Here is a 62305-nt window from a genome sequence, read left to right on the forward strand (position 1 = left end):
GTCCCATAACATGCTGTGGTTTAAGTGCAGCACTTCCAAGTCTGACTCGAGTGTCATGCATCTGTTTCTCTTCTGGAGGTGGTCAGAGGAGGGCAGGGAGATCTCGTGCCTGTAGCTAATCAGCTCGCAGCTGCATGCCTTTATGCAGTGCAACCACAGAAGGTTATCTGAAACTCTAATACTGGTTCAAATTGCGATGACTTTACATAGTGCCAAGGCCCACACACACACATACAAACATATATAAAGACAGTAGAGCATCATCAGCATCCAAAAAAGGTTCTGAAAAACAATGCCTCCATGTGCACAGAGCTGCTTCAAGCACATTATTTAGGGAATGTCAGAGGACATCAGCCAGCTGGTGAGTAATAGCCAGAAAATACTCCAGTTATTTAGAATAGACTTAGTTATATCTAAAAATGCTGAAAATTAGCAGGACTTGAGATAGGATGAAATGTCTAAAGAAGGGCAAAAAAGTCTAAACCTAAAAAGACAGACATGGGCTTTTTGCTCTCCTTTATGCACTTAAGTATAGTAAATCAATTACAGTTATACTTACTTTGGGGTTGAAATAATATAACGTGGCCTTAATATAACTGTGAGTCTCAAGCCTTTACATCATCATGTTTAATCCCTCAAGAATTGACTACTGATTTTCTCACTCAAGAAAATTACTTTGAAGGCAATTTGGATTTCCTAGTCTGACCCCACACATGTGGCTGGTGAGTTAGAATGAGAGATATGAGGAAGTATTCACTTCCTTACATGAACACAGCAATTGTGTCTTTTCCTAAAGAAAACCTCAACTGAATCCACCTCCCATAAAATAGATTACTGAACACTGCCCCCTAGGATTTATACTTCAACAAATGCTCAAAACAAGGAATTTACGTGCTTACACAAAAATCTGGTTTTACGTGGTTCTCTGCCAACTGGGCCTACATACTGCTACTACAGGCTGCTGTTGCTGAAGCACAGCTGTAGCATTTGGAGCTTCTGGCTAACCACATCTTCAGGCTAACTTACCTGCTTTATTATTTTATTATGCAGAACATCATCAATGCTATAGTAACTTTCAAAAGTCCTAAGCGTGCTTCTTGACACTGGAGTCACAAAAAATGTATTTATCTTAGCTATTACTGAGTGCAGACATGCTTCAGGAATGTGTAAAAGAAGAATGGCAACAATTTGAAAGAGCCTGTTTCTGTATTTAAGAAGTTGCAGCAGAGATGCAAAATACTCTTAGGCATAGGCAAATTAAACTATTACAGACTGCTTCAATGCACCTCTGTAAGAACTAACTACTTCTTTGACTACTTCAGCCAGCTAGATTTTTGTCTTATCCAGCACAACTTGCCAACATACGCTGCGCTTAACCTCATTCTCTGCCTCCTAACTGCACAGCTAAATACAGAGGGCTTGGCTATAGCTGCTCCTATCAACTCTACATTCATGAGGAGGATTCAGGTGGATGAGATCACAGGCCCTCTCAGAAGCAAGAGCTGCCTTTCACATCCTCCCTAGTGGCATCCGAAGCAGGAAGCCCAGTTTCTGAGCTCTCTCGGCTGGCCATTTGTCCCAGATACCTGCTTTGAGACAGCTTTTGATTTTGTTTGGTCTTCATTCTTGGTTTGCCCAGATTCACTTTTACATCGGTGGGAAGCCTATAATCAGCCCAGTAAGGTTGAAGCGGGTTGGAAAAGAGAACAGAACAACCATGTGGCTGCAGCCCATCAAGTGACCGAAGTCGCGTTGAGTGCCCTGACTGATGCTTGTGGAGGAGAGAAGGGCAGAAAAAGGGCAGTGGCTTTTCTACCCTTCTTCTGCTATTCTTGCCTTTTTATTTTTCTAAGCAGCTGCCCTTTTCTGCAGGTATTAATGCTATCCACATTCAGCAAGTGCCGGGCACAGAAAACTGAGTAAGTACAAAGTAACTCATGTGAGCAATGCCTACAGCCCCAGCAGATTCAATGAAGGTGTTCAGGCATTTAAGATATTAATGTGAGTATTTGTCAGTTGAAAACTAAACTGAGATGGGTTTGAAATTTGATGCAGCAGTGCCTCAGCATCTATCTGTCAGGTTTAGAGAAAAATTAAAACAGCAGGAGTCAGTTAAAAAGTGCCAACACCTTCACGTTCCAGAATAAGTATCTTTTAAATACCTCTTTGCTCACAACACATACACTTAAAATGAATATAGATTTACAATATGCTGTAAAGCTTTAAAAGACACCTTCTTTTCACCAAACAAAACTCACTTCTTACAACAGCAGTTTGTTTTGTTAATGTAATATAACCCCATAGCAGAAAGAATACCTTGTCAAGGCTAACATGCTCCCGATCACCTTATTCATAAACCCAAAAGGAACATTTTGCCTAAGATCAAGATTCAGACCAGCACAAGGCTGCTCCAGCTGCACAGATAATTACAGGCTGTGCAAAATTAGTGCACGGGAGCTGTCAGAGGAGTTACACCAGCGGGAATGCACATGGGCAGACATTTCTGTCAGGGATTTCATTACTTGAGCATTCTTTCTACAGAGTAAGTTCTTACTGCAACACTTCTGGCATAACAAAGAAAAAGCTGTTACCTCTCACCCTGTATTAAATTATTCTCCAACCTGCTATTATTGTTACATTACTATTTTATGCTTCTGTAATACATTTTTCAATTCCAAAACACTTTAAAAGAATAACATTAACTCTGCCCAATTAAAACTATATATGCCAAAACATTCTGGGGCAAACCCAGAAATTAATACCTCCAAAAGGTGGCAAAAATCAAAAAGGAAGAGTACAGTTCTCCAAACAAGTAAGAACAAATTACTTGTATTTTTAAACTGTGTGGAGATTAATACAAGTTTTGTGAATAATAAGGGATGTTCTGGCCACATAGAAGACTATGAACACCACTGGAGTCAAAAATTTACCCAGCAGTGGTAAACTGGCTATTTGCTTAATTGGATCAGACCAATAGCATTACCCTATCTGCAGTATTTGTTAAGTGCTGACCCAAACTCATTGCTTTCATATCCTTTTGTAGCATAAAGCTAGGCAAATTTGCAGCTCTGCTATGCAACTATTCCAATACCTCAGCACTGATTATGTTAGTTGATCTGAGTTGATCCGTCATTTTCAGGCATTACCTCACAGTCTCTCAACAGCAAATTGCTCTAACCTTCTCTGAGAGCCATCTGGAGGGTTATTTGTAAATTGTATGCCTGTTCATGTGGCAGTGCATCAAAGGAATAAACAAGTGCTCATTCCTTGCTGGATTTCTTTTAAATTGCTTGAATTGCACTTAGTCTTGTGATAAATAGTAACACCAGAACAGTCTAACTATCTCACAACAGTCTATGAATATGTTAAGCAATCATTCTTTCTAATAGTACTCCTTAAAATTTTTGTAAGTGCATCAGAGATTCTGCTCTTCTGGGATAGAAGGCAGGCTTTCCATTATGGTATCTGAGAGTTTAAGTCATTATTTGCCTAGAGCTTCTGTAAAATTGCATTTTTAAACTGTAACCTTTTTACAGTTTTCAGTACGGATCATACAGATTACAGCTGCAGTTTATTAATACTGATTGTTGCATGTAAGGGGGAGGACTGAAATCAGGATGACTTCCCTAACACCAGGTATTGAACTGAATTAAGATCTACCATAGCACCTGGAAAGCATACTCCATTCCGGTTTTCTCTATAGAAGAACAGCAAAGCTATACTTTAAAAAAAAAAAAAAAAAAAAAGCCATCATCCTCTGTCTCCATTTTCCCTAGCCAAATTTGTCTGAAGCAATTCAGTTCATGGCCTATCAGAAAGGAAAATCCATTCACTTGTTCAAGCTTCTTTGCATTAACGAAGAGAAGTAGTTCTTAATGGAGAGATACCCTGGTGACTACTTCCCTTCCTCTTCAGAGCTGGACAACCACTGCACACAAACGCCATATAAGCAATTGCAAGCATTCTATCTAGGAAAGTGGTGTTAGGAGAGTATTCAAGTGCTGTTAACTCCTTCTGTAGGCATTTGGCAGCTATAAAGTAAAAAAGAGAGAGAGATCAAATCAGTCTTCCACAGACCAGAAGAAAATGTCCCACTGGAGTTAGCAATGTTGATATCTCCCTTCTCGTTAATAGGGAAGCATGCTGGAGTCCCATTCATCAAAACTAGGAAACAGGGCAGCACAGAAGTTTTACTTCAGTAACAGTAGTAGGAAGAGTGAATTCTAGCTTCATAAAGAGGCTGCAGAAATACGATCGTATTCCAGTTTTGTAGCAATTCAAAAGGCAGAGCTCTCCTTCTGAAGGTCTAGCTCTATACTGCGCAGAATCTTCTTGAATGCTGATGTTGCTTCATAGAATGAATCGCAGAATGGCTAGGGTTGGAAAGGACCTTAAGATCATCTAGTTCCAACCTCCCCTGCCATGGGCAGGATGCCTCACACTAGACCATGTCACCCAATGCTCTGTCCAACCTGACCTTGGACACTGCCAGGGATGGAGCATTCACCATTTCCTTGGGTGACCTGTTCCAGTGCCTCACCACCCTCACAGTAAAGAACTTCTTCCTTATATCCAGCTTGATCTATCCTGTCCTATCACTACAGTCTCTGATGAAGAGTCCCTCTCCGGCATCCTTGTAGATCTTCTTCAGATAGGAGGTAGAGAATTTGGCAGAAAATTAAGCCTAAGAAGAAGTGAGGGGTGGTGGGAAGGTGTTTTAAATATTTGGTTTCTTATTATCCTACTCTGATTTGATTGGCAAGAAATTCATTTAGCCAAGTTGAGTCTGTTTTGCCTGTGACAGTAATTGGTGAGTGATCTCTCCCTATCGTTATCGCAACCCATGAGCTTTTGGCTGTATTTTCTCTCCCCTCTCCAGCTGAGGAGGGGAGTGATAGAGCAGCTTTGGCGGGCACCTGGTGTCCATCCAGATTCAGCCCACCAGAACTCCAAAATCATACAGGAAATTTATTCTTACTTATGAATCATCATAAACAAAGGTACCTGCTGCATCATTATCAGCCTAAGTTCAAGAAACATCAGTTCAAAAGTGCCAGCAGCAGCTTTAGCACCTGCCAAGTGGCCACCAAGAGAGACACAGAGGTGCTTTCCATGACAAATTTTGAAAAATACAAATAGGACTTCACAGTCATTTGAAGAAAGCCTTGAGAAGTATTTCCAGGAGGTCACTGAATTTCCAGTCACAGAAGGAATATCACTGCCTTGAAAAATGCACCATTAGCATCTGCGGTCAGAACTTCCTCTCTTTCTTGAGCCAATGCTATTTCAGACAATCAAACCTGCAGTTACTCTCAGCTGCATTTCCCTAGCTCACACTGCTAATGCCCTTTAACATCTGCTTTGGAAGTGTGTGAAGATAACCCATACGAAAGCACTCTCAGTAGAAAATTAAAAGGAAAAGTAGTCTGGATGTGAGACAGTGAGGAGTTGTTATGCTGCAAGTTCACCACTAGCTCAGGAGGTTCCCTCACTTCAAAGTAATACTTCTCACCTGAAAGATAGGGGGAGGGGTATTTATAACTTCCTTCCAGCTTCTATTAAGTGCATGTTCACAGATACTGGGAATAGGCTTTTGTCATGTTTGGTACAGAAGATGATTCAGACTCTCCCTAGTATAGCCACACTTACAGGAATAGGTATCAGATTCTGCTTCCAAGTTCCAGGATAGATGTGGTCAATAAGCACAGGGATGCTTTGCAAGGGAATAAAGGGTAGGGTGTGAAAGAGGAGAATGGGAACAGATAGGTCCTAACACAGCTTTTTAAGATAGTGAGCATCATAAGAATGTGGGAAGGCTGTTGGGAAAATCGGGTTGAACTTCGGTATGAGAAAACTGCAACAGTAAAGTTTGTTGCAGATTCTCAATTTTTGCAACATACAAAATCAACGCAGCACTGGTTTTCCCTGTGATTATATATTGAATTTCAGCTGTATTTCGCACTAAAATTCTAAGGTGAATTAGTAAGTTACAAGGGAAGCATATAGATGGCAGAAAATTAGAGTAGCCAGTCAACAGAGTGCCTCAAGAGTCAAGTTATAGAAAATGTGAGATTTCAGACAACGCTGCAAAACCTCTTTCCTCATTTTTTTCACTTCAAGATTAAGTGAAATTATGGTTCTATTTGCCATTTCATTCAATTTTTACATAGTTTAAAGATAAAAGGTGAAGAAACCCAATGTAGTGGTTTGGTACATCATTGCTGTATAAATACAGAAGGCACATAATCTTTTCCATTTCAACATTATCCCACTGAAAATACCATTGTTAAAAAAATAACTATCTCTGGTTGTTTTTGTCAGCTTTTTTAAGATGAAACTATACAAACTGGAAAAAGAAAATAGAAAAGACGATCATATTCCTGTGGGGTTTTCAAATGACAGTATTAGAGATATTATAACATGCAAGTTGGATGTGACACTTTGTTCTGACCAGGAATTCCCATACAAATGGGGATTCTCACAATATCTTTTACTGTAGGAAGACTATTCTTGGGCATACAGCTAAAGGATGGGTTGATGAAGCTCCTTTATTTCATAATAAAATGTCAAAACACTTGAAAATATTGCCTGTCAAAAACAAAGGAAAAGAATAATATGAGGAAAAATACAGGTTTCCTTTTTCTACCCAATAAAAATAGGTGAAGCTATTGCCACAAATAAAAATATTCTTCTCCTTGAGATTGCATGAGCCGAATAGGATGACACATTTGTGCTCTCATTGTGCAAAATTTTGTCATAATGTACAAAATATGCTTATGAAGAAAAAGGATGAACTTAACCTTCTAAGAAGGTAAAACGGCAAAAGCTTGCTCACACATTTACAGATGGGTCTTTGTGTTTGGAGTGAAAAACCTGATGGGTAGAATTTAGCCCTTGTTTTTTATGAGTCACTGCAGTAATCATCAGTAAGTACTAAATTCCGAAAGCATCACCAATTGAACTGTGAAGGTGAGACATATCATACTTTGTGTCTATTGTCAAAGCATGACAAAGAAACCGCTGTGATTCATAAATATCTTTGTATTACAAATAGGAAGTAATCATAAAAATGTATTCTCCCCATCAATACAAAGCTTTCTGAGGGCAAAGACTTGTCTCCTGCTCCATTCAAAGATGAGTGTTCTTCTGAATAATTTTAATTTTTAATTTTATGATTGCTTTGTGTAACAGTTGTGCTTGTCAAAATTGTTTTTATGGCTGACATTTTCATACAGCTTAAAGGACTGAATTATTTTACAGTGTTCAAGAACCATGGAAAACATTTAGTGCTATTCAAAAACTAAATTACACATAAATTTTCATTGGAAGAAAGCGCTCAATCAGGTAGTCATCAGCCAAGGGTTGTCAATAGTGTCAATGACGCAATGAAACTTTTCCACTTTAATTCAAAGGGAGGTCAACTAAGCAATTTTTGGCTGTGCTAGAGAGCTGAATATACATTAACTTCGGACTGAACCTGATATTTTTATGCCACCTCACACAAAATCTCTCTGTGAGGCTGTCTTCTGTTTCTGATTAAGCTCACAGCAGAATAAAAGCCACAAATTTGACCAAGACAACTCAGATACCACATTTATCTGCTTTCTATAAATCTCTTTCTTTTACTCTCTTTCCATTAAGAGCTTTTTCACCATTTTTCAAAATGTTTACAATGCAATTTAATTTCCATTATTTCTAGTTTGTATTTTTCTTCTAAAATACATGTGTTTTGATAGCAAAGAGCACTTCAACAGCATGATAAAGGCCACAAGTCTCTCTATTTTGCAGTATCTTTCCCTAGATACTCCATTATAGTAAAATTGCCATTTTTGTCAGAAAAAATTACCATTTTACTGACCCAAGACTATGTATACTTCAGTGGACCATGCTTTTACATTAAAAAAAAAAAAAAAACCAAAAAAAAAAACCAACAAGAAACAAGAAACAACTTTCAATATTTAAAAAAATAGCTTTTTCATAATGCCATTACCAAATCAGTTCAAATCATCACCATCATTTACCAATAATGTTTGCATCACAGAGAGCAGACTCCTCATTATCAGTTGCTCATGCTGTGTTCTGACAGCATATAATGGGCATCTCTTGCTATTTGAGAAAAAAACCTACACATTCCAGTTCGATTCCTATAGAGCATGATAGAAGATCAGATAAGGTTTGAGGTTTGGATTTTCAGAGTACAGCAATTGCTCTGTTTTTCATTCCCCTGGGAAGCAGGCTCAATGTTGTCAAGACTCCAAGGGCTGTAGACTTTTTCCAGCAATCATCTTTCACATTCTTGAACTTCAGCCATTCACACACTTTTGCCCTTGCTTTTCTTAATTCATTTATTCTTTAATGCATTAGTTAAAAAGCCTATTAAAAAATGAGCTTTTAAACTAATCCCCTGTAAACAGATGCGTAATCAGCTCTTTTCAGAAAGAAATTATCTGTATAACTATTTTCCTCCTAACTAAACACTAGATGAGTTAATTTAGTTTTTACATCTTACTATTTTTTGCCAAAAGAAGCTCTGAAGCTTCCTCTTATGTCTCACCAAATATAACTCTAATTTTGTTTTGGAATGTGGGATATTTAAACAACCAGTAATGGCCAATGGCCCATTTTTAACTGGCTTTATTAGCAAGGCTACAGAAATAAAGGCAAGTAAGAGTAACTGCTGTAAGCTGCAATCTCTTTTCGTTTTGTCCTGGTTTCTGCTGGGATAGTGTTAATTTTCTTCCTAGTAGCTGGTACAGTGCTGTGCTGAATGTAAAGCTAGAACAAATGGGTGGAGGCACTTTACAGAAAAGTAGACAGTAAGATTTATAATGTTCAGAAAAGACCCAAGTAACAGGACTTAAGCATGCCAAGAATACAGTAAGTACTAGTCTAGTGTTGTTCTCTCTGAACAGTTGTCACAGTTGCATGCTGCAGTTGTGGTTATGCAAAAGAGCAATGATGATGCATAAAATAATATGATCCACAGAGTTATCAAAATTTTCTTAGAAGTACCTTGCAGTCCACATGAAGAGATAACTAAAACTAGACAGGATAAATCCAAGTCAAATTGCTGCATTTCTTTCTTCCCAGAAGTTTTCATTATTCTTGTCTACAATACACTCCAGTATTACGTGGAAAGAGGCTAACTTTAAAAAGAAGGTATGCAAACTTTAGTTATAAGCCAATGAACATTTACAACATTTGCAACATTTATAACATTTACCATACAATAGGTTGTAGGGTCAGGTAATTCACAACCATGCAAATTCTTCTGCCTCTATATATAAAGACTTGGTGACAAATATAATAAATCATATTTGACTATCTCTGGGTGAAATTTCACTGAGGCTAGATACCTGTTCAGATTATGATATAAAAAAACAAGGAAATATATTCTTCCTCATTCTATATACTTTTAAAAATATTCGAAATTTCAAGAATTTGTTTAATGCTTGTGAGTTTGCCCTACAGCTACTTCCCCTGCGACAACATATCTATATCGAAAGTAGATGTTTGATATTTGCTTGTATGATCAATCAATGCTACCTACTGGATTATCCTACAAATCTTGTTCTAGAAAATGGTATCTTAACAAAACCAGCATGCATTTGTTTTTCCAACATATATAGAGAAACTATCACGATCAGCAACAAGAGAAAGTCATATTTTATAATGAAGATGATGTTAGAAACCTATATTTCATGGATTTACATCTATGAAATATTACTTGTTTAGTGCAAAGGAAAACTAGGGTATTTCCAATTACAAAATATTAAATATTTTGTAATATATATAAATAAATACAATGTGGTACTTATTCTGAATTATACTTTAAATGCCTTAAGTTATGAGTATCCTATGACCATACTCTATTTGTCTCTTGTAAACATGAGATCCAAGCATGGATCAATGATATGCTTAATATCTTTTGCAGATGACACCAATTTGGGCATGAGTGCTGATCTGCTTGACCCTACAAAGGGATCTGGACAAGCTGAATTGATGGGCTGTGACAAGGCTCAGTGCTGGGTCCTGCACTTGAACCACAACAACCCAATGCAACGTTCCAGGCTTGGGGAAGAGTGGCTGGAAAGCTGCTTGGTGGAAAAGGACCTGGGGATGCTGACTGACGGCAGAACAGGAGCCGGCTCGTGCCCAGGCAGTCAAGAAGGCCAACGGCATCCTGGCCTGTATCAGAAATAGCGTAGCCAGCAGGGCCAGGACAGGGATCATCCCCCTGTACTCGGCACTGGTGAGGCCGCACCTCGAATCCTGTGTTCAGTTCTGGGCTCCTCACTACAGGAAAGACATTGAGTTCCATTTTCCTGCTCATACATCATGGTTTTTTCTACCTTGAAACCACTGTCTGCCATCAGTTACATTCACTCATGGAAATCAAATGATTCTCGGATACACTGCAGATAAGACATGCAGCATACCTGCAAAATGTAATCTTCTTCAAGCCCCCTTTAGGAGGTATTATTATGAAATACAGTAAAAAACCTAGACAAAAGCAACACTCAGCTACAGCTACAGGATCAGTTACTGGAGTAGGTGCTGTCTGTTCTTATTACTACACAACAATTACAGAGTTGGACAAATGTAGTAACACTCGCAAGACTGTGGCAAGGCAGCATCTGATGCTCAAGAAGCAGGAAGGGATAAAAAACTTTCTTCCTGCAGTCCATCTGGTTTCTAGCTGCCTAAAAAGGTTGAAAATGCACGAGCAGAAGGCAGGCAATACTTTTCCACAATAAAGCAAGGCAGAGAACATGCTGTATTCTTCGTGACATAAGGAAGTGCTGCCTGTGATCCCCATGCAAGAACTCATGTCTGTTTTGGAGCTCTTCCTGCTGCAACATCTTACCATTTGCAAGTTTCATGTATCTGATAGTGCCTAGAACACAAAGTAATCTCTTAACAAACAAAAATCCATGCAACTCTATAATGTATTAACAACTTGAGAAGATACATGGGTTTTGACCAAAACCATACATGAGAACAGCCACAGGATCTGCAGAAGTTCTGATGCAGATCACACTGCTGAGCTCTACAGAAGCAGGATAAATATAACTATTAAAAAAAAAAAAAATCAATAGGACAGTTGGTGCTGTAACACAGGATGCATACAAACTTCTGTTACTAAGAAAAAGAACTACTGACTGCTCTTACATTTACACTTCAGCTGCTGAGATTAGTGTACTAATCCAGAGGAACCTCCCAACTTGCAGCCTCACCGTAGGCTTCATAGACAGTAGTAGTTAACTCGCTGACACTCAGAAGTGAGAAGAGCAAATACAAAATCATAGAATCATACAATGATAGAATAGTTTGGGTTGGAAAGGACCTTAAGATCGTCTAGTTCCAACGCCCCTACCATGGGCAGGGATGCTCCAGCTAGACCATGTCATGCAGGACTCTGTCCAACCTGGTTTTGAACACTGCCAGGGATGGAAAAATAGCAGTTTTAAATAATTTCATGTTTTGTTTAATGTTATTTATAAAGACATTTTGGTTCATTATCTCGTTTGGCATTCACCATCAGCAACTGGGTTTTGATTTAATCCACCACTTCTGAAACACCAGAATCAAGACTTCCCCAATTCAACATAAAACCTAGAGGTTATCACAAACAATTTAGCTCACTGACATCAAAGTCAATGAAAGTTCTGCTATCAAAGTTGTTCGATGCATATATAATTATATGCTACTATCACTGTATTCACCATTACATAAGGGATTCTTTCAGTAGGGAGGACTTCCTGCTTCGCAAATGGTAATCCTAAACATTCAATAGTATATGGACCAGAGGAAACACAGTGTTTAGAGACAAAATGCAACTGGAAATTATATTAGAAGATATTTCTTATTTGGCTACAACAATATCCAGTATCAATGAGATCAAATAAAGCCTAAATAAATGTCTTCTTTCATGTGACATTACATCTATACAACAGTGTCAAAATGTAGAGCCTTCCAACACAGTATTATTTTAGCTACTATACATACTTTTGCAGCACACTTACATACCTCAGAAAAGACGACTAGTGTATTTTATAGAGACCACTCAGTATACTTGAAAGAGTATTGTTCTTTAGTATTTTGCAATGGCTCTAGTCCCCAGATTTTTACAGTCAATCCCAGAGACAGCCACATGTGTCTAAGGCACAAGCATGCTTGCAACTTACTCCTTCCATATGCCCAAATAAAAGAGAATTACTTTTCTGATAGAAAGAAATCCATCTTTGGAAGACCAGATTGCACAGCATTTCCTAAAGCTCTTTAAAAGACTTCTAATCTACAGGAAGGTCAACCCAACAGTAGAACGGACTCCACAGTTCATGGGTGTCTCACACTGTCACGGTTTAGACCCAGCTGGTAACTCAGTACCATGCAGCCACTTGCTTACCCCCACCTTCCCTGCTCCGGGCAGGATGGGGAGGAAAATCGAAAGAATGTAAACCCCATAGGTTGAGATACGAACAGTCCAATAACTAAAGTATAATATAAAACTAATAATTATAATAATGATAAGGGAAATAAGGGGAGAGAATATAAAACTAAAAGGGAAAGGGTAAAAAAAAAACAATAAACACAAGTGATGTACAATACAATTGCTCACCACCCATGACCAATACCCAGCCCGAACCAAGCAGCGATCTGGGCCTTCCAGGTAACTTCCTCCAGTTTATATACTGGGCATGATGTGCTGTGGTATGGAATACCCCTTTGGCTAGTTTGGGTCAGGTGTCCTGTCTCTGCTTCCTCCTGGCTTCTTGTGCCCCTCCTCAGTGGCAGAGCATGAGACTGGAAAGTCCTTGGTCAGGGTAAGCATTACCTAGCCACAACTAAAACATTGGCATGTTATCAGCACTGTTCTCAGACTAAAGCTGAAACACAGCAGGGCACCAGCTACTAGGAAGGAGCAAAATTACTCTTACAGCTGAACCCAAGACACATATGTTATATGTAGCTCCTGCAGCAGATGTTGTGACCATTTTCTCCAGTATAAGCACCTTTTCTTTTAAGACAAGGGGAAAGGCCACCTTCCTTGGAGTAGGCAAACATGCATGTGCTAAGCACAGTAAAAAATTCGTAAAGCTTTACTTAATTACAGAGTTTTAAAGTATACAGCTGCTTGTTTACAATTTGAATATGTTTTAAGATCATTAATAAGCAAGTCCCTTTGCAGCGGGCCAGTATCTTCTTTCCAGTTGTAAAAAGTAAAAACCACATAAAACAGAGAAAATGAAACTGATCTGTAGCAATCTATAAATAGATTTATTTCTGTCTGTGAAATTGTTTTTGAGATATTTAGATCCCTGAAAATTTGAAAATTGTCTTTAAACTCCCAAAGATGATTCATTTTCAAATGTGAACACTGCAAAGTATCAGCTGAAACCCATGTTGTGTAAGAACATTAACTCTAGACATTAGAAATGTTAATGTACTTTGGAACTTCCAGGAATGTTTGTCCTACATTTAGTGCTTCCAGGTGTGCAGATCTTCTCATGGCCCTTTTTTAAAGTTTCCTCTTCCATTAAGAATAAAAATTTCTACATCACTGGGAATGTACATGGGGATTTATAAAACACAGGAGGACACAGGCTCCGCACCAAAGACCTAACATTTTACACAAGACAAAATTGAACACAGGATTATAGCATCTACTTTCAGTATTACAGGTGCTGGATCCTACTAAATGAATTTCATTCACACAGACTAAGAAGAAATTAAATTAGAAAAAGCATCAGCTTTTCTACTTGCTTTTTCTGTTTCCACACCGCCCCACAGCAACAGAAAAAGTGACCAACACACAGAGCTGACCTAAAGCCAATCTCAATGGCAAATGCAGGACTGGACCAGCACCTCTGCAGGAGAGAACAATTTAGCAGCTTGCATGTACACTGTTCTTGCTTTCTGTGATGCCATTTTCTAGGTATAAGGGTTTGCAGCAAGAAGGTCCTGGTTCACTGGCAATTTTTCACTTCTGCAGCAGTAGTTGCAGCACTGGAACACGTTAAAACCTGCAGTGGTTGCGTGTAAACTGGCCTAGCTTCTGCCTAAATATGATGCATCACAATGACCCCTGCTGAAAAGGATTTTGTGCCTCTAAGGCACGTTTTACATTTTCTAACCAGTTATGGCTATTTTTCAGCTGCAGATTGCGACTTTATAAATTCTCAGTTGGGAGGTCTAAAAGCAAATGAGTCAATGGAAAAACTGTGACTCATCGCAACCAGTGAAATGAATGGATAAGGCACATAAAGGTCAAACTAAAAAAGAACAACTTTGGGATATAGCTTAGAAACTAGTGGTAATGTCCGCAGGGATAAGAAGAGCTGGGAATTTTACAAAATCATTCAATTGAGTATTTAACCTCTTTCGTTTAGGGGAGGAAAAGCTAATCTCAAACAAATGTAAGTGGCTTCAGAACCTTTCCTAAAGCTGCTTCAATTTGAATGCTGCATTTGAATGCTTGTAAAGCCTTACTTAATTGTTGCTTTAGTCTTCTGCAATTCGTGAATGCAGGGGTCTATGTAATTGGAAGTGGTGCCACTTAACCCCTACCAAAGACAAGATACAAAGATACAAGTCTGTTAGGTAGGTGGTAAAATACCACTAATAAACAATTAAAAAACCTTTTTAAAACCTGACAATGTGTAGTTTAATTTGATGCCCTTGTTGTATTATGTGGAGTAGGGAATATTAATCTTTTTTATGGTAACTCATGATTTTACTGACCTCTCTCTTATTCCGACCAGTTTTTTAATTTCTTCTTGTACAGAAGCAAGTCTGTGCCTTTGTCCATCACTGTTGACTTTGTTTTTTTAAACGATTGTTCAAATGTTCCCTTTTGTCTGAGCTGCACACAGTATTCATTATATGGGCTCATGAAATTATGCACTGACAGAGTGGGTTTTGTGGAGAAGTAATATTCTATTTTATTTATTTTAAATACCACTAAACAACAAACTGACATCTCCAATACAGAGCAAGAGAGAATATCAGTTCAGAAAAAAGTCATCACTTGGCAAATAAGAGGAAAAGAGGGTTGGGGAGACAAATGCCCTGGTTAATATAAGTGTAATTATGAAGACCCACTATATCTCTGAATAGACATTAAATTCTGTAAGCCAGAATTACTTAATTCAAATTCATAAACTACATTTGCAAGTGGAATTTAGGCATTGTAATACCCAGCTCATAGAGGGCTGCTGCCCAGTCTCTTTTATGTTCCTTTTATGTCATAAAAGGAGATCATAGCCTAAAAAATGAGCTCTATGGAAATCAATATATTGATTCAATCTGCTGCTTAAATATGTTGGGAGGAAGTGCCAGGAAAGGAATGAGTTTCTAATCCTATTCAGAAAGAAACATCAAAGGTCTAACCACAGACTAAGGAGGGGTAGTATCTTCTGTTTGGGATTCATGGTGCAAATCCATGGATCTGTGACAAGATGGATGATCTCTCTCTGAGGAATTTAGTGCTGCAAAATGTCGCGGATGACAAAGGCATATTAAAATTCAAAAAGAAATTGGACAAATACATTGGTAAAAATTTAAAATGTTTAAATAGTCGAAAAGCCTCAAACGACACTACTTCTAGACAAGAAAGTCCTTCAGTCTCAGACTGCTAGAAAAGCTTTTTGACTGTGGTGGTACTTGAGTAAGCATCACCACAGTCCTCCCTGCCTTTCTTAACGTTCTCATAGGCATTGGCAACTTTCAGGAACAGAGTACACAGGCAGGTGAATAACAGCCTATTCCAATACTTGAAACTATAAATGTGTATCTAAAAATTTTACAGTCTTGTAGGCTGAAGAAGTGGCACTAGAAAAGAAAAATCTCAAAGAGGGTGGAAGAAAGATGACCTACACTAGGTTCCTAGATTCATTTAGGATACCTAGACAGCTTGTTTAGAAAAGGCTATTTAATGCAGTTTCCAAAAAACTTGGGCAAGATTGTCAGACAGAAGACACTCTGAAGTGCTGCTGAAATATTCAAAGAAAATATTTATAGGAGGAAGAAGCAGAAAATTATCAATAAGATCGCAAATTGTCTATTTGAAAACAAAGCAAGAGGCTCAGAGGACTGAGTTGGTTGTATTGCTGGTTTTATTCATATCTTTTCAGAAGAATAACAAGTTGTCTACATATGCAAATCTGTACTTCTGAAGCACGAAAAACAGGCACAACAGGCACATATCAGAACAGTCAATGTTTTCTGTCACTGTTCTTTGGTCTTTAATGCCTGCTAGATTTCCTGTTCAGATTCAGTCCTCTGTAAGATTTCATTAGCTTTTTTCTGAGCATCTTGAATTCGCACTTATTTGTTGCAACACCTGCAGAAGTTACATATTATTAGCTACCTAAGAGCATTGAACTATGGAATGTTGTAACATTGAGCAGTAGCTGAGATGGGTTTGTAAGTGCCATCATGCCAATTAACATCAGAACTTGGTAATGACAGGGTTGTAATAATCCTGTGTACTTGTTTTATTACCCAAAATTTCTGAATAAGGAGCCTAAGACCAGGGCAAAAGACTCAAATTTCACTTCTAACTTGAAGTGCACTCCAGGGTGACTTGCTGACTGCAGACCAGTCTGTATGTACACAGCACATCAGCAGAGGGGATGGAGGAGGGTGCACCAACCTAAGTTACAAGCCAGCATCACCACAAAGACATGTCCAGAGAAACAAACCCCAGACCATCTACCCCCCGTAAAATCAATACCCTTTGTTTCTGCCCACAAAGTCTTGCCTATTCCATGAGGGCAGAGAGAAGAGGTAACACAATCCATTTGACTGGAGAGTCAAAGAGCAGAGGTAGGCTCATTGAATAGATATGGAAGATTAACACAAAGAGTGATTTCCAAAGTGATTGTGCCCTGAGTATTCATTTCTGCCTCTGTGAAAAAGTGCTGGATATTAAAGATTCACCCTGAAATCTCATTGAGTAGAACTAGGTTAACATTAAGAAGAATCACCCCTCAACACAGTTATCCAACATCCCTTACTTTCTTCTGCATAATTCTCTTGCTTAAAAGACTCTCATTTAAATTTTGTGTTAACTGGATGTCATGCAATTTTTCATGGAACATCAGATTTTCCTAAATTGGAAAGAAGTGGAAGTTTACAAAAAAGCATATAAATTTTTTAAAAAATTCTAAACTCACATTTAGAATTTAGTTTATGCATAAGTACAAGAGACACATTCAAATCTTAGTAAGATATACTATTATTTATGCCCATTGTAGAGTGTTCTATGTTAAGAGGGTTTCAAACAACTTGTGTCACCCTGTGTTGGATCACTACATGGTTTCAAAAAATACTAGCAGCAGCCAAAATCAGAAAATACTTTTGGATTTTCTCTCCTAACAGACAGCAAAAAGATTGCCATCATAGTAGTAGACGTGTGAAAAACATAATGAAGGTAAACTCTCATATTTGTACAAATAATGCACTGAAAGGAAGATCTGACAGTTCTGACAGGTGAGTCATGGTAACATTTAGCCCCTTGGCAAGATGCTTATGTAACCCAATTAAATTCAACCTATCCTAACCACTTGTTCCCATTTTATAAATACTCAGTTTAAAGGCACAACTAATTATAGAACTCGGTTTAAGGTTATCTCTTGTCTGGAAAAGATGCAAAATTCTCCTTAGAGGAAAGCTAGCATGGGAGCTGAAACTACCCTCTGCCAGTGGAGGCTGTCTCTATTTCTGGTGTGAGATAACAATACTCAGCCTTACAAAGGGACAATAGATCAGAGCGAACAAAACAATAGTCAAGGCATCAAATATATTTTGCACAATGAACACTCAAAGAGCATGTTAGAGGGATGAGGTCAGCTTTTGTTGAATTTCAGTCATATCATGGTAAGAGTATAGTTGAAATACTAATAACAAATGTTAGCCTCATTCCCACAACACCGAAGGTTGTCTAATTATTTTATTTCCACCCTGGAGATTGCACTATGTATAAGCAATCAGGAATCAGCTGTGCTTCCTGTGTATTAATCATTTTTCAGGAAATACACAAACAAATTTTCATATGAGAGCCACACTGTAAACCTTAGCTTTAATGTTTCATTCATCACCTTTTCCTAGCACTTTCACTTGTGTCTGTAGAAAAGCACCAGCCATGGTCTATCATACAGATTATAAGAAAGAGTATTTCCCTAAATTATGAAATTCCTTCATTTCTGCCATCATAACAAGGGGATAAATTCTTCCCCAGATTAGAAAACGTACTTCCCATTAGTCTTAATAGAAGAATCTCACACACAGTCTCTTTCCCCACTATCACTCGGCTTCATTTACAGAAACTTGCTATCAGAAAGTTGCTGTCAGAACAAGTGGTGATAACACAGGCAGATACAGGGTGGACTTAGAAACTGAGGAAGATGCACTGCAGCTCCTCTGTTAAGCATGATGCAGAATGAGCTGCCCCAAAGCAACGAATACCCTGGGAAAAGAAGTTAAAATCACTTGAGAGCATTTTGCAACCTTCTGATTCTCTCCTACTCTCCAGGAACTACAAGGACTTTTCACAAATTAGACAGTCCCTGTTCTCAAAATCACAGCAGCACTCCCAAGCTGCTCTAACTGCAGGTTGTCAAATCAGAGCAGAGCCTGCTTTTGATACACTTTCCTAAAACCCAACCCCACCTCTTGCGCACCCCAAATAATGCTAGATGGGGTCCCCACATAAGCTGCCTTACAAGGACATCTGACAGTCTGGCACAGGCTCCTTCATGCCATCCTGAGCCCTCTGATCAGCACATTCATAGAATCATAGAATCATAGAATCGTAAGGGTTGGAAAGGACCTTAAGATCATCTAGTTCCAACCCCCCTGCCATGGGCAGGGACACCTTGCCCTAAACCATGTGGCTCAAGGCTCTGTCCAACCTGGCCTTGAACACCGCCAGGGATGGAGCATCCACAACCTCCCTGGGCAACCCATTCCAGTGCTTCACCACCCTCACTGTAAAGAACTTCTTCCTTATATCTAATCTGAACTTCCTCTGTTTAAGTTTGAACCCATTACCCCTTGTCCTACCACTACAGTCCCTAAGGAAGAGTCCCTCCCCAGCATCCTTGTAGACCCCCTTCAGATACTGGAAGGCTGCTATGAGGTCACCACGCAGCCTTCTCTTCTCCAGGCTGAACAGCCCCAACTTTCTCAGCCTGTCTTCATACAGGAGGTGCTCCAGCCCTCTTATCATCCTCGTGGCCCTCCTCTGGACTCGCTCCAACAGCTCCATATCCTTCTTATGTTGAGGACACCAGAACTGTACGCAGTACTCCAAGTGGGGTCTCACAAGAGCAGAGTAGAGGGGCAGGATCACCTCCTTCGACCTGCTGGTCACGCTTCTTTTGATGCAGCCCAGGATACGGTTGGCTTTCTGGGCTGCAAGCGCACACTGCCGGCTCATGTTAAGCTTTTCGTCAACCAACACCCCCAAGTCCTTTTCTGCAGGGCTGCTCTGAATCTCTTCTCTGCCCAGCCTGTAGCAGTGCCTGGGGTTGCCCCGACCCAGGTGTAGGACCTTGCACTTGGCTTGGTTAAACTTCATAAGGTTGGCATCGGCCCACCTCACAAGCGTGTCAAGGTCCCTCTGGATGGCATCCCTTCCCTCCAGCGTATCAACCGAACCACACAGCTTGGTGTCATCGGCAAACTTGCTGAGGGCGCACTCAATCCCACTGTCCATGTCACCGACAAAGATGTTGAACAGGACCGGTCCCAACACCGATCCCTGAGGGACACCACTCATTACAGGTTTCCAACTGGACATCGAGCCATTTACCACAACTCTTTGCGTGCGGCCATCGAGCCAGTTTTTTATCCACCGAGTGGTCCGTCTATCAAATTGATGTCTCTCCAATTTAGAGACAAGGATGTCGTGCGGGACAGTGTCGAATGCTTTGCACAAGTCCAGGTAGATGACATCAACTGCTCTGCCGCTGTTCATCAGTTCCGTGGCTCCATCATAGAAGGCCACCAAATTGGTCAGGCAGGATTTCCCCTTAGTGAAGCCATGTTGGCTGTCACCAACCACCTCGTTGTTTTTCATGTGCCTTAGCATGGTTTCCAGGAGAAACTGTTCCAAGATTTTGCCAGGCACAGAGGTGAGACTGACTGGTCTGTAGTTCCCCGGGTCTTCCACCTTCCCCTTCTTGAAAATGGGGGTTATATTACCCTTCTTCCAGTCATCGGGAACTTCACCTGACTGCCAGGATTTTTCGAATATGATGGACAGTGGCTTAGCAACTTCATTCGCCAGCTCCTTCAGGACCCGTGGATGGATTTCATCAGGTCCCATGGACTTGTGCACGTTCAGGTTCTTAAGATGGTCTCGAACCTGATCCTCTCCTACAGTGGGCCTAAGGTCTTCGTTCTCACAGTCCCTGCATTTGCTTTCCAGGACTTTCATGGTGTGGTCAGAGCATTTGCTGGTGAAGACTGAGGCAAAGAAGTCATTAAGAACCTCAGCCTTCTCCAAATCCATGGTAGCCAGTTCTCCTGATAGCTTTTGGAGAGGGCCTACATTGTCCCTAGTCTGTCTTTTATTTGCTACGTATCTATAGAATCCTTTCCTGTTATCTTTTACATCCCTTGCCAAACTTAATTCTAGCTGGGCCTTAGCTTTCCTAACCTGGTCCCTAGCTTCTCGGGCAATGCTCCTGTATTCTTCCCAGGCCGCCTGTCCTTGCTTCCACCTTCTATAAGCTTCTTTTTTCCCTCTAAGTTTCCTCAGCAGCTCCTTGTCCATCCATGGAGGTCTCCTGGCCCTCCTGCTGCACTTTCTTCTAGTCAGGATGCAACACTCTTGAGCACGTAGCAGGTGATCCTTGAATACCAACCAGCAGTCTTGGGCTCCCCTGCCCTCTAGGACTGTATCCCATGAAACCTTACTAAGGAGGTTCCTGAAGAGGCCAAAGTCTGCTTTCTTGAAGTCCAGGGCAGTGAGCTTGCTGCACGCTCTTCTCACCGTCCTGAGGATCTCAAACTCAACCATCTCATGATCACTAGAGCCAAGGCTGCCCTGGAGCGTTACATTTCCAACCAGTCCCTCCCTGTTGGTGAGCACAAGGTCCAGCATGGCACCTCTCCTCGTCGGCTCCTCTACTGCTTGAAAGAGGAAGTTGTCTTCCACACAATTGAGGAACCTCCTGGATTGCTTGTGCCGGGCCGTACCATCCCTCCAACAGATGTCAGGATGGTTGAAGTCCCCCATGAGGACCAGGGCCTGCGAGCATGAGGCTGCTCCTATCTGTCTGTAGAGCGCTTCATCCACAGAGTCCTCTTGATCAGGCAGCCTGTAACAGATCCCCACCGTAATGTCCCCTGAAGCTCAGAGGAATTTGTTCTTTCTTTCTGTACTTTTCTAGTGACTACCTCCTTGAACAGAGAGCCAAAAATCAAACCTATATCAAACAGACTAACAAACTTTGTCACTGACATTACATTGTCAGTGGTGGCAGACAGATCAAAAACTGAATCATTCATTAACTATTCATTCTAATGATCAGATATAACCCCCAATTTTAAAAAGGAAACAGAGGAAGACCCAGGGAACTACAGGCTGATCAGTCTCAACCCCAGGCACCAACCTAGGATGGGCAGAGACTGGATTGAAAGCAGCCATGAGGAGAACGGCTTACGGGTGCTGGTTGACGAAAAGCTGAACATGAGCTGCAGTGTGTGCTTGCAGCCCAGAAAGCCAACCGTGTCCTGAGCTGCATCAAAAGGAACATGGCCAGCAGGTTGAGGGAGGCAATTGTTCTCCTCTATTGTGTTCTTGTGGGAACCCACCTGGAGTACTGCATCCAGCTCTGGGGCCCTTAACACAAGAAGGATGTTGGAGCAGGTCCAGAGGAAGCCATGAAGACAACTAGAGGAACGACTCCTATGGAGACAGGCTGAGAGAGTTGGGCTTGTTCAGCCTGGAGAAGAGAAGGCTCCAGGGAGACATTATAACAGCCTTCCAGTACTTCAAGGGGGCCTACAAGAAAGCTGGAGAGGGACTTTTGACAAGAGCGTGTAGTGATAGGACAAGAGGGAATGGCTTTAAACTGAAAAAGGAGAGACTTAGATTAGACATTAGGACAAATTTCTTTCCTGTGAGGGTGGTGAGACACTGGCACAGGTTGCCCGGAGAAATTGTAGCTGCCCCAACACTGGAGTTATCCAAGGCCAGGCTGGATGAGGCTTTGAGCAACCTGATGTCGTGGAAGGTGTCCCTGCCCATGGCAGGGGGGTTGGAACTAGATGATCTTTAAGGCCCCTTCCAGTCCAAACCATTCTATGATTCTATAATTCTATACTGGGAAGCAGTGTAGGGAAGCCTTCTTTACATATAGCTAGCCAAAACCTTTCAGTAAACTCAGCATTCTGGCCACCATCATGTAAAGCCTTCTTTACATATAGCTAGCCAAAACCTTTCAGTAAACTCAGCATTCTGGCCAGCATACCACAAACTAATTCCAATTACATAAACAGAAATTAGCAGAGAAGCACCTGCTGCATTAAATCACACATCTAGCTTGCATAGTAATACTATAAATCACCGCCCACATTAAAAGCAATTTGAAAATAAATATAAAATAATCCATAGCTTTCATGTATGTGTTAGAGTCCTGTTTACAACAGGTATCTGCAGTTTTCTGGAAAAAGCAGCAATAGCTGTAATATGTGAAATACTCTTAGCCCTGCTAACAGCCTCTTTCTTGCAAATGTTCTAACTTCCACTTAAAAGCAAGACAAAGCTCTCATGAAGGTAATTGTCTGTCTCCTTTCTGATCTTGAGTAGTGCTCTGCTCATTTCCCTACCAGAATCTGGTCTTAATAGGGGTGCTTCTTATTTTCATTTTTTAGCAGAGCTGCGTTTTGAGTATCTTACAAAGAATTCTTGTAAGCTCAAATCTGTTCTTACCTACCTGTAAGTGCACATTTTTTTGACACTTCTACAAATGTAGCCTCATGACAGTTGACAACAGGATACAGAGGAGGAATGAATCCTGTTTTCCCACAGGGGCACTTGGCTGTATCCAACAAAAGTTCTGAATCAGCTAATAGCTTAGTATCAAAATTACCTCAAGTGAGGATAAGAAAAAGTATTTCATATGTTAAAAGACAAACTGAATGCAAATACTATACAAAAGCTGCCTAGTGAAAAACTGATTTCTGAATTTCTCAATCAGCAATAAAACCTCATCAAAAATACCTCCACTATAAAATAATTCTAGTCAGCTGGGCTACTCCAAAATCCATTTCCTGTAAGAGAGTAAGGCTTTGGTAAGTCCAAATTTCTGTTTAATTCAGAGCACACCTAAAAGAACAGCAAGCAACAGGAAACGGTCTGGCCCACGTCCACACCGCTGGGAGAAGAAAAGGAAGGCTAGTGTCTTTGAGTATGTAGATATGAACACTTGAAAGCACTGTAGTACAAAGTCAGTGTTTTTCAAAATTGAGACAGAAATAAGCAACAATGTGGAAACTCACACATTCTGGAAAGATGTGAAATACAGCTGTGGCTTTCTGTCTGAATTTTTCATGGCAGAGAAGCCAGAAGTTTGCGCAATCCTTCTTCAGGTCAGCATACAGAGGTACCGCCTCTCTCAACTCTCCTCTTTCCTGAATTGCCAAGCATCTCAAAGCTGCACTGTATTTCCCTAGGGGTCCAGTGCCTTCATAATGTATTTAAAAGTTCTAGGTAAATGAAAAGTGACTGTTCCCAAATTAATTTTCCACTTTCCATCTCTCATCCGTATCTCTTCTCTGCAAAAACTTGAAAATAAACTTAGCTGGAGCTGAACACCAATTTTCCCTATTACAGTGGTCGAAAGAGTCAAAACTAAAACAGTGGGAGTTTTGTTCTGCAGCTTGCATTTAATCAATCTAAAGCAAACACCTAAAGAAGAAAAATCAACCATTTTATACGCGCACTTCATTAAACAGCTTATTACGAAGTATGTCCTTTAGACACAGTCACAGTCACAGAAAGTACTTAAAATACATTCACTTCCTGCTAGTGCTATTATGAAGCTGAGAAAACCTCAGAGTGTACTGTTCCAGCTAGGCAATTGCAGCCCAGAAGTCCTGAGCAAAATGGCGGGAATATGACCATGTTAACATTTTTGCTAATTCTGACTCATGTTCTATCATGTTTACCTTTCAATATATTAATTCAAGATTAAACTCTACTCCTGTAAATGCTCAGAGAAGGCAAATCTTTGGTGAAGGGGTGAGATAAAATCAAGTAAGCATCTAATTTAACCCATGAAAAGGTACACTTATCTACTGGAGCCCAGTCATCAGCCTGCAAATTCCAAACAGAAAAAGCAAGCACAACACTACCTTTTCCAGCCAGCCACAAAGTACAGGTAGGAAACTGGAGTTGCTCCCACAGAATCGTAGAATGAGTTGCGTTAGAAGGGACCTTAAGAAATCATTTAGTTCAACCCTCCTGCCCTGGGCAGGGACATTTTTCACTAGATCAGGTTGCTCAAAGCCCCATCCAATCTGACTGTGAGCACTGCCAGGGATGGGGCATCTACTTCTCTGGGCAACCTGTTCCAGTGTCTCACCACCTTCACCGTAAAAAATTTCTTTCTTATATCCAATCTAAATCTATCCTCTTTCAGTTTCAGAAAGTCTTTCTCTGTCTTTCTGGTAAGTTGCCTCTATACATTGAAAGGCCAAAATCAGGTCTCCCCAGAGCCTTCTCTTCTCTAGGCTGAACAAGGCCAACTCTCTCCAGCTTTCTTCATAGGAGAGATGCTCCAGCCCTCTGATCGTCTTCATGGCCTTCTCTGGACCTGCTCCAACAGGTCCACATCCTTCTTGTGTTAAGGGCCCCAGAGCTGGATGCAGTACTCCAGGTGGGTTCCCACAAGAGCAGAACAGAGGAGGACAATCGCCTCCCTCAACCTGCTGGCCATGTTCCTTTTGGTGTGGCCCAGGATACAATTAACTTTCTGGGCTGCAAGTGCAAATCACTAACTTATATCTAATTTTTCATCTACCAATATCCACAACTCCTCTTGGGCAGGGCTGCTCTCAATCCCTTCATCCCAAGAGTGGATGGATACTGAGGTTGCCCCAAACCAGCTGCAGGACCTTGCACTTGGCCTTGCTGAACTTCATGAGGTTCACATGGGCCCACTCCCCCCTGAGCTTTCTCTTCTTTAGGCTGAACAGCCTCAGCTCCCTCAGCCTTTGCTCATAGGAGAGGTGCTCCAGACTCTTTATCATTCCAGTAGCCCTTCACTGGACTTATTCCAGGAGTTCCATGTCTCTCTTGTCTGGGGAGCTCAGAATTGGACACAATGAGGTCTCACCGGGGTGGAGTAAAGACGGAGGATCACCTACCTCACTGTCAATGTTCTTCCTAATGCAGCCCAGGGTACCATTGGCCGCCTTGGCCACAAAACCACAGGATAAGTAATTTCTGATTTTATAGAGCCAAACTGTACCTATCAGGTTTCATTAAATTATTTTCTTCCTTTTTTTTTTTAATAGCATAACCCTTAAAACAATGTACATATTGAAAGGGTGTTTTGAATTGAGCGTTAAGATTCTCTAAAACAATTTAGGCCTTGAAAGTATTCTTCCCAAGGTATTTTGAACTGGGTGTTAAGATCCTGAAAATATACTATTCTCTACTTCATTTTTATCTTTTAAGATCACTGGCATCCTAAACCCAAAAATGAAATACACATTGTGTCAAAAGTCTCACCCAGTTTATGAATCCACGAGTATGTCTTATGTTGGTTCTTGATTTCTGCTTCAGTAAGGTTCCAAGGCAGGCATGGCACCACCCACAGTTTAAATAAAAACACATGGAAGAAGCCAGTGAATCAGATATGAGAAACGCACTTATGGAGGGGGGGAGAAGAGGAGGAAATAAAAAAGAATTAAAGGAGCCAGTGAGATTCAGAATAACCTTGGCAACATGTGGTATGCAGTCCTTCATTTTATACTTTAAAGCTCCTCCTGACTGAAACGCAACCCTCCATCTAAAGAGCGATTTGAAAAAGCTTGCTCAATGACAGCATTGCTCAGTAGGGGTTTTTATAATATTTCTGAAAGATTACATTGATACATAATTACAGTTCAGCAGAAAACTACAGCTAGGTGGTTGTTAGTCTCCTTCTAGCTATTACTCATAGATTTTTTTAATGACCCTTTTCCTCTGAATGTTCTGAACACAGCCCTCGAGATGTAATGATACACTGCAATAATCTAGTACTTGTCTAAATAATGAGACAGCAACGGCAAGATTTCTATGGGAAAGTGCTATGTAACCACCTAGATTTTATGTGACTGCAGTGAAAACATATTCAGCGTGAAGGTAAGTTTTTACACATTTCACCTTCAAAATATGAAACTAAGTATAATTTTGGTAGCACGTGCATTGATTAATTCTTGGAAAGGACCCTCTAGAAGACACCGAGTTCATGTGAACACAAGTGTATGTGACAAATCCTCAAGGACAAGCAGCGCATGACGCACAAGGACATCAGCAAGATCTTTTTCTGAACTATCACACAGCAGCTCTTCAGATTGTATCAAGCTATTTAAAAGCTAAAACTCTGAAAACAGCTATGTATCCGTATCAACCATGCTGACCCTATGCACGCTGTTCTGCAAACAAGAAGCATCAGAGAATAAGCCATTTAAAAAGCTGAATTACTTATTTTTATAACTTTTGATATTACCGTTTACATTTTGTTGCAATTATGTGCAAAGCCAAGACACGCAAGGCCCCCGCTGAAACACCAGAGGCTGAATTTAACAATAGTCCTACGCTGCCCTCAAATGGCCCGGCCGAAGAAGTACATTGGGAAAAACCAAATTTTATCTGCCGTTTTAGGGATGATTCCTTCACCAAAAAGACAGCATGCAGGCTTCTGCGGATACTTGGGTGTGGCATTTTTCATTGTGCTCGCTTACAGAGTGCACATTATACAACTCCCACTAGAATCAGGATGTCCTTCACTGGATACGTTTGTCTCTACCACAGGCCAGACACGACAGAAGGAATTTTTAGAAATGCTCAGGGAGGGCTGAATGTATTTCCCACTGAAACCAGTGTAAGTTTCAAATGTACACATGTACATTTTATGAATGCATTTTAAAACAAACAAGCATCCAAGATGGACACCAACTCACACAACTTCCAAAATAATTTATAAAATGAAAATTTCAGGTAGACCACTTTAGGTTTGATTTTTGCTTTTTCCGTCACCATCACTAATTATCTGAGCCCATCAATAATATCAGTACCAGCATAGTTTCACATATCAAGGTCTACCAGCTGAGAAAATAAGAGTGACGTCACTTCCAGGTAACAAGATTGAAAATTGCACTATTGTCTGAGTTCACACGGGATTAACGATGGCTGACTGACATCCCAGGACAGTTGCAGTCCATCAGTAGATGGAAAGGTGGCAGGGGACATTATATGCACTTCTCCTGCCATCTATGTCCTGTAAAGCAAAACCAATCATGCATTTTTCAAGATAGAAAACTTCAGTCTGATTATAACAGCTCTGATCCTCTTTTGTTCCATTTCTTTCCTTTGGTGTTTGCAAGAAACAAGTTCCACAATCTGATTAAGTTTCCAGACACAGATTTCTAATTAATTGTGGCTAACAGTTAGCAGCTTAATATGACATTTCTCCTACCCTCAAAACAGAAGGAGTAAGATATGTCATAAACTCTCCACAAGCATATAAAGTCTTACAGATGCAAATTTATACTTTCAAAATTACAGGATTTCAAATACAGCTCTCCCCTCTCTCTTTATTTGTTTGAAATAAAAACATGCTTTTTATTTCAGTTCTGCAATTTTGGCTTTTTGCTTTTTTGCGTTGTGGCTTTCTTCTTGTTTCCATCAGTTTATTTTGAATCTTCTTTGAAAATGTTTATGGTGCTGTTAGTGGAATCACAAAACAATGTTGGAAGGGACCTTTGGAGACTGTCTAGTCCACTTTCCTGCTCAGACAAGAGTCAACTTTAAAGTCAGATCCACATTGCTCAGGGCCTTGTCAAGCTTTGGGCATCTCCAAGGATAAAGATGTCACAGTCTCTGTGAACAACCTGCTCCAGCGTCTAACCTTCCTCACTGTGAAGAATTTCCTAAGATCCATTCACAAGGTCTCCTGCTGCAACATGAGCCCACTGCTTCTCACTCTGTCTGCACCTACAGGAGCCTGTCTTCTCTACAACCACCCATTAGATAGCTGAAAACAGAAAGTAGAAAGCCTCCTCTCCAAGCTATCCCTTCTTCAAGACAAAACAACTCAGTGTCTCAGGCTATCTTTGTGTATCATGGGCTCCGGCCTCCATCTCAATCGCCCACCACTAGACTGTCTCCAGTGTGCCACAAAAATGATAAGAGGGCTGAAGCACCTCTTCTATATGGAACAGCTGAGAGAGTTGGGGTTGTTCAGCTGGGAGAAGAGAAGGCTCTGGGGAAACCTTATTGTAGCCTTTCAGTTCTTAAAAGGGGCCTATAAAAAAGATGGGGAGAGACTTTTTAGCAGTGCCTGCTGAAATAGGATGAGGGGTAGTTTTAAACTAAAAGAGGGGACATTCAGGCTGGACATAAGGAAAAGATTCTTTACAATGAGGGTGGTAAAACACTGGCACAGGTTGCCCAGAGAGGTAGTGGATGCACCATGGAGACATGCAAGGCCAGGCTGGATGTGGTTCTGGGCAACCTGATCTAGTTGAAGATGTCCCTGATCATTGCAGGGGGGTTGGACTAGATGGCTATTGAAGGTCCTTTCCAACTCAAATTCTCCCTTGTACTGGTGAGCCCAAAACTGCACACACCACTCCAGACACCATCTCACAAGTGCTGAATTGAGGGGATTAATGAATTCCTTAAATTAAGCTGCTGCTAATGCTGCCCAGGATGGGCTTGGCCTTCACTGCTGCAAAGGTATGCTGCCAATTTTTGTTACATTTGTCCACCAAAATTCCCAGATCCTGCTTTGCATGGCAGCTTTCTACACAGTCAATCCCCAGTGCACTTGTTGAATGAGGCTGGCCCCTTCCAAGTGCAGGTCCCCATCAGTCCACTTTTCCAACCTATCTAAGTCCCTCTGAACACCAGTCCTGACCTCCATCTTATCAGTCATTCCCCTCCCCAGCCTGGTGTCCTGTGAACTCTTAGGAAGAGTGTACTCCATCCCATTCTCTAGGTGACTGATGAAGATATTAAATGTTAGCATCCCTAACATAAACCCCTGAGGAATGCTATGACTAACCAACAACTGTCTGAACACCTACTCTTTGAGGCCATCTGTCCAGCCATTTTTCCACTCACCTGATAATTGGCCAATCCAGCGCATGTTTCTCCACTTTGGATACAAAGAAACTGTGCCAAAAGTTTTGGTCTCCGCACTACTACACTGCTAATCACATTACTGTATCAGGCAATCAGGCTGGTCAGGCACAAGGTGCCCTGGTAAATCTGTGCTTGCTGTTCCAAATCAGCTTCTCTTGATGTGCCTGGAAACGCTTCCAGGAACACCAGCTTCATGATCTTCCCACGAACTTTGATCAGGCTGCCTAGCCTGACATTCCCCAAACCCACCTTATCTTTCTTCAGGTTAGCTGTGATGCTTGCCTTCTTCCAGTTATAACATACTTCACCCAGCCATCATGCCTTCTTGAATATCACAGGCGGAGGCTTAACAATGACATTGACTAGTTCCCTCAGCAGCACTGGATGCATCCCACTCAGTCCCATGAACTTCTGTGTATGTCTAGATTGCTTAGATGTCCCTAACTCAATCTTCCTTTACCATGGCCCAAACTTGGCCTCTAGGCAAAGATCTAGGACACCTGGCAGCAGAACTTGCCAATAAAGAGCAAGCAGGAAAAGCTGTTGAGTAACTCAGCCTTTTCTAATTTCTTTGTCACTATGCCCATCACCCCATTCTTCAGCAGGTCTGCATGTTCCTTAGTCCACTCTTTGCTGCTTAGGCCGTGGAAATTGGGCTTCTTTTTGCCCTTCCCATCCACCACAAATTTCAGTTCCAGTTGACCTTGTCTCTTCTACTCCATCTGAGCAACGTTTATTTCTTTCATATAGCCTATTCCCAAATTCCACCTATGTACAGGTGTCTTCTGCTCGAGTTCAGACAGAGCTTCCCATTCAGCCACATGGACCTCCCGCCACATCCCCTCTGCCTGTGAACTTCAGAATATGCAGTCCGTATGCCTGAAGGTGACTGTTCTTGACAACCAAAGAGCTGTCTTGAGCCCTTCTTCTCGCCACAACTGCCTCTCATGAGATCTCATGTACGAGCTCACTCTAGAAGCCGAAGTCCATTCTTCTGAAGATGAGGGTGATTGTTCTGCTACGCACTTTCTCTCTTCCCACAATAATACACAGGATGAACTCAGGAAATCACTTTCTTAACATATTGATGAAGACGTGCTACTACTAATCATACAGTCTACACCACAACCTCTTAGAAGGATAAATGTACCGGTATGAAGGTCTGTTTCATAAATGTATTTTATTTCTCTGCAATAGATTGTACATTCTTCTAATGTCCAAAAAACCCAGACAGAACAACACCCTTGCCCTGAAGTGCTTAAATGTGCAAGGAACCCATTAGTTTTACCCTGTTATTTCCAGAAAGCTCTGTGTTTACCTACGTTATTTTGAAGAGGGTGAGTGTGGTAAGCCCAGCATACCCTACGCACACACTTACACGCACAGACACTACACACACAACCCCACCAACAAGATCAAGATACATAAAATGCAGTCAGCACTTTGTTTTAATTCTTTTAATCAAAACTGTCTGAAGGAAAATTCTGATTATTACAGAATGTCTACCCTTGCATCCTGTATTTTGCACTTAAAGTCGACAGTGTATCACATCCCATATGCCTTTACTACGGGACAGAGGACTTGAGTTTAAATTACAGGAATGTAATTCTACCCTCTTGCTGTTCCCAGCTTCCTCTGCAAAATGGACACATCAGCCTGACCCTCATGCTGGTATTCAACATCTCTTATGGGACCAGGACGACAGTGTTTCCCACGATTCTCTAAGTAAGCTTCACCGGCTATAAATAAGTGCCCTAACCACTGGACTACAGTCACAATGCATCTTGTTTGGCCGTGAAGCTGAAATTTCATTTGTTTGAGCAGAAATAACAGAGGAGGCCTTAGGCTAGCTTATGACTTAATGATAACTGCAGTCTCCAGGGAGACCAAGATGCAATCCAGAGAGGCGCCTTAGAGCGAAAAGTAAGATGTACCATGCTTCCCACTTACTTCCTATCTTTTGATTCAAAACTTGAATGTTTCTATGTCATAGCTGGAAAAGCAAATGCATGCCGTTTGCTCTATTGTGAATAAAAGCAGAAGCAATTTTGTGGACACTGCTGAGCTCTGAAACGGTAAGAGAGACACGAATATTAAAAATCAAATTAGGTTTTTCTAACTACAGAAAAGGCAGTGACAAGTTGATTAATTCCATCAAGCACAAAACCACGTGTTCTCACTAAGATGAGATCCAGATGCAACTTATAAGGCAAAGTTTTTGGACTAAAAATTAAATCAAGTTAAATCCTTTTGCAGAAATTATTGCAAAGAAAAAAAGAACAAACACAATCCATAACAAGCAGTGTAACTTGTGACCTTATCATTGAATGCATTTCAATCAACAGCCTACGGAAGGCAAGACCTATGTAAGTACTGTGATTTTAGGTTTGTCATCACAGCTCATTGGAACCTCTCCTCTGTAGAAGGGTATAGAACTGTTATAAACAGGTAGATGAGCTCTGGTGCAAAGCAAGGCACTGAGCCTCCCTTCACTTGCACTGAGTTATTTGACAGAGATAGACTCTTAGCACAGAAATGAATCGGAGGAGCAACAACTCTCTGGAGCTACACAACTTCACCTCCAGATTTCTACACCCATGCACTGAGCAAAGCACCCAGAGAAAACAACACTGGGAATACACAAGTTCCCAGTGCCATGTAAGAAAGCAGAAGGTACCCTTTACAAGAATATCCTTCGTCCTGCCCTAACACAACATAAACAGGCATGAATTCTCACTGCAGCATCACCCCATTCAATCACCACACTCAGTTTACCCTGGTTTTTTTCCTCACCTCTCCCTTCCCTTTCCCCATGGACATTTCCTTCCTGAAATGAAGCTTTTGGAATTGTTATTCCACTCACACCACACACACTGTAGTCTAGATCTTACTATACCAATAAAACAGAGGCATGGGGATAAATGCATTATCTCAGCTCTGCAGGGTAAATGACCTTGTAAGAGACTAAAACTCTGTGGCTCCAACCAGCTGCTTCAGCAAGTGCTAGCTGCCATGGTCTCAAACACGGATCATAGGTCCTTGCTTATGTAAACCAGCATGAGAGGCTCTTGGAGAAGAAAAAAAAAAGTAATACCTGCAGCACAGATGTACATTTTATGAATGAATTGACAGAATTATTCCTGTTTTCCAGAACTCCAAGGCCCCTGAGAGTTTAAACAAAATATAAGCCACAAGCATGGCAGAACACCCTCCTCCCCACTATGAGATAGTAAAGTGGGGCTTTTCCACATGTAGTTTTCACCTTTCAACCAACATACACTATTATGTTTTATCAAGTTTCTAGAACATCTGTTATCTTCTGCACAGTAACAGAATTTTTACACTCACAAGAATTGACAGAAGCACAGCTACCACTACAACAAAACAAATACACCCTAGTTTTGCAGTACAGTTATTCTCAGCTGTGGGCCTTCTCTGCTACTGAAATCTGTTATGAAAGACTGAGTGGTACTTGACCTTCATCCAAACCAACAGCAGAGATCCTGAGGGTGCCAGTAACTACAGCTCTAGCCTGACTTGTCCCTTTACCCTTCACATCCTCAGGGCATTGTCTCCTGTAAGATTGCATTTTGACCAAGTTTAGCAAGTCCAAGTTAACCAATCTCACACCTGCTCAGTAACATCTCTATAGGTGTTCCTGGGTTTCCAACACACAGAACATCCAACAGGCTGATACTTACCTTTTTTAACCTTTACATGCAGGACTGTCAGTTCTTTTTTCACTTTTAGCACAAGTTGAAAAGAAGTCACCTCTTTCTTTGGAACCTCTAGACGCTTTTTTTCTCAAGATCCTTCTGTTTCTCAGAAAAAAAATAAATAAATAAAAATTTGCTGTCCCCAGATACTTCCCAAGTTTCCTATCTCCAAAGAGTCATGTTACTACCCCAGTCACTAAAGCAGTGACCTCCCCTTAAACCACACCCTGCTCTCCCTCTTCTATGCAGAAAATGCTGCATTTTAGGCTTAGGTCCAAGATTTTTTTCCACCTGGCATCCCTGTAACTAGACCAAGCGTCCTGTGAAAGCACATTAGTGTGAAATAAAGCCCACATCTCCTTTTCAACTCCTTAATGACTGGTATAGTGCACAGACCTGGCTGTCTACCCTGATGGACAGCTCTGCCGAACAGTATTAGACTAGGTTTTGATTTTCCCCAGTTTCTTCACTATCAATTATGAACCATCTGGAGTACACTGTTACAGGTTGACAAAAGGACAGAAATTTGAACTGGAAATAACAATAAACCAAGATTGCATTCTGCTAAGTTTAATACAGACCTTCTCTCCCGTCTGTTAAAAAATAATGGAAACTATTGCCATGACTGTTCTTCTTCCCCAATAACTAGAGAAGAAAGCGACAACTCTGTATTTAAATCCATAGCAAATACAGCCAAAATCAGATAAAAGGTTAACACAGCTAGCTCTTGAGAGAAATTCAAGCTGGTCCATGGAAATGAGTTTCAACACAAAAGAAAAAGAGAAAAAGGAGAAAGTAAGACAGCTGTAGCCTAAGTCAGGATGGCTTGTCCAAATCTGCAACACTTACTGTCACGGGGTTCTCAAGAACTACATGGGTAGCTTGGTCAGCTTGGCTCAGAAAGTATGGACAGCTCAATACCTGAAAGAATATGTAATTTCATAGCTATGAGGACTTAGCTCAGACTCAGTGACTGACATCATAAAAACTGACAGTAATGTCGCATGTGTAGTTTAGCTTTCTCTCTTGGACACTCATCAGGACGTTACTCAGGTCTCTGTGTAATTTTAAGCCCCAGAACCAGAACAGTCTAAGTACCATCACAGATTTTAAAGAAAAGGGAACTCTCTTGTAGCTCCATTGCAACCCGGAGCCAGAGTTGACTCTTCAAAGTCTTTCATGGCTCTTTTAAACACATCTCTGTTATTTATTCCTGAAGATATCAACCTTTCTGCTTTGTTTAATTCTTGAGTAAGATGCACCAGATACAAACAAAACCCCAACACACAGAGGGTTTGAGCAAATCCAAGCCCGTTAGTGTAACCATTACTTCAAGCTGGACAATAATAATAAACTTGACATAACATTTCACTCTCTTGAATGGTCAGGTATTCTGTGTTGCTCTGTAAGCAGGAGATACATCCTTTAAAGTGGTCAGTGCACTCTCTGCATTTTTCAACTGTCCTGAAGAAATAAAATATTTTCAAAGCTCACCCTCTCCATGGGATTCCCTCATAAAACTTGAATCCTTCTTCTCAGTTCACGATCTTCTGAGATTCATACTGTACTTTCTGTGTCTGTAAGCTCTGCCTCTTTTTCATACCTTTATCACCACCCTCAGGGGATGCCCCCTTTACGAGAAATCCTACATTAGCAAGCAGTACAAATCAGGAAGAGTCAATCTGTAAACCTAATCTGAGAATCTAACACCCATACTCCATACATTTCAGCGTTTTGATTTTTGGTCTTTTGTCTAGCTCTAGGTTGGACACAAAGACCAAATGCATATTTGTGGCTGGAGTATATTTGGTCTGTCCTAGCATGCGTCTTCCAGTTCATTTAAGAAGAATCCAACCCAAACAGCCCAAAACTGCTCCAAGAATACAAACTAAAACACAGCCAAATTCACTTGGGAAGAACAGTTCTGATCCAAATTAAAATACTGCAGTATACATACTTCTTGATTACTGGGGTTTTTACCCTTAAAATGCAATAAACAAACATAGTCCGTAAGCCTTTTCTACCAGTAATTCTCCATGCCAAGCTCTTCTTCAGTGGATTATTGCTTAATACTTATTTGTTGTCTCTGATTTGGAACAATGTAACAGTGGTATTATCTGAAAGACGAGACATAAATTCCACCAGAGACCACTAAAATTTAGCGATAATCCAGCCTTCCTGAATTTATAAGGATGTTTCTTCAAAATTTCCGCTATTGCTCCAGAACACACTCTCCACTCCACCCCTACCTCTGAAAAGCAGGAACATGTTCCAGATACCTCAGAGAGTTCACAGAGACATAACAGATGTTGCGTATTTCAATCATTCAGTTAAGTGGACCCCAGCACTACAGCAATTCAATTTCAGACCATACATCAGCTTCTATCTACTTCAGGTAAAGCATTTTCACCTTCCACCTAGGAAGACTGGCTAAAGGTGAAGTCCTTGGTTTTGTCACCTAACTATGTTTGTCACCTAACTATGTTTGAGTACTTGCAGAAATAGAAGAGACCAAGACATCTTCCAGTGGGTGTCTCAGATTCATCAGTAATGACCTTCCCATGTCCATCTCCCTGCTGTTTTTTGTTGGGTTTTTTTTTATCTAAGATGACCTTTGCTGTCCCCCTGTTAACACATCTCACTTCGTAACTGGCCTTACAGGACAGAGCGGCTGTACCAGAGCTGATTATCTAGCCACAGAAGTAACAGACTGCAACTCAAGCAGAAGAAAATTGGTGATGGGGAGACCAAAACCTGCCTTTTAGCAACAAATGGTAAAAGATGACAGATGCTTTTAAAAGCCACAAGAGGACAACTAATACCCAATTCTCCCATTTCCTGAAGGTTCAGTGATTTGTTAATAGCCACAAATTACCGAGGGGGGGGGAATCCTTCAATTATCTTTCCCACATTGAGTTTACCATTGCCTGATAGCAGTCTTAAGCTCAGTACTACTCATCATTTGTCTTTGATTTCCAAGGCGCTGCTGAACAAAGTCACGTGAAATCAAAGCACACCTGAACTTGTTAGCAAGCTTGCCTCAGGGCTATTCCTGCAATGGTTCCATGCTTCTGCCCTCACCTGGAAGTCTTTTTATGCTCCTGAAACATGTACCTCTGCCTCAGATTCCAAATAAAGCAATGAAAGCTTTACTGGGTTACTTTCATACAGGGTTCAGCTGTGATGCAGTTAACTTCACTAGTCATGTTTTAACTCAGAAATGTCGATTTTGATAAAAAGCATCTGCTATTGATACCTCATTCTTGTGATACACATTCTGTCTGCTCAGGGTTGATGTACTGCTGGGGGTTGGGTGGTTTTCTTCTTCACATCTGTGCAGGACATCCAGGAGAACAGCTGACAGGCTGACCGCTAGAGGACCACTTCTTTATTCCTAGCGCAACTATAGACCAGTCACCCGCAGAAGTGCTAGCTGATTTTCCAGTTTAAATCTTGTCCTAGAGAAAAAAATCTGAAGGTTTTCTCACAGTACTTCTGAACATTCCAGCTGAATGAATTCAAATGCCGTTACCAAACTTACAATTTTTTTATCTGAACAGAAATTGCAACATTTCTTTCTCTAACACATTTGGTGCTCACAAACACCCCACTTTTTCGTAAGGCATCTGCCTAAAGGCTTCCAAGTATCTTCCATTATAACAACTGGTTAGCTGGGACTGCTCAGTTTTAACAGAAAGAACAGTTATATTTTATAATTACACTGGCAGACACATATGTAAACCCAACTTCAGGAAATTCACTGTCTTGGAGATACGATGACAGTGTTGCATGAACAACTACATGCACTAACACTCACTGAAGGACAAAGTCCACCCAATAAAACCTGGTATCTAAAACGTATACATAGTACATCGTGTTGCTTATGTGCCAAGACGAAATGCCTTGAGCATCTTACAAGGCCCTACACTACAGTTCAATATTTTTAAGTCCCCAATTCCATCAAAATAATGATGTAGAAGTAAAGACCACTGTGCTATGGAAACATGACAGCTGCCATTAAGACTATTGTTTTACCCCTTCTCATTACAAAGGTGGGGCTTTATAAGAGCAGCCACTGACTGAGTGCTCCAACAGGAGCTGTATGTTTCCAGCACATTGCACTGTACTGGTACAGCCCTTTTTTTTTTTTTTCCCCCAAAAAAAGTTATAGCAGCAGCCTACACTGGCTTTATGAGTATTTACATACCACATTCAAAAAGCTTAGAAATTTTCTTTCCAAAAGACATGAGAGACTGCTAAGCAGTTGCAACTTAAGGTTTCAAATGCCTTGAAAAGTCACAATCTACAGAAAATTGTTAACAGCAGACTGAAGCACACCACATACTTAAACTTCGGAGACCACCACTTTAACTTACAGAATTGTTCTGTCAGTAAGGCACACCACACACAGACGATTCTCACATGCTAAATCTTTATTGTGCGAATGTTATTCAGAGCATTTATTACCCTTGGAAGACATACACCGAAAAAAGAAAATATACATTAACAGTGGCTAGATTGATGGGCAACATCGGTAAATCTATTTGGTGGTAATCTGCATGCATGCAGTTAACTCTTGTGGTGTAATCTTAGCCAGGAGGCCAGCCCAACTGACGACCACCCAGAATATGGAGATGTACGTGATAGACAGACTGCCCACCCTCAGGCCCTTCATTCACAACCATCCGGAATCCATTGGTCAGGCCCAGGTTAGCAGCACACTTCTTGCCAACAATCATTAAATGCCCAAGTAGCTGGAGGAAAGAAAAAAAAAAAAAAAAAAAAAAAAAAAAACAAACAACACAACACGAGAAAAAAAAAGAAACAAAAACGAAAACACACAAAAAGGGGAGAGGGCAAGAAGGGATGAGAGCAGAGAACCATTCAGATAAGCCAGTAAGCTAACTCTCAGAAATTCAGCCACTGCTTTTCCAACTGTTGTCTGCCTGCAACTGACACTTTCCAAGAAAAAGCTATAAAGCCTAACTGTGCATAATATAGAGGGGAAAAAAAGATTTTTTTTCAAGCTAGACAGTAACGAATTACAGAAGCGTCACAGAAGCTAAATTTATCTCATGGTTAAAGCCCCCATTAATTCTTCAGGCAACATATATCATTCTGGTGGAAAAGAAGCTTTATCTTATCAGGTAAAGGTTTACAAAATCTTTGACCTTTTTGTTTATAGTTACAAATTAAATATTCAGTACCTCTCAGCTAACTTTCCCATTCTTCATCTCTGACCTGCCAAAAACCCCAACCCCATATTAGAATAAGCAGTACTGCCAGTAAGCCATGAAAACAGATATAAAGATTGTACTCCAAAATAACAATGTGTTTTGCACTGCAAATACATACCCAGAGATACATTTTTCTGTATACCACTACTCTTACTGGAAAAACTTAACTCCATTCCCATTTTAAGCTAGAGGAAAAGGATTATACTATCAGAAAACTATTTTGCCTCTTTGAAATGTCAACAGCAAAAGGGGAATAGTCTAGTAAATTATGAAGTAATTAAGAGGTACAGTTTGGTGTACGGAAAGCTTCAAGAGTACTTACAGATTCATCAGAATCTTCTGCTTCAGATAACCTTACAATAGGCTTCTTAGGAATCACTAGGAAATGTGTTGGAGCTTGGGGTGAAATATCATGGAACGCAAGGCACTGGAGGAAAAACAAACAGTTAAAACATAATTTAATTCAGAGAAAGCCAAGAGTTTAAATAAACCAATATGCATTAAATGCATACTTAAGCAGATTGTCAGATACCCCAAACATAAGCAGAAATGTTGATTTTTCTTGGGTGGTAAATTATTCAAAGTCCACTAATTTCTAAGCACAAAACACCTACTTACCAAGACCTGTGGGTATGAAAAAAATTATCATTACTCTGTATTACTATTTTTTTCACGAGTAAAAACAGAGCTGATGTATGCATGCCTATAAAAAAATACATTTATGCTTATTTCACCTTTATTAACACCCTGTTCAATAAAACAAATGGCAAACGGTTGCTAATCATCTTCCAGTTATGTCTGAATATTGCCTTGGTCAAAGATAACAAAACAATTTCAAAGAACCAAGTTATGCAATTGAGGCCAGATAAGTTTCTGTTCACAACAGCATCAAGTATTTCAGAAAAGGAATCATAGTATCAGCATGGTTTGGGTTGGAAGGGGCCTTCACCAACACCTTCTTACTACACCAGGTTTCTCAAAGCCCTGTCCAGCCTGGCCTTGAACACTGCCAGGGATGAGGCAGCCACAACTTCTCCGGGCAACCTGTGCCAGTGTCTCACCACCTTCACAGTAGAGAATTTTTTCCTAATTGCTAATCTACATCTACCCTTTTTCAGTTTAAACCCCTTGTCCTATCACTACATGCCCTTGTAAAAAGCCCCTCTCCAGATTCCTTGTAGCCCCTTTTTAGATACTGGAAGGCTGCTCTAAGGTCTTCCCGGAGCATACCTTACATTCTTCAAAATATGTATTTCCTAGACGCTTTCAGTTAGTTGTGAATCAATAATTTTCTATGCTACTATACTGGTTTTTAATTCTACTGAGAAGAGCTGTGGCCTTTGCCAAGAGCAAAGGTGGTGTAAAGCCCAAACTTTACTTACATTTACAATGCCTTACCTTGTTCACCTCCAATCTGTCCTATTTTAAGCTATCTTTAAGAAGATAATGCCCAATTTTAAATCTCTGATAGACTGCTAGTTTCTCCCAAACAGAAAAGGGTGGCTAGCAAAGAATGGGTGAATAAAACTAACTTGCACCTAATTAAATAAATCTCACTTTCAGCCGATTGCTTTGTAAGCAGCTTTTCTATTCTACGTGGTCCACCTACTGTCAGCATGCAAACGGCTAAACTGAGTTGAAGAATTTAATGAGCAGAAGACTGATAGCAAATAATTTTCTTCTATGGGACAAAGAGCATAAGTAGTACTGAACAAAAGCACAATCACAGAAACTCCATGAGTGCCCAGTAAATTAACCTTCGTTTCAGAAAGTTTAGATTCAATTAAAATAATAGTGATATGGCTTACTTTCACAGAGGCTTTGTACTTTCTAATATCTCCTTTTTTCTGCACATCAATTAATGATTAATGATTAAAAGCCTTCCTTATATTTCTCCTTGTAACATTTCAAGCCATCTCTGAGAAGACTTTCGTAAAGCCAACAAAACAAATTAAAGATCAGCCATTATTAAAAGAAGTTCCACATTTCTGTGTAGTTGAAAGTAAAAAGCAACTGAGATACTGCAAGTAATTACTCTTTCAAAAAATATTCTGCAATAATGGCAGTGAGGAACAGGTTTATATGCTCTCAAATCATTCAAAGTCAGTGGCTTGCTTCTCAATCAAGCACAACGCTCAGGTTACACTGCTGTAACCATCAGAGCTGAGAAAAAACCTGATGCAGTTTTGACCCATAAGCATGATCCAAAAATCAATGAAATTTTCCAATATTCTTGAGTAGATGGCAGCTGCAACTTTTCTGCATCTATTAAGCAAGCACTGTTCCAAGCCACGCAAAACTTTTCAGCACACAAATCAGACAAACAGCACCTTTAGTGAGTCTGTATTCTAGACTGCAGATAATCCTTTATTTCAAAAGCAAAAGTCCTTGTAATATCCAGTATTCTAACTATTAAAAAAAAAAGGGGGGGGGGGTGGGGGATGATGGGCTTACCCTGGATACTACAGTAGTTTATGTCCTGGAGATAACAACTACACTTTTTCATAAGCTAGTAAGACTATTTCACTTAGCTCCTAGCACACTGTGCTGCACCAGCATCACTGAATTAATGATACCAGTCCCATCTCACCACAGAAACCCATTTTTTGCAGCCTGCAGGATAACCATTCCCAGGCTTTTGTGAAGAGCAGAAAAGCTGTAATCCTCCCTAATTCTTTCCTTTAATAATCCCTCTCGGAGACTCATAACCAAAGCCTGGCAGGCAGAGCTGTACAATCTCCACAACGCTACTGAGAGGCGCACATCAAGACCTGCGCCTCTTACCTGCGAAAGCAGCTGACTACAGCGCCCTGTTGGGAGACACGCCCGCGATCGACACGAAGACTGCCGGCGGGTGGTCAACCCAGGCTTTCACCACTACCCTCCCACACCGTGCGGGAGAAGCCCCGTCCCTTGGCAGTGAAGCCTGCACAGCCGGCAGTGCCGTCAGGCTGAGACCCGGCAAGTGCCCGCGGCCACCTCTCCACACACAGACCGGCTACACAGCGGGTCGGGGCCTGCAGCACCTGCGGCCCGGGCGGGCTGCACACGGAAGGAGCCCGATGCTTAGGGGCGCTGCGAGAGGGCGCGAGAGGCCCCGTCTGTCCGGCCGGCCGGCCCGCCCGGCTGCCGCCGCCTTCCACCTCTACGGCACCCGGTGTCGCGGGCGGCCGCGCTCCACCCGCACCTGCTCGTCCTCATAGATGATATTGGCGGGGATCTCCCTGCGGATGATCTTCCCGAAGATGGTGTCGCCGCCGGGCCGAGCGGCCTGCGCCTTGCTGATCTCATCAGCCATGGCGGCTGCCCTCACTCACTGCCCGCCGCGCCGCGTTAACTCCGGTGGCCACGCCCCCCGCCGCGCTCATTGGATCGACGACCGGCGGCCGGCCGGCCCTGCCCGCCGCGATTGGTAGTTTCGCCTGTTTTTTCCGCCCTCGCTGGCCCGGAGAGGTGGGGCTCGGGAGGCGCGGAGGGATTCGGGGACGGAGAGGCCTGTTGGCGAGTCCGCGGAGGGATCACCGCCGTGACGGGATTGGAGATGTGGCGAGGGAGCGGTGGTGTTGTAGGGAGGGCTGTTGCAGCCAGGAGTGTTGTTTATTGCCGCATCAATTCCAACCTAAATACCTGTGTGTGTTATCGGGTGTGCCCTGCAGCCAAGTGACTGTTGCTGGCAGGGCTGCTGTAAGCTTGCCATGCAAGTTTGAAGGACAAGCAGAAGCTGCTCTGAATCCAGAGAATCCTGGAGGTCCTGATACCTTGACAGCTGAAAGCTGTATGATCCTGTAACGGAGCAGAAGGTGAACAAATCACACCAATGTCTCCTGGCTGCTCATGGCCTGGATAGGCGGATTCTTCACTGGGTTGGAAACTGGCTGGACGGCCGAGCCCAGAGAGTGGTGGTAAATGGTATCCCATCTAGTTGGGTCACTAGTGGTTGTCCCTTAGGGCTTGGTGATAGGGCCAATGCTGTTTAATATCTTCACTGATGATCTCAACAAGGGCATTGAGTGCACCCTCAGTAAATTCACAGACAACAACAAGTTGGGTGGGAGTGTTGATCTGCTGAAGGATCAGGAGGCTCTCAGAGGGATCTGGACAGGCTGGATCCATGGGCTGTGGCCAGTGGTATGAGGATCAACAAGGCGAAGTGCTGGGTCCTGCACTTGGATCACAGCAACCCCATGTGATGCTCCAGGCTTAGGGAAGAGTGGCTGGAAAGCTGCTCGGTGGAAAAGGACCTGGGGGTGCTGACTGATGGCAGAACATGAGCCAGCTTGTGCCCAGGCAGCCAAAAAGGCCAACAGCATCCTAGCCTCTTTCAGCAATAGTGTGGCCAGTAGGGCCAGGGCAGGGATCATCCCCCTGTACTGGGCACTGGTGAGGCCACACCTCGAATCCTGTGCTCAGTTCTGGGCCCCTCGCTATAAGAGAGACATTGAGATGCTGGAGTGGGTCCAGAGAAGGGCAACGAAGCTGTATAAGGGCCTGGAGAATAAGTCTGATGAGGGATGGCTGAGGAAACTGGGGTTGTTTAGTCTGGAGAAGCCTGAGGGGGGACCTTATCTCTCTCTACAACTGCCTGACAGGAGGTTGTAGTGAGGTGGGGGTAGGTCTCTTCTCCCAAGTAACAAGCGATAGAACAAGAGGAAATGGCCTCAAGCTGCGCCAGGGAAAGTTTAGACTGGATCTTAGGAAAAATTTATTCGCAGAGAGGGTGATGAGGCATTGGAACAGGCTTCCCAGGGAAGTGGTGGAATCTCCATCTCTGGAAGTGTTCGGAAAACATGCAGGTAAAGCCCTTAGTGACGTGGTTTAGTGATGAACTTGGCAGTCCTGGGGTAATGGTTGGACTTGATGATCTTAAAAGTCTTTCCCAACCTAGTTGATTCTATGATTCAAGGTCTTTCAGGGCCGGAGGGGCCCATCAAGATAGGGCATTGGCTGAGCTAGGTGTTAGGTGCTGCTAGTATCAGAACGGCTCTTGCAGAGGGGAGATAATGTGTCAGCCCTTCTACACACGGGCCATTTCTTCACTATAAAACAAACCAAGCAATATGACCAGGCAACAATCCACTGAGGGCAACACAACATTACAACATCTAGCCATAAATGCTTTTTATAGATATACAACAGTCAAGAGAAATGAAAAAGCGGGGGGGGGGGGGGGGGGGGGGGATAGAAAAAAGAGTAACAGTGAGGCTTCATTTTCTAAACTTTACAGTTAAAATAGATTCAGTCTGATTTCTCTCAAGCTTTGTCACAAAGTAAATATATATATGTCTGTATTAAAATCTTTAGACAAGGCTTGCTCTCGCTCCAAGTTGTTGATTGTTGCTACACAACTGATTACTGCTATTACTGATTGCTGATAGTCATGTGTAATAGCTTGAGATATACATTGGCATTATTGATCATAGGTACATTTGCTACTGGTAGCACAGTTGCTAGTGGTGACTATTTTGTGGTAATCTGTAATAGAGAAATTTAGAGGAAGAAACCTTTGTGTTTTACAGACTCCTGCGAACCCATGGTCTGTGCACCCATGGGCCAGGTCACCCCTTAGGCAGCAGCAGGGCTGGAGACGGGCCCTGCTGCAGTGCTGCAGGCCCCGGGGGGCTGATGTGGGGTCCTGGCCCCAGGCTGGGCAGGCCACTAAGGCACTACGTGCCCTCGGGACCCTGGCATGTACCGTCAGAGGCAATTCTGGTGTCAAAACCTGCAATTCCTCTTAGGTCACCTGAAGAACCATGTCTGGTTTTTCCAAAGTCAAGGCTGGATTCCTATCTACCAACTTCAGTAGGCATAAAAATGTTAGCCGAGAGAAGAACACATAACCACTCTAAGGAGGTTATATGTGGTGCTTTATTCCGAGGCCCCGGGAACCAGGGGTACCCACCCAAATCTGGTTCCGAAGACCGTTACAACGTGCTCACAATTTATCCTGTAAAGTATTACATATGCATCACCTTTCCCACTATGCTGATACATATTCATGACCTGTCCCCGCTTCGTATTATAATGAGTACAAAAGTCATTTCCATATGTTCTGCGCTTGCGCAGTGCCTCCTGGTGGTCGTGGGCAGGGGTCTCAAGATGAAGTAAGTAGTCTTCCTCAGATGAAGTAAGACGTCTTCCTCGCTGTGTACTTTTCACCTTTTGAGTCCTGGATAGGTTCCAACGATGATGCTTTCACCAGCATTCTTCTTATCTCCTTCTGACTGGTACTGGTATGCATCTTCGTTTCTTATCTTAAAGGTTCTGCTTTGAAGTAACCTGGGGAGTACTGCTTCGCCTGGGGAGTACTGCTTCGCTTGGATAGTCTCATATATTTATCTCCACGTCCTAGTTACCAAACTTTCCAGTAGCCTTGAGTGCAGACACCCAGCTCGGCCAAGGTCTGTCTTTGCTGTCAGGACTTTTTATGCGGTACTAAAAAAACTCAGCAAGTTTCAAACTGTTAGCAACAGGCTTAACGGAACATAAATCAAGCAACTCACAAGTCTAATTACTCTATATATCTAACAAAAACAGGGTAATGGTTTCTACTTTGTGGTTGTTCTTTAGCCCATCGGAATATTGTCTCCAAGAGAAAAGATGTTCAAACACAATATGAAACAGCCTGATCAGTTCTGATACATAACTCTGGATTAGCTCAGGATCACCAACTTAAAAAAAAAAAAAAAACCACACAGAAAAAAGAGGGGCGCAGGAATTAAGGGTTTAAATGCAACCAAGCACTTCTGGGAAATAACAGCAGGTGTTCAACCACCCGCTGGCCACACGCTGACGGCTTTCTGCTTTGAAACAGATGGTTCTTCGGCAAACGCAGGTATAATGCCTTGTGCCAGCAGCCCACGCTGAAGGAGGGGTCTGCGGGCAGGCTGCCTACCGCCTAGGGACGCCTCCGGAAGCAGGCGCTGGCCGCACGGGCGGCCCGGAACCACGGGGACGACGAGAGGCAGCCGGCGGGGCAGCGTTCGGGGGAGCCCGGCAGCACGGGTCGTCACTTCCGCTCCCAGCCTTCCCTCGGTCCTCCCAGCCGGAACGGGACGGCGGTCGCCATGGGCAGCCGGCGGCAGGTGAGCGCGGCGCGCATGCGCGGCCGGGGCGGTGCGCAGGGAGCGTGCGGTGCGCGGTGTCTGCCGGCGCGGCCCTGTCCCGCGCCTCCGCCGCCTCGGGGAGCGCCGCGAAGGAGTAGAGCCGGGGCCGGTGGGAAAGGGGCGGGGAGGGCCTGCGTAGGGCCCGCTCAGTGTCGCGGCGGAGGCTGCTGGCTCCCGCCCGCTTCTCTCTCTCCTTCCCTCCGTCGCTGCCTTAACAGCGGTCACGGGCCCGACCTTGTCCTTGCCCGTTTGTCCGGCGCCCTGCGTGAGGCCGGGGTCACTCGTGTCCCGGAGAGCCGCGGATCCTGCCGCCGAGAGCCGGCCGCATCGGGCGGTTTGTCCGTCATGCGCTGCCTAGAGCTGCTGGTAGTGCCCGCGGGCCGGGGGAGGCGTGCGGTGTTCCCCGCAAACCTGCAGCCTTCGGCTGTATATAGGGCCTACACACAGCTTACGTACATGGAGAATATGTCACCGGAGGGCAAGCACTTTTTCCCTGGCATTTATAGCGTCAACAAGCAGAGGCTTGCCGGGCAAGAAGGACATAGAACTGGGTAATAGAAAGAAAAGTTTTGTATGCAGAAGTTATTGTGGAAGAAGGAAACGAGAGATGACAATCAGGTAGAGGTTAAAATATGTCAGGAGAATGAATTGTGATGGGAAGATGAAGAAAAGCAGACATCACTTGAACCTTTCAGCTTCACAGCATAGAGTACTTCCAGGGGAGTTGAGCCCCTCTTGCAAAAGCGTTGTGAAGCCTAGTATTGTGAGGACTAATATACTGAGATATTAGGGGAGTTCTGTGCTTCATTAGGTGACTGTAGACCTCAAAGGATTAGTGCATTAATACATAGTACTTCAAAGTTACCTAATGAAACTACTCTGTGGTTGGTGTGGTGAAGAACTTTCCACGAGGGGTTCACGGAAACAGGCAAATAACAGAGGAAGATGCCAGAAAATTGTTGACCAGAGTTCAGAATAACCATAAAACACTTCTTCAGGTTTCACCATGTACTCAAAACCGTTTGCAATACTAACTTTACTGTTCACAAAGATGGCGAAAATATTATGGGGTAGAAATCCTGTCCAAATAATTTAGTCAAATCTCTGAAAATACATATACAGAACAAGAGAATTGTTTGCTGACTTCTAATTCTATTGGTTTACTTTCCACAGACTCAGCCATCTAGAGAATGCTGTAGTAGAAGGCAACGTGATTCTATTCAGTTGCTAATTATCAAGGACACAAGCTGAAAAGGAATTAGCAGAGACTCTGTTCTTTTTCGTATGTCTCTCCTTACGTTAATTTAACTGCTTGTCAAGTTACATATTAATTCTTGTAGAAGTGGCAAAAGTTTTTCACTTAAATATTCATGAGACCCATAACGCGATTGAAAATGCGCTGGTTTGCCCTCTTTCCTGAAAGATCTGTAATGCAGTAGCGTATACTGAACATAATGCTAAATCATAAATTATAGTAGATATTACAACATGGTCTAATCCATATGGTGAAGCAAGATTTGAATTAGTTCATATTTGTAAGTTGTCCCTTACTGAGACTAAAGCTGTGGTAGCATTATGTTAAAGAAGCGGTACTGAACTGGAAAGTTTCCTAATCTCATGCCTTCATCCTCTTCCTAAAAACTGACTTTTTGTGTGTGTACGCTTCTGGATGAATTATTTCAGGGTGTGGCCGAGTGACCAGCTGAGCAGAGGATGAGAATTTAGCTTGACATCTGTTGGGAGTAATAGCTTTCAGGGAAGCTTGCTGTTTCTGTCATTGGCAGATTTAAAGCAGAGGCAACACTTTTTCAGGGCCCTGCCAGGATGTTTGTATTGGCCTTTTAGGGGACAGTCTTGTTTGCATTTCCAGCTGACAGATACAGAGCATGCTGACCAAAGAAGGTGGTCATTTCTCAGTAACAGCCCTATGTTTCCTCTGCATCCTTCTAAGAAATTTTTGGCATATTAATTGTGAGAAAACAATCTAAGGTTATCACAAAGTACCTGGAATTGTGCTTTCTAGATATGCCAAAACACACTAGGAAATACTAGAATAACTTCAAAAAGTATCTTGTTATCAAGAATTTTTTTTTTTTTATGGTGCTTGTCAGAGATTCTTGTCAATCTCTGACAAACACCGAAAAAAGTCTGATAAGGACTTGAGGATTTCTCCAGTTCATTACAGTCTGTATGAATAAACAGCCAAAACCGTGAGCTGTGATTCTTAGTGGTTTTGCTTTACATAAATACTGCTGTGTGTCACCTTTACATAGTAAATCCTAATTTTTTTTTTAGTGTTTGCTTTTACTGAAGTTTTTATTCACTGATCTGGCAGTTTATATTTAGGGACTTTGTTTTGATTTTGCCACATTACCTGTAGAAGATTATGGCCAGGTATGATACAGAGACATAAAAAGTAGTTGTTGAATTAGTTAATACACGGTTTTAGATCCTTTTGAAATTCACTTTTCTCATGTTGGCTCATAAATGTGAAAATACTTCAGGCATTTATGTTTCTATCTTTTTATTCTGTGATTGGATGATTTGACATCTACAGTTACTTCGTTTTCTGTTGGGTTTATTTGATATTGGCGCAATAAATATGTTTGCATCAATGTATTTGCAGTATTATATTCCCATAATGCCAAATGATTATTTGGGAGTGTAGTGCTAATACTCTAGCAGCTCAGGTTAATTTGAAGCATCTAGAACTGTCTAGGATATTTCCTAACATCCGCTTTGGCTGCAAGTTATTTAATCAGAGATTGAAGTGTAGTATGTTAGATACCGATTCTATGTCAAATTCTGTACTAAATGGAAAGAACATGAAAGATTGGTTGGAGCTAGATGATCTTTAAGGATCCTTCCAACCTAAACCATTCTGTGATTCTGTGGTCAACCAGACCACCCTAATTGCAACGTGTTCATTTTAACTAAGAATCCTGCTAGGAAACAAGCTAATTGTATTGATGTTGTATTGACAGGTTTTGAGGATTTTTAAATCACTACACAGAACCCGGCAAGAAGTTTTTAAAAATGATACCAGAGCCCTTGAAGGTGAGATATCTTTTTCGTCTGGTGCATACTTACCTATCTTTCCATGGAACTTTCTTCTCTGAATTCACAGGAAAAGAATTCTTAACGTAATCTTCCTTTAAGTTATACTTTTCATATTTTATAAGTAATCATTGGGAAAACTGGTGCGTCCATAACTAGATATCTTTTAATTTTAAACAAAAAACCAGTTGTTAGATTCAAGCACTCAAGCCATATTTCATAAGGAAAACATCTCTTTTTTTGGAACCTTGATGATCTTCCTGGGATTTTTATTTTACCTGGGTTTTTTTTGTTTGTTTGTCTTTTTTTTTACTTCCCTCTCTTGAGTCCAGCCAAAGCATGTTTAATGGTAGTAAGCATTTGAGTTGATTCTCTTTATGTATGGTTGCTCCCTAGGGGATAAATACTGCTTTTTTAATAAACCTGCTTTTAGTAGTGTCTTCTGTGTGTTAGTTATTTTTAAAGCTCAGAATGCTAGATAGGTAATCATATTTTATTCCTATACTAGTCGACTTATCCCCTGAATTCCATGGAAAACTTATTTTAAAATACTTCAGGCAGTGTGTGCCCAGAAAGTGCTACAAAGGATTTAGGATTATGAGGTTTGAGGCAGTGACTAAGACAAGATATAGTTTTTGTTCACACTTTCTTGTTTGTTTATTTAATTTATTTAGCTGCAAGACAAAAGATAAATGAAGAATTCAAAAATCACCACGATGAGACATCTGAAGAGAAGATAAATGAGGTACTTCTTGGTTTCATTGTTTTTTTCCACTTTTCTTAAGAATACTTATATAGGAGCTTTTTACTTACAGGATCTCTAAACCAGTGTAGGTACTTCTTGAGACATTGTGAGAGCCAGGTGAGTTCAGAAAGGCTTTTACATGGATCTTTGTTTATAAATATATTGATACGTCCATTGATATTAATAGTATGTTACAGAATTTTGTACATACAAAAATACAGAATGAGAAAGTGTTTTCTGGTATGTCAATATGCTTGTAATTATGAAAAAAAATGTTTTGTGTCGCTATTTTCACGTGACTATTTTGTGTGCTTTGCCCATAATATCTATCTGAGCTGTGGTCACTTAAGTTTGCCTAGTCTTTGTTGTATAGGGAAGCACAGAAAGATATCGAGAAATTTAATAATCTGCTCAGTTACCAGGAGACATGAGAAATTGTTTTGATTCCTGATCACAAGTGAGGCAGCATCTTTTGTGGGAGGCAAAAAACAACCAAATGATCATGACTATTGTAATAGGTACTAGGCTTTTTTGTTGCTTTTCCTCATGGTGCATTGGGAGTAGAACGTTCTGTTAAGTCACTATGTAAGTACCCTTTGCTCCGTTGTTGTCTTAACACTTTTTACTAAGTCATTTTTATAAAACTTACTGAGGCCCGAACTGAAACTTCTCTGTTTTAGATATTTTTAGTTCTTAACATCCATTCAGAGTGAATAATTTAGTCCTTGTTATTCAGTCTTTTAGCAGACAGTGTTTACATTGTCATTGGGCACTAGTTGGAAGAAAGTGCCTCCATCTGTCCTTTGCAGAAGTAAATCTAAACCTTTGCCTCATACCAGCCATTGGGCAGTAATATAAGTAGTTCTGAGCATTTAGTTAGCACTTTCTAGCATTTCTGCTGCTCATCAAGCCCCTGTAGTGATACTTCTGTGTGTTCACAGTGTCTGATCTGTTAAAATTGTATGTTCTTTTTGTTACAGGTCTACAGGAAAAATACTTACTGTACTTTTTAGATCTATATTTGTTAAGAATAGCAACCAACAAAATGCACATTTGTAACTTTTTAATATGGGTTAATTGATATCCTGATTAAATGTGCAAGAGGAAGAACTTCTAGACTTTCATCACAGCTACAGAATTCTAGAACAGCACAGAAGCTTTTTTATTTATATTATATATATATTCTTAGATTCTGATGCAGAAGAACTGAATTGAATAATATACAAGACTTGTAAGAATTTGGGTGCTTGCTTGCACAAAAACAGAGATGTTAGTGTTCTGCTTTGGACAGCAGCTAAAAAATGAATGTTGACCAACGAAATGTGCATTACTTTGCCAGAATAGAAAGCTGCACTGTCTTCTAAAATGACATCAAATGGTAATGTATTGACCTGAGGAGATAGGAGTAACTGTCTGCAGTATTAGAATGTGAGATGTAGCAGCTGATTCTACTGCAGCAGTTTAGTTCAGCCCAGGAGTGCACCTCTGAAGTTACTTCCTGGCATTTGGCTTGTTTTGTGAAGCAGTCTTAGAGCAAATGGCAGAATTCCTTTAAGATGAATCTGAAGTGAAATCAGGAAGATCAGGAGCATGCAGCCTAGCTGCTGATGGACATTCAGTAGGAGGAACTGGAAGATACCTAGTCCAAACTCTTAAAAGGAAAAGGGGGGAGGAGATATTCAGTCTAGGTGTCCAGTCTTTAGCTCTAATCTTTGCAAAGATCCACTTCTGTTGATATATGCTACTTCCTATTGTACACGTCTCCCAAAATTTGTGCAATTTCAGTTTTTACTGACACAGATATCACACAAACGAACATTGGACTTCTCTTAATCATTCAAAAAACTACTGCTTATCTTCTTAATGAGGGAAAGACTTTTAGGCCTTTTGCCAAATAGTAGTGCCTCTGCTAATCTTTAGGTAATGTCTTGTTCCTATGCTACTTTTCTGCAAAACCCAGTATTCTTAATTCCTGTCATGTTTTGCCCTTATTTTTGTCTCCTTATTTGAAGAGCTGGAATGTTAATAGAACGAGATTGCCCTTTCACTAGGGGTGGTCAGATGTTACTGAGGCATTCACTAATGTCTTTGATCATTGGAAACTAGTTACTTGCTTTGGTACTTGCATTCTACCTTATTCGTTTGTAGTTTTAATTTGGCATATAGAATTTATAGTGCCGTATGTTACTGTGCAGAAGCATCCTTCCTCTCGTGCTGTGTGTCAGGGTAGCTTATATATCAACCTATAAGTTATTCTAGGATCCCCAAAGTAAAAGCTGTATATAGGTAGTGCATAACTAACTGAATAATAGAATTGACTGGCTTTGTTGTATGAATAGCTGTCTAGTATGGAAAACACTTTCAGAAATAATTACATATCATTTAAATTACTCTGTTGTTTGTTGTTTTGTTTTTCCCTTTTACTAGCTTCTGAAAATAGCTTCAGATGTTGAAGTGATTCTTAGAACTTCTGTTATTCAGGCTGTTCACACAGATTCCAACAAAATAGGTGAGTAAAGCTATGTGCTAAAAAGATGTTTAAAAATGTTGTAGTTCAGCAAATAAATACAAAACTTGAAAACTAAGTAAAGGGATAAAGAGGGCAAAAGTCTGTCTATCTGTCATTTCTCTGCCCAAACCCTTAATTTAAGCCTGTTGACTGATGTCACTAGCTAGAACGTGTGGAAGTTTCAAAGGTACAGAGTTTCTACACAAATATTTTGATATACAGAGGCTGCTAGGAAAGAGGCAGTGGCTACGTTTAATGCCCCTCATTGAGAGAAACAAGTTGTAACTTGGCACCTTAACTATTACGAGCGACAGCAATTATGTAGCTAGTCAGCATGCATGTACTGGCTAGTCAGTCACGGTATATCTAGGTGTAGTGCCCACGGTGTCTGTAGGTGCTTGCTTTACCAAATAGGTAGAAGCTTTTTGAGGAGAATTAGCCATTGCAGTATGTACACTGTCCATAGAAGGGCTTTTTTTTTTCTGAGGGTTGAGTGTTCTCTTCAAAACCTTGTTCTGACAGTTCAAGTTTCAGATTATACCTTAGAAGATTTGGCCACAGTGATGGCCTTGATGCAAAGCCTATCAAATTCAGCAGTTACGATTCCTGGTTTAGAAGTTCTTTTAGAGTCAAACACAAGCAATAGGTTCAGCGTACAACTGTGTGGTAGAGGATAGAAGAAATCTTCAGCTGTGTACATTGTTTTCCTTTCACTTCTGTTCAGTGGTGACTGTAAAGCTTTGTAACTATTTCAATTCTAGATTGGTAACGCATTTAACTTTAGAACAGCCATTACGATTGAGACTAAAGATACATCTAGCTAGACCAGTATCGAGTCTTCCACGGTGGTCCTAGGCAGATGACAGCAGAAGAGAGGAACAGAGCAAGTGAAATTTTACATCTTCCAGCTGTTTACACCTAGCAGCACTTCCTGTGTCAGGGATGGTTTCTGTTCTAGTTGTGCTCAGGGGGTTTCTCTCATGAACTTGGCTCCTGTCAAACTATACAAATTTCTTGCATTCAAGAACCTTTCAAAAGAATTTACTCTGTTTTTTGTGAAGAATCACTTGTAGTAGTTTTGAATTTGGCCCTACTCTTCAATAACTATCCATTTTCACCAAACATGAGTTTTTAGGCCCATTATTGCCCCCTTTTTGTTTTTTTTAACTCCCTATGGAACAGCTTCTCTGTGAAACAACAAGTGAATGCCTGTGATCATTCTGTTGCTATTCTCTGCACCCTTTTCAGTTCTGCTCTATCTCTCTTAAGATGATTAGGAGCTTGCTCTCTCAGTCAGAGCTGAGTACAGTCACCAAGCTGTGGGCAAACCAGGCATTTATACACGCACAATGATAGCACAGTGATGTTTTCTCTTTCATTCTCCATTGGTTTCCTAGTTATTCCTAATTATAAATTTAATTTTTCGCTGCTGTGCATACATGCATTTATGTATTTTTACAAAATTGTCTTGTATTCATTAAACTCATCTGAATGGTTGTAGTTAATTTTGAATCTATCACTTGGTGAAGTTAGGTTAGTTGGTTTTTTTTTTTGACTTGTATACATTGTATGTCTCTACATGTAATTTTGTCTGTCATTTTACTGGTTACTTTGTTAAGTCTTACTCTCATCCTGCAATTCTTCACAGTAAGCCATTTCTTAAAAGAACTTACTCAGGATGGTATCATTAGAAAACATTCTTTTCCAGGTTACTTACAAATACCTTGAACAGCACAGATGCCAACAAAAGTACCTGCAGAACTCCATTTTTGACATCCCTTCTTTGGGAGACCTGTTCATTTATTGTTCACCTCCTCCAGTTTAACCAGTGACTTATCCATGCAAGACTTCCTGTCACAGTAAGGCTGTTGCTTTCTTAGAAGCATTTCCTGGAAGACTTTGGGAATCCAAGCATGTTGGGCAGCTCTTGCGGAGCCCCTCAAGAGCTGTTCAAAGAACTCCATCAAGAACTGTAAGGCATAACTTCTCTGGCAAAAGTCACATGAAATATTAATTGATCTTTATGTTAATGTGTAGGAATGGAGTTAGGAGCCCAGCCACAGCCCACCTAGAGCTGATCTTGGCAAGGAATGTGAATGACAGCAAGAACAACTTCTATAGGTATATCGGCAGCAAAAGGAAGAGGAGGGAAAATGTGAGCCCACAGCTGAGTAGGGCGAGGGACCTGGTAACAAAGGACACAGGAGAGTCTGAGGTGCTTGGTACCTTCACCTCAGCCTTTCCTGCAAAGGTTTGCCTTCAGGAATCATGGGCCTCAGACTTGAGCAAGAATGACTTACTTTTGGTAGGTAAAGTAGGTAGGAGGAAAAGGCTAGGAATATTTTAACAGATAAGGCATATACAAATTCATGGGACCTGATGTGATGCACCTATGGGTGGTAAGGGAGCTGGCTGATGTCATTGCAAGGCCACTCTTAAGTCATCTTTGAAACATCATGGTGATTAGGGGAATTGGCTGAGGTCTGGAAGATAGCAGATGTCACTCCTCTTTTCAAGAAAGTCAAGAGGGAGGATCTGGGAAACTCGTCAGCCTCACCTCGATCCCTGGAAAGGTGATGGAGCCAAACCTGGAAGCTGTTTCCAAATGTTCTAAGAACAGAATGGGAACTGGGAGTAGGCAGCAAGGATTTACAAAGGTGAGATCTTCTCTGACCAGACTGATACCCTTTTACAGTGAAATGACTTGACTCAGCAGACAAGGGCAGAGTACTGCTGATTGTCTGTTTTGAGAGTAGCAGAGCTTTAATGCTGTCTCCTTTTAAATACCCATAAACAAAAAGGATAGAATTGCCCCTGCCTATTTTTACAGACTTCTAAGAGAAAGAGTTGCAAGGAGGTTTGTGGGGAAGAAGGAGGTCATCCAGAGCGTACTACTGGCCAGGAAAATGTCCTGCAGCAAAAAATCTGGAGTGCATCTGTACACAGGGTGCATTTGACCTACTTATGAATGCAGAGGATGTCATTATGCAGTCTTTTGCCCATCATTTTTTTTTCTGTATCCATTTTGAATAGGTCTTAGCTTTGCTTCTCACTCTGTAATTGATCTTACTGCAGTAAGAACAAAACAATGATCTTGAAACAGCCATCACAGTTTGAGAGATTTCTGGTTTTTGTGTGTGTGTGTGTGTGTGTGCGGAATTTATATTGAATTGAGAAATATTTAGTCTTGATAATATAGAGAATCACCAATTAAAGGATCAGGAATCCTTAGAAAAATAAATCCAGAGCGTCTTGACAGAAGTTCGTAGAATAAGAATGAACAGTAAAAAAAATGGATAGAATGGATTCTTACTTGTCCTGGTATAATTAAAATGCAAAGAGCATTCAGTAAAGTTGGAAGTTACCAAAGCTAATACCAAAAAAAAGGCATTTTTTATTTTACACAAGAAATAATTCTTAAAGGTCATGGCAATGAAAAATCTGTGTGGCAAGGAGCAAGGTATTATTCAAAATACAAAAAAGCAGAAAATCAAATTTGATGCTTAGCTTGATACTGTAGTAAAAGAGTAAAAGCAAATCTCCTTACAGAAGGAATATACAGACCTTTTCAGCATGGTAAATTGATTAGTAACAGAACATTACTCCAAAGTGCTACTCTTTGAGCAGGCTCCTATAGTGTTTGCATCTTTCCTAAGAATCCAACCTTGATTAGTTAGACAGCACTCAGAAATAGGCAGTTCTGGTATAGCTCTTATTATTATTAATGTCACTGGTAGCACAGAGTATGCCATTAGAAAATTCCAGAAATTCAGAATTTTAGGGAGTTGTGATAGTTGTTGCTGTATTTTAATAGTAGTTTATAGTTAATAGCATGGTCAGTTTACTGAGTGAAATTGTACCTAAAAAATAAATAACAATATATTATGTATATGTACCTAAAATAATATGTATATGTACCTAAAAAATAAATGGGTGTGCTTTCCACTGCTACTCCATTTTGCTGAATATCTCGCCCTACTCTCTTCATCCTTTCTTGTTTGTAAAGAACAATTGGTTTAAGATTAAAAAGAGGAAAAAAAGTTGGAAGTCAGACTTCAATTTCCAGTTGAATCTGTGGCAAAATGTTTCTGTGGTTTAATCCCAGCTGGCAACTAAGCCCCACACAGCCAGGATTGGAGAGCAAATTGGAAGGGTAAAAAGTGAGAAAATTCATGGGTTGAGATAAAAACAGTTTAACAAGTAAAGCAAAAGCCACACAGGCAAGCAAAGCAAAACAAGGAATTCATTCACTGCTTTCCATGGGCAGGCAGGCGTTCAGCCATCTCTAGGAAGGTGGCAGGGCTGTAATGGTGACCTGGGAAGACAAACGCCATCACTGCAAACGTCTTCCCATCCTTCTTATACCAGGTTTTATTGCTAAGTAGGATGTCAAACGGTATGGAATATCCCTTTGGTCAGCTGCAGTCAGCTGTCCTGGCTGTGTCCCCCACACACGTCCTGTGCATTTATGTAATGAAAATACTAAGTGGATCTTCTTATTTTCCTTTGCTTTTTCGCACCTAGGAGCCAGTTTCTGTTGGGAAGTTTGTTGTAGGAAATGCCTCTGTAGGTATATGAGTCTGCTTGGGTATTCAATTCTAGTACAGCTTTGCTTAAGGAAGTTTTAGCAGAACAAAATCAACCTTCTTGATCCTTAATCTTCATGCTCTGTGGTAACTTTTATAGCGCCAATAGAGTAACAATTAGCTCTCTCATTGCTTTTATGGTATCATCTTGTATTAAATGACAGGCTTGGATCAGATTTATTGAAAAAAAAAAAGAAGTGCAACCCTAAGGTGGCTGCTTGAGTTGCTGTTCGTTGGCAAAGAAAAATAAGCAACCTCAGTAGAATGTTTACTTTTCCTAGTGCTTCATCTTAGGTACTACATGTTTGTTTTGGAAACTTTGTAGGTGAAGGTTTACTTTGCTGTAGTAGAAAATCTAGTGGCCTATTTTGGGGAAAAAAAAACCTAAAATAGTTACATTTGGGCTGTATTTAAATTAGTATAATGTCCTTGCTTCAGTCTTCTTTTGGGTTTGGGAGGGCAATGGTTTGGGATGAAGGAATCAGTTGTTATGTTGTATGAGACCACTCGGTGGATAAAAAACTGGCTCGATGGCCGCACGCAAAGAGTTGTGGTAAATGGCTCGATGTCCAGTTGGAAACCTGTGACGAGTGGTGTCCCTCAGGGATCGGTGTTGGGACCGGTCCTGTTCAACATCTTTGTCGGTGACATGGACAGTGGGATTGAGTGCGCCCTCAGCAAGTTTGCCGATGACACCAAGCTGTGTGGTTCGGTTGATACGCTGGAGGGAAGGGATGCCATCCAGAGGGACCTTGACACGCTTGTGAGGTGGGCCGATGCCAACCTTATGAAGTTTAACCAAGCCAAGTGCAAGGTCCTACACCTGGGTCGGGGCAACCCCAGGCACTGCTACAGGCTGGGCAGAGAAGAGATTCAGAGCAGCCCTGCAGAAAAGGACTTGGGGGTGTTGGTTGACGAAAAGCTTAACATGAGCCGGCAGTGTGCGCTTGCAGCCCAGAAAGCCAACCGTATCCTGGGCTGCATCAAAAGAAGCGTGACCAGCAGGTCGAAGGAGGTGATCCTGCCCCTCTACTCTGCTCTTGTGAGACCCCACTTGGAGTACTGCGTACAGTTCTGGTGTCCTCAACATAAAAAGGACATGGAGCTGTTGGAGCGAGTCCAGAGGAGGGCCACGAGGATGATAAGAGGGCTGGAGCACCTCCCATATGAAGACAGGCTGAGAAAGTTGTGGCTGTTCAGCGTGGAGAAGAGAAGGCTGTGTGGTGACCTCATAGCAGCCTTCCAGTATCTGAAGGGGGTCTACAAGGATGCTGGGGAGGGACTCTTCCTTAGGGACTGTAGTGGTAGGACAAGGGGTAATGGGTTCAAACTTAAACAGAGGAAGTTTAGATTAGATATAAGGAAGAAGTTCTTTACAGTAAGGGTGGTGAAGCGCTGGAATGGGTTGCCCAGGGAGGTTGTGGATGCTCCATCCCTGGCGGTGTTCAAGGCCAGGTTGGACAGAGCCTTGAGCCACGTGGTTTAGGGCAAGGTGTCCCTGCCCATGGCAGGGGGGTTGGAACTAGATGATCTTAAGGTCCTTTCCAACCCTTACGATTCTATGATTCTATGATTCTATGAAGGAGCAGGCGAAAAATAAACTAGGTAAACTGTTTCAGAAAGCTATTGCAACTCACTCCTTAAGTGAGTTACTGTCAATCTTTTGATTCTAAATTTTTATATTATAGCTGACAATACACAATTTAGCTACCACTGTTTTTTTCTTTTTTTCAATCATGCATCTCCAAAATAACTAATAACTAAAAATAAAAAGCCAAAGACTTGTCTTAGATAGTGAGAGCAAATATTAGTAAGGGGAACATTTTTCCTAATCAAACGGAATTATTCTGTGTTGTCATAGAAGCAGTGCACAAGGCAATGATAGTCTTTAAAAGGAATGTGAGACACAGTGGTTTACAGTCATGTTGGGGTAAGTCTTTAAAAAAAAAATTTTGGCTGAGGTTTTCTTACTAAAGAGAAGACAATTTCAGTTAGGAGCTTGTTAGTCATATTAGATAATCTGTTCTTTTTGTTTTGTTTTCTTAAAGGTTTCAGTGTTAGTTACTTGGTAGTATACAAATATCTAGGTTCTATTAATTTCATTTTAATTTCAGATTAGTGTGGTACAAGAAGAGATTACATTTTAGTAATATACCACACATGCAGTATGTTCTGGTGATTTTGATTTGGTGTGTTGTCAGTGTATGTTTGAAACTTAGCTTTGAAAAGGAAAGTTAAAAATTCTTATTTCAGTCTTTGTTTGGACTTCTGTTTTTCAATATCTTATGTCCAGTTCTGTTTTTCTGTGGTATTTCTGTTGTAAGTACCTATTCTAGAGGTATAGATCGACATGTTTTGTTATAAATTTACTCAGATGTAAAAGAAGTGCAATTGAAATTTTACTTAAAGCTCTTAGAAACTTATAAAATGCATCAGTATTAGTACACAGATGCAAAAAGAACATACCTTTAAGGAAATCAATTTTCTTTCTTAGAAGATGTGGGATATCAGTGCACTTTGGTCAGAATGTTACTCATTGCACACACATCCATACAAACACAGAGTTCTACAGGTTTACTGCACCTTTCACAGCCATCTGACCCAGTCAAAGTACAGCATTAGGATTTCAGGTATTTGTGCTTTAGTTTTTGCTTCTGGAGCAAATCAGACGTGACACACCTCCTCTCCTTCATGAGGAAGGGAAAGCTGATTTCTGAAGAGCTAAAAGGTCAAGAACTTAAGAACCAGTAAGAGGTTAAAATGGTATATAATTAGGCAAACCTTAACACACTGCACCTCTGTGACAACACAGTGGCCATAATTTTCGTTCAGTGCTTTCTTTTGCTGTTGTTCTTTAAAACAGGTAGGGCAAGATGAATGTTACAGATCAGATACCAGGACATTGAGGGAGAGGGCTAAGTCAAATTTAGTATTAATTTCTGGAGCTGTTTAGTATTCATTTCTGGAGCAAACATAGTCTGACTCAGGCATGATAAAATTGCTATTACCTCTCTCCCTAAAAGCTACTGCAACATTTTACCATTTTTTATGGATTCTTAATGCTATTAATATATTTTCAGTGCTTTAAAAAGAAAAAGGGGAAGGCAATATTCTGACCAACAGAAGGTAAAAAATCTTAATATAATTTTGTCATGGGTAGATAGTGTGATGCTGCTTGTACATTTACCAGAAGGTCAGATTCTCACTGTGGTAATCTGAGTTTTGTTTGTAAACGTAAAAACAACTTTAGAATTTTAAATAGTATTTTCCATAAGATTATATTCTTAGAGGGGTTTTTTTCTATTACAGTGCTCGTACCGAGGAAAGATCTGCTACAAGACAATACTCCTTACTTTGAGAAACCGACAAAAAAGCATGAATCCTGAGGAAAATACGTCCCTCTTCCCAGAAGGCTAATATCCTGTAATGAGATCTCTGAAAACCAATAGTGGATACCTGTATTAAAGTTAAATTTAAAAAATTGTTGAATATTGTTACCAGGAAAACAGGAACTGAAACCAAGTCACTGATTTTATTGTACTCTGTGGTATCATCTCACATTTCTCCTGTGGAAGATACTAATACTTCCACAGAAGTGGATACTGAGACTTCCACTTCAAGACACACAATTGTCATGAGAATACACTGCTGAATTGTGTTACTTCAGCCAGAAATGTTTTTAATTATGACAGTTGTCAGAGATTGTTTCCTAGCAATCCAGAAGGTTTTGGGGTGGGTTTTTTTTTGTCTTTCAAAACTAAATACAAGTTAAATGCGTTCTTAATCCTGATGATATTTATTTATAAGTTTATTGTCAATCATGTACTGCTTTGAAGTAATGAAAGACCATCTTGTGGCACTTGCCATGAAATTTATGCTTTGCACCAAAAGCATGATTTCTAAAGTTGTCATCAGTTGTACACTAATATACTGTGATGCTTGAGAGAGTTCTTAAGGCTTATCTGAATAAATTATTTAGGTTTTGCAGATGTGAGAGCGTGTGTAATGTTTTTCTTCTCCCCTACACCTTTGAATGAGTAGGAGTGGTAGAGTTTGAGTTCTTAGATGACAGCGGAACAAAACAACCCAGCCACAGCTGTGATTGTAGAGTGACTTACTGAGGTATTTTTCCAAGGAGAAGAATCTTGTTGATAAGTTGCAAGTGATCTGACTTGCCAAGAGTGAATTTATTTACTAAGCCCTTATAATTTCAGTTTTTTTAATGGAGACTTACTTGCTTCTTGTGGAATTCCTCGCAATGATCACTTTTATTTTAATTGGAACCAGGTAAAACTGCAGTGATACATAGAATTTTCTCTGTGAAATCAGTAACAGTCACCATACTAGGATCTAAATACCTCACACAGGAGTGAGGTAGCGCAGTGATACCTCTCAGCTCTGCGTCAGGTCCCAGTGATCCTGTTTCTTTTTAATAAGCTTCCAAGATGTCTATATTGCATATTTGTGTGGGTTGTGACATGGCTTCACTGACTGAGTAAAACGGAAAACTGAAGTGCCTGCATCCTGTCTCTTTTCCTCAGACAGCATGTCGGTGCAATCAGAACTCCTTTCCTTAAAACGATTGCCTATGGCTGCTGTGGGCAGGGCCTTACCCTCTTCCAATTGCACTGGTACTCTTTGTGTTGTAGCTAGAAGGCAGCAGGCCAATGTTAGGAGATACCATGAAATGAGCGTGGTTCTTGCTGTTGCGGTTTTAGTGCTCCACTAAGAAAAAAAACCACTTTGGTCTGCAGGGGATGTGGTGTTCTAGGCTTGTGTTTACTTTCTGAAGGACAAGGCATATTCTATTTCTGATCTTCCTCTGCAGCCTGCCTACATTGACTTTTTTCTTCCCCATAAGGGGCGTAAGAGAGAGGTGTGCAAGGGAGAGAAAATAGACGGCAGTTGCAGCTGTAAAGAGAAAACAGAACATTACCTCGAGCAACATCATAGAATCATAGAAATGTTAGAGTTGGAAGAGACCTTAAAGGTCACCCAGTTCCAACCCCCTGCCACAGGCAGGGACATCTTCCAGTAGACCAGGTTGCCCAAAGCCCCGTCCAACCTGGCCTTGAACACTGCCAGGGATGGGGTAGCCACAGCTTCTCTGGGCAACCTGGGTGAGTGTCTCACCACCGTCACGGTGAAGAATCACCTCCCTCCTTTTGATGTAGCCCAGCATACAGCTGGCTTTCCCGGCTGCAAGCGCGCGCTGCCGGCTCATGTTGAGCTTTCTGTCAGTCAGTACTCCCAAGTCCTTCTCCTCAGGGCTGCTCTCAATGCAGTCTCTGCCCAGCCTAAAAGTGACTAATTTTTAAGATGAAATAATGAAATGGTTCTGGCAAGAATGACAAATTATACAACCATTAAGGTATACACCCCATGGCATGCTGGAACTGGGCAAAATTCATCTCTTGTAGACCTGCTGCTTTAGGCTGTGGGAGTAGTGTATCAGTGATTTTATCCTTCAGATTGATTTCGTAGAAATCACTGACACCTGGCAGATCTTCACTCCTTTGGTAGTGATGTAAAGTAATATTGCCTGTTACAATGCAAAGCATGTACTGAAAGGCTTAGTGATGTCAACAGTAGATGGCGATCTTTTATATGTTTGAGGAAACCGCAAGTGCAGAAACTCTTTCATGTGAGTGTCGCTTCCGTATTATTCTGCTGTCATGTGTTTTAAGTTTTAATTCTTAACAGGAATTAACATTAGTAGAAAGATAGTGCAGAAAGGTCAGCTTATGGGGTCACGCTTGGGATTTGACAGGCATTTATGTGTTTCATCTTACCTACATCCTGAATACTCAAAATACAGAATGAGTCACTGCAATAACAGACACCACTGCTGAAAGCAGACATGGTAAAAAAAAAGTTGATAGAATTTAATGGCCTGAAGAACAATTGTCTTTACACTCCTATGCAGCATGTGTATGGTCCGTGCATTAACATTCCATGTCCTTGTGCATACCTGGGCA

General features: G+C 41.2%; 2 protein-coding genes across 5 annotated transcripts; one reads left to right on the forward strand and one right to left on the reverse strand.

The window, feature by feature from the left end:
• Positions 1-37503: 37503 nt before the first annotated feature.
• HINT1 (histidine triad nucleotide binding protein 1) lies at positions 37504-41769 on the reverse strand. The gene is made up of 3 exons (XM_030512944.1): positions 41515-41769; positions 38650-38754; positions 37504-37844 (listed from the first exon to the last, which is right to left on the reverse strand). Exons 1-3 carry the CDS (start codon positions 41623-41625, stop codon positions 37680-37682), a joined length of 381 nt encoding a protein of 126 aa, XP_030368804.1. The 5' UTR covers positions 41626-41769; the 3' UTR covers positions 37504-37679.
• A 2404-nt stretch (positions 41770-44173) lies between these two features.
• Positions 44174-60321, forward strand: LYRM7 (LYR motif containing 7). Of its 4 annotated transcripts, none has more exons than XR_003989150.1 (6): positions 45341-45409; positions 48415-48487; positions 49162-49232; positions 51660-51741; positions 53450-53862; positions 59637-59718. XR_003989150.1 is itself a non-coding variant. In XM_030470135.1 (5 exons), exons 1-5 carry the CDS (start codon positions 45392-45394, stop codon positions 59711-59713), a joined length of 321 nt encoding a protein of 106 aa, XP_030325995.1. In that variant the 5' UTR covers positions 44174-45391; the 3' UTR covers positions 59714-60321. The 4 variants fall into 4 exon arrangements, 1 of the variants encoding a protein (XP_030325995.1); XR_003989152.1 differs by lacking the exons at positions 45341-45409; positions 53450-53862 and adding exons at positions 45485-45796; positions 46604-46712 and having other exon boundaries at positions 59637-60321; XM_030470135.1 differs by lacking the exon at positions 53450-53862 and having other exon boundaries at positions 44174-45409; positions 59637-60321.
• Positions 60322-62305: the final 1984 nt, after the last annotated feature.

This window comes from Strigops habroptila, chromosome Z (assembly GCF_004027225.2).
Source record: "Strigops habroptila isolate Jane chromosome Z, bStrHab1.2.pri, whole genome shotgun sequence".
NCBI classification, from domain to species: domain Eukaryota; kingdom Metazoa; phylum Chordata; class Aves; order Psittaciformes; family Psittacidae; genus Strigops; species Strigops habroptila.

What these genes read in the sequence shown, in the direction of transcription:
- HINT1 (XM_030512944.1), bottom strand. Translation starts at nt 41,625, where the DNA reads ATGGCTGATGAGATCAGCAAGGCGCAGGCCGCTCGGCCCGGCGGCGAC. An exon ending in TCATCTATGAGGACGAGCAG is followed by an intron (nt 38,755 to 41,514) that starts GTGCGGGTGGAG and finishes TTTTTCCTCCAG; the next exon opens with TGCCTTGCGTTCCATGATAT. An exon ending in CAGAAGATTCTGATGAATCT is followed by an intron (nt 37,845 to 38,649) that starts GTAAGTACTCTT and finishes TCTTTCCTCCAG; the next exon opens with CTACTTGGGCATTTAATGAT.
- LYRM7 (XM_030470135.1), top strand. An exon ending in TGATACCAGAGCCCTTGAAG is followed by an intron (nt 48,488 to 49,161) that starts GTGAGATATCTT and finishes TAATTTATTTAG; the next exon opens with CTGCAAGACAAAAGATAAAT. An exon ending in CTGAAGAGAAGATAAATGAG is followed by an intron (nt 49,233 to 51,659) that starts GTACTTCTTGGT and finishes CCCTTTTACTAG; the next exon opens with CTTCTGAAAATAGCTTCAGA.